The sequence below is a fragment of the Bos indicus x Bos taurus genome, chromosome 1, assembly GCF_003369695.1.
Source record: "Bos indicus x Bos taurus breed Angus x Brahman F1 hybrid chromosome 1, Bos_hybrid_MaternalHap_v2.0, whole genome shotgun sequence".
Classification (NCBI taxonomy): domain Eukaryota; kingdom Metazoa; phylum Chordata; class Mammalia; order Artiodactyla; family Bovidae; genus Bos; species Bos indicus x Bos taurus.
The window spans coordinates 95,887,838-95,951,678 of record NC_040076.1 but is presented as its reverse complement, the minus strand read 5'-3'; the positions used below and the strand labels follow the sequence as shown (position 1 = coordinate 95,951,678).

Below are 63,841 nucleotides of genomic sequence, written 5' to 3'. Positions count from 1 at the left end.
TAGCTCCTCCTACATTTTCATTCTTCAAAATAGAATATTAAAACATGTTAATTCCTCCAAGACAATTTGGTCCTGTTTCTACTTCCAGCCCTCCCTCATTGTGTCTTTTCTTTTTCTCTCCTGAAGGTAAAAGTTCCTTACCATTTGTTATAGACTGAATGTTTATGTCCCCTTAAATTCATATGTTGACATCCTAACCCCGAAGTGACTCTGCTTAGAGTTGGGGCCTCTGAGGCGGTGATAAAGGTTAAATGAGGTCATAAGGGTAAGCCCCTAATTTGATAGAGCTGATGCCCTTATAAGAAGAGGAAAAAACCACTAGAATCCTTTCTGCCTTGTGAAGAGAAGTGACCATCTGCCAGCCAGGACGAGAGCCCTCACTAGGAACCAAATCAGCTGGCACCTTAACCTTGGACTTCTTAGCTTCTAGAACTGTGGGAAATTACTGTTGTTGAACTTACACAGTCTATGGTATTTTGTTATGGCAGTCTGAGAAGACAAATACATCATTAGAGGACTAAATTATGTACATATTTCATACTGCATTTCAGTTAAAAAAATTTTTTTAAATTATTGTACCTTGCAAAATCCTATAATGTAAGCAAAATCTGTGCTATCTTTATTTTCATTTCACATTAAGAGCACATGGTTGAAACTTTAGAGGACTGTGTAAACTGCCCAAGATGACTCAGCTGATAATTCTATAGGCAGGGTTTAGCTTTAGGGTGCAATTGACTCATAGGAGTTGGTTCAGGAATCAATGATCTTCAGGATTCCTGCTCAGGGTAGGAGCTCATCTAGTACTTTCTCTGCAGAAAATGGAGAGTCAACCTTATCAAGCAACCTCAACTTTTTAACTCTTTGTCTCAAAATATCTTCATATCATTTTTCATTTAAATTTTTCTCTCACCTGTCTCCTCCTTTCTAATATCACTGCCTATAATTTTTTTATGTTAAACTTTCCCATTCTTCGCTTATCCTCTCTCATGTGTCTTAAAATTCTTCTCTATTTCTCTTTTCCCTTAGTCTGTGAATACATTCACACATCCCCACGTTGTAATAAAGTTCTTTATTGTTGTGCAAACTGCAGACCTATTTCTCCTTTTATTCTCACCATCTATTTCTGAAAGAAGGTTAATTCCCCCCACATTTTTTTTAGCCTATTATAAACATAATATCAGAGAAGGCAATGGCAACCCACTCCAGTACTCTTGCCTGGAGAATTCCATGGACGGAGGAGCCTGGTAGGCTACAGTCCATGGGGTCGTTAAGAGTCGGACATGACTGAGAGACTTCACTTTCATTTTTCACTTTCATGCATTGGAGAAGGAAATGGCAACCCACTCCAGTGTTCTTGCCTGGAGAATCCCAGGGACAGAGGAGCCTGTTGGGCTGCCATCTATGGGGTCACACAGAGTCGGACACGACTGACGCGACTTAGCAAGCAAGCAAGCAAGCATAATATACATGCACAGTGAAGGAAACTTGGACCACATGCTCTCACACACATACATACAAACATACACACCCGAACACCAACCCCAACCGTAGCCCTAACCTAGCTGAAATCCTATCATCTATCCATAAGCACTGAATACTGTACATTCTTCTTTTTTCCTCTCTCCCTCCTCTCTCTTCTTCCCTTTCTACCATTTTCACTCTCTCAGCCTCTCTAATCTATCTAAAATATATTTGGTATATATAATCTCATGCACCTTTGTGCTGTGTAGCATTTTATCAGTTGATTCAATAGTTTAAATTAAAATATTTATGGTTATGTAATAATTTTTATTTTTATAAAGTAATGCATGTCTATAGTTTAAAGGTCAAATAATAGTACAGGCTTATATTACATATATTTGGAAAAAAAAAATACAGTAAGTTCTTGCCCCAGCCTTCTTCAACCATGAATTTTCTTATAGGTGAATATTTGAAAAATTTTTGTAGTTGCTGCTGTTTAGTTGCTAAGTTGTGTCTGACTCTTTTGTAACCCTGTGGATTGTAGCCCACCAGGCTCCTCTGTCCATGGGATTTTCCCGGCAAGCATACTGGAGTGGCTTGCCATTTCCTCCTCCAGGGGATCTTCCCGACCCAGGGATTGAACCTGCATCTCCTGTATCTCTTGCATTGGCAGCTGGATTCCTTATCACTGAGCCACCAGGGAAGCCCCTTGAAATTTTTTTAACTGTTTCTTAAAGCTTTAATTTCCACGTTCAAGTTCATATGTTGTTTTGTTTGGGTCTCAACAGAAGCAGCTGGCCCACTGCAAAGGAGTGGTTAAAGAAGCTTAATGGAGAAACATTTTACAAAGGAGGGGGCCAAGTTAAGGAACAGCAAGGGATGGTCAAGTACCTGGGACTAGTAGTAGTAGAACTCACAGTAGTATGATGCCATTACCAACTCTGGGATTAAAAGAGGCAAGATTTGGGGGAATGATTACCAGAACTCAGTAATGAGTATAATTGGAGCTATACGGAAGCTGTGGCCATAAGTGGAGGAATACAGTCACTGCCCAAGGAGAGGGGGGCTGGAAGCTGAAGGAAACAATAGCCTTCCTTCTCCCTCTTCTTATCCTTCCATTTGCCACCAGGGCAGCGCATTAAGCAAACTCAACTAGAAGCCAAAGACAAGGAACCTAGATGATAGAGTCTGAAGAGACCAGCTTTCTGAGTCACAGAGCAGAATACAACGGGTAAACATAGACTGCAGGAGAACAGGGAAAATTACCAGCGCATAGCCTCATATGGATATTTTTTTGCTTTATAGATTTTGGTGGCTATGTGTCAACAACTTACTGTGTTAATTATCATTGAGCTTTTCCTCACAATTCCTCACCTTTCTTTTCCACATATCTCATTATATTATTAGAAATTTTATTTGAAAATGAGAATTGTAACAATATTCAGTGTTTTACATAATTGTGTAAATAATTATTCACCATTGAGTTAAGTAGTGCACCAGGACACTTCTTTCCCATGTTGCTCCCTCCACACTCTCTCCCCAGGAATTCATAATTGCCTCATATTTGCATGTGTTTAGTTTTCTATGTGTTTGGCACTGTTCTTTTTTCCAAAAGGTTCCAAAGTATTCCTCATATGGCCAAACACATCAGAGAATATTTTAGTTCTGTTTTTCCCCAGAACCTTCTTTTTCTTGCTTCAGTCTGAACTGGTTGTCTTCTAGGCTCTGGTACTTGCCGTCACCTATGACTCATGCCCTGAGACTTTTCTTCCATCCTCCCCTTTTGCTGAATTCCATGTCTTTCACACTCAGTTTTTCTTCTCTCTCTCTCTCTCTCTCTCTTTGGCACAGTACACATTCCTCTTGCTTCAGGAGAGAAGGTACAGAATAGGTAAAATTTTGAGTTTTGCATATCTGGAAATATACTTAATTCTACTTTGACACTCAACTGATAGTACATCTGGGAACAGAATTCTAGGCTGAAAATAATTTTTCCCTTAAAATTTTGTAGGTATTTCTCCACAGCCTTTCAGCTTTCACAGCTGCTGTTCAGATATGACATGCTTTTATGAATCCTGTTTCTTTGTATGTGACCTGTCTTTACTTTCTAGATGCTTTTATATGTACTTTTTACTTGCTAGTGTTCTTAAATTTCATGATGAAAATTTAAAAATAAGAAAATGAATAATTTCATAAAAAATGGTTATGGTGAGCCACAAATTACTATGGTAATTAAATGCTACTGGATACATAGAGCATAGCAATTTTTAAATGTATATATATATTTTGAAAAGTTATATTCTTTGCAGCTATTTAAACATATGACGAAAATTTTAGATGTCAACTAAAAATTTTTAAAACCACTAACTTACAGTTTTTCCTATTCTGCCCCTTGTGCCATAACTATTTGTTTTTAAAGTTTAGCTTCTTTAAAAAAAATAAAATAAAGTAAAGTTTAGCTTCTTTATGAGAATTCAGGTGATTGAGGATAGGGACCATGTTTTCTAAGCTTTGTATCTTTTACAAAACTTTAATAAAGTGTTGTGTTCATAATAGGAGCTCAATTAAATATTTACTGAATTGAAGTATTTCTATTTTCATCAAAGGGAGTCCTTCATTCCTCTTCAACTGTTCTTACCTAGTCTACCAGTTAGTTTTCCCTACTAAACTGATAATCAAAACAACTGCTTGATGGAAATAACATTTGGATTTATAATGCAACTCACATATTATCTTTAATATGAGAACAGGAAAAATACTGTGAGAAGGAAATGATTATATACAGTAAACCAATACAAATTTTCTTAAATGTGGTTATTTTCTACATAAAATAAAGTAACACAATAATTAGAAATATATTTATTGACATAAAACTGCAGTGTATACACACTCTTAACTAAAACCAGTGGATTTTCATGATGATTCTTTCTAACGTGCACCCAACTGGAAAGCAGTAAAAACACCAGCAGATGGCTCAAGAGTGGTTGGCAATAAACCCTTTCTCCTCAGATCACTAATATACAATTGTAATGAAAAATTATATTTTTTCACACTTTACTCAGCACCTTTGCTTAGGACACTATAAGCACAAGATACTGTCTAACACTGCTTTGCTATGTATACAATAATAAGCTAGCAAGAAATACTTATGTACACTAGTTTATACACTTTTGTAATTATTTTTACACCTTTTTAGGTAATCTAATATTTTAAATGTTTTTAACTTTATTTCCATATTTACTTGACTGTGCCAGATCTTCACTGTAGCACACAAGATCTTCGATCTTCGTTGCGGCACACAGAATCTTTTAGTTTCGGCATGTGGGATCTAGTTCCCCCACCAGGGATGGAACCTAGGCCCCTGCACTGGGAGCGCAGAGTCAGCCTCTGGACCACCAGAGAAGTCCTCATTTTTGCAGTTTTTGCATCTTATCAAGAAGGCTTGGCCTTGTCCTGTGATTTAATCCTGTTGTTACATTTATATATGACACATAGCATTTCAGTTTGTACTTAGCATTATCCAAAGAAATAATACTACATATAGGCCTCTTAAAAATAACTTAGGCAAAAGCAAATTTAAAAAATACAAGAAAAACTCTTATACCCTACTTAGAAATATCAAGTATGGGTTTAAGTATTTAGACAGCTTAATATTCCCCCTAATTCTTACAATTCCCTTGTCATTATGGGATTGTTGCTGAAAGTAAGAAAATATTATATTCCATTTATAAAATTTTTTTTATTCAAAAGAAAAAAATTGGAACTATCTTATATATGATAGCTCTGTGTCCTAACAGTATTGTCATGAATGCTAACTTTAGGTAACATTTATTGAGTGCCCTCTCTGTACCAGGCACTCTGCTTAGCACTTTATGTTTAATCCTCACAGCTCTCTGAGGTAGGTATATTATTGAGTGCATTTTATTTACAAAGTGCTATACACTGAGGTGATGAAAGGCAAGAAATGCAGGTGATCTTCCTGAACTCCTCAATAGACTGAGCTCCTTGAGGTGAGGCATTCTCTTACTGTGTCTCAGAGTGCATGACAGTGCTGATCCTGTAGAAGGGAGCGTGGAAGAGGAAGTGAGAGGAGATCCCTGCATTGGTGTCAGGACAGTGGACAATACTAGATGTAGCAGATGAACGGCTGGATCATGCTCCGAGCAAGTTAAGAGAAGATCACATTTGTAAGGATGTTTGACTATGAAAACGACTCCACAGAAATGATAGTGTACTATGAAAATTAACCATTCAAACTCACATCTAATTTCCCTGGGATTAAATCCAATTAATTAGCGTCAATCTTATTATATATTATGATGAATATTGCTGAGAACCTAGCAGTTTTTATTATGTTAAGCTAGTTCCTTTGTTTTAGTATGAAGCTTTAACCACTTATTTCATCTGAATGTTTCTTTTCAACTCACTAGTATCTTTGCAAGGAAAAAATTATGAAAGGGAAACAATACATGCTATTTACATTTCTCTGAGGCAGAAAACTTCAGGGTCTGAATTTTGAGTATTTGCGGTCAGTCAGAAAAATTAATCAAAACTTAAAAGGGGTCTTGTGGGTTCTTTATTTAAACTCTTACTTGTTCAGTCACTAAGTCGTGTCCAACTCTTTGCGATCCCACAGACTATAGCCAACCAGGCTCCTCTGTCCATGGGGTTCTCTAGGCAAGAATACTGGAGGGGAAGCTATTTCTTTCTCTAGGGGATCTTCCTGACTCAGGGATTGAACTAGCATCTCCTGCACTGGCAGGTAGATTCTTTACCACTGAGTCATCAGGGAAATCCTAAACACTTACTGCTGCTGCTGCTGCTAAGTCACTTCAGTCGTGTCCGACTCTGTGCGACCCCATGGACGGCAGCCCACCAGGCTCCCCTGTCCCTGGGATTCTCCAGGCAAAAACACTGGAGTGGGTTGCCATTTCCACTTTATTCTAAATGAGATCAGGAATAGTGATTTGAATAAATCACATTCATCACCTATAAATATGTTAAATTTCTTTACTGGTGCAACTTTGGGCTTCTCAAAGGCCACCAGCATCCTGAAGAAGACAGGAGCTACGGGATGAGCCATTTTCCTGCTTCTGCCCGACTCCAAGTCCCTGCTTTTATTTTTTTTTTTAAACTGAGTTCACAGTTTAGAAAAAAAGGTCTACCAAACTATTTAAGCTCACTTGGTATCCTGGAACAGCTAAGAGGACATAGTTGATCCCAAACTGGCTGAAAAGAAACAAAAATCAAAGTGAGAAGAAATAATTTCATGTTGCTTGGAATGTCAAATTACATAAAGGTAAACAACTTTGGTCAAAGAAAAAAAAGAAAAAACAAAAACAAAAACCCTCAAGTGTTCAGTATTTTTTTTTCCCACTCTTAAAAAGAACTTTTAAAAAGAGAAAGTGCCTTTCTCTTCCATACATTAAAGCAAATGTAAAAAGGATTGATTCAGTGCTCTACTTTGTGAGGAAAAGAGCCTGGAGATATTTCAGCTCCCTGCTAAGCCTTTGGTATCCTTCAGAACTCTATTTCCATAGTTGCAAAATTGACTGAGTGAAAGTCTGTTTAATCATCTGTGTATTTCCAATTTGTATACATAGGTAAAAGCACTTAGTGCTTGGCACGTAAGTAGTATTCAATAATGTTAGTAATCACAATACAACAGCTTAGATAGCTCCATATACTGCCAGGGCGAAAAAGGAAACACCAAAAAGAATGATTGCTTTGTGTTTGGGAACTCAGTCTTTCCAGGAAAATTAAATAAGGATTTTGATCAAGGCTGAAATTCAATGTTTTTGAATTTTCAGGAACTCACCCTCAGGATCTTCCAACCCTACCTTTTCAACCTATTTTAAAACATAATAGTTCAGAAAATATTTTTTTAACAAACAGAACAATCTTTTGCTTCCAATTTCCAGCGTTAGACTGCTGTATCTTATTTGAAGTTTGAGGAGATAAACAAATGTTTGATTTATCACTGTTTGAGTGTATTTTATAAGACAACTCAGAAAACCAGGCTGTGGTTAATAAAAAAGCAAAACAAAAATATAGCTTAAAGGATTGAACCAGCAAGGAATTAGCACAAGTTTATGATAGTTGTTATTATTAACTGGTAACCTGTGCTAAATGACCAAGCCATTTAGTGTTTAATTTTACAAAAACCATTTGGTCATCAAAGTAACAAAAAAAATTTTTTTTTGGTACTAAATGTATTTGCCAGTTAGTGTAACAAAATGAGCTAGATTTTTTGGTTTTCTTATAGTCTTACCACCCAACATAGATTCTCTAAGTTAAAAGAAAAAAATACTTTTTTGTAATATTTGATGATACTTCTGATCAGAGCCTATAAAGTCTCTATAAAAAATAAAACAATACTTCAAGATACAGATATAAAATTCTCAAAAAAGTGTCATTAAAAAACACTGCTTTCTTCCTGTTATTGTTCATGTCAAAAAGCAGGTTATCTTTACATGGTTTCTGTAGGTCCGAGGAATTCCATTTCTACAGCAGCTTTTGGCGTTTCAGCTGAACCCCTCTTCTTTCGGAACTCTGCTGCGATTTCCTCAAAGGATTTTCCTTTGGTTTCTGGAACTTTAAAAAATGTGAACAGAATAAAGGCCAAGACCACACCAGCAAAAAGGAAAAACACATAAGGTCCACAGAAGTCCTGCAGAGAAGAAACAGAGTCCCAATTAGCAGCTGTTAAACCTTATCTTCTGTTCAGTAAGTTTGCACAGAACTAGGCTGCTTACCGCAATGTACTGGAAACACAGAGCTATAATGAAATTGCCTGTCCAGTTGCTGAACGCAGCTATTGCTAAAGCAGCAGGGCGTGGTCCTTGACTGAAAAACTCAGCCACCATGAACCAGGGGATGGGTCCTGGCCCAATTTCAAAAAAAGACACAAAGAGGAAGATGGCTGTCATGCTCACGTAATTCATCCAAGGGAATTTACTCTGAGGAGAAAAGAAAAACAAAATAAAAGTGGAACTGGGATCACTGACTGCTTCTTCCTGTAGCTAAGTCCTTGTTGAGTTCAGAGGGGACATAGCACTCTTCCTGATGTGCTATGGGAATCCCTGGTGGCTCAGAGGTTAAAGCGTCTGCCTGCAATGCGGGAGACCCAGGTTCCATCCCTGAGCTGGGAAGATCCCCTGGAGAAGGAAATGGCAACCCACTCCAGTATTCTTGCCTGGAGAATCCCATGGACAGAAGAGCCTAGTAGGCTGCAGTCCACGGGGTTGTAAAGAATCGGACACGACTGAGCTACTTCACTTTCACTGATGTGCTTATGTTCAATTAAGTATAAGTTATTCCAGTTGTTCAGTTCAGTTCAGTCACTCAGTCGTGTCCGACTCTGCGACCCCATGAATCGAAGCACGCCAGGCCTCCCTGTCCATCACCAACTCCCAGAGTTCACCCAAACTCATGTCCATTGAGTCGGTGATGCCATCCAGCCATCTCATACTCTATCGTCCCTTTCTCCTCCTGCCCCCAATCCCTCCCAGCATCAGGGTCTTTTCCAATGAGTCGTAGACAAGTTTTTTTTTTTCCTAGTCTGAATCATCCTTAAATCTTTTGAGCTATAAGAAATCCTGTGGCTTCGGATTTTCTCTGCCTCCTAGTCACTCTTCCTGTGGAAGAAGCAAAGCAAGGATCCAGTGACGTCTGCTTCTACTCATACCAAGCTCGGTAGACAGGATGCGGAACACCCTGTAAAGTGGTAGAAAGGTCTAGGTACTTGTTCAAGGTCACACAAGCAGCCAAGTGGCAGAGCCAGGATTGAAACCTGGTTATTATACACCCTGCATCTCTGGGTGACAAGCACCATTCACTTGCTGATATTCAGTCTTTAAACCCTGAAGCTAATTCTTTTTCTTTACATTTCTCTTTTGTTTTATATGCTGTTCCTCTTGCTTTATTTTGTTAAGTAAGTCTCAGATGTTTAACTTGGGGCTCAGAAATGCTATCATTGGGTACCCAAAAATCTCAGTGCAGACACCAGACTCACCAGGAGCACAAGTCCCACCGACATGAAGATGGCACAAACAAACATCCCACTCATTCCAATTAGGAACAGAGAGCGTCGCCCTGCCTTCTCCACAAGGAACACCTAGGAAAGTTTTAAAACATGTGGCTTTATACTTAAATAGTTTTTACTGCCGAGGAGATCTTTTAAATTTATACAGCTGAGAAGAAGCCATTCTATTATCTCATTTTGCAGATGTGGAATTAAGGAGGGAAGTGACTCTTGCCCAGAAAGGTGGAACTGGTCTCAGTGACCAGAGATGATTAACAGATGCTGTCTTCCTTTTGTCACGCTGATTTGAACAGGTCATTCTAGAGAAAGAACCATAGCATTATTACCCCCTGATGTTTATCACTTTGGGTGCAATAGTTAGAGACTGGACATCTTGGATGTCCAGTGTTTCCTCTCCCCTTAAAATATGAAGGGTCTACATAAAAATGACATTAATTTCTCTTTTGATAATTATCCTAAGTTATAATTAAAAGCGTTTGAGCACTGCAGACTTCTGAAACAGTGCAATTATTGATGTGTCAACTGTTATCATCCAACTTCCTTACTGCAAACAAAGTCAAATTGTGACCACTCAGGGGAAAAATACAGAATTTGATCATCTCACTAAAGAGTCAGGCCTGAAAGTACTTGGTCTTGGTAATGACTATCCACTTGAAAAGATAAGACTTTAAAGCAAAAGGTTAAATTGCTTTTTTATCCTATTTTAGGAGACTTGGCATCAATTCCTTTGGGTCGGGATCTTTGCACTAATGTTTAAGATTTACAATTAGCAAGGACCAGAGTTTGCTGAATAGACTCTGGCTTGATCCTTGCCAAGGTTGGTGAGTCAAACACACACAAAAATTACCTGTCATAATTTCTCACTTGGCTGTTCTCATAAATCTATCAGTAAATCAATAGCAATCCAATACTCTTAGTGCAGTGAGCTTTGGCTCTGAAAATATCTGAGAAACATTTCTTTTCACTCACAGTGAAAAAAACCCCTTTTTCTCAGGCTTTCAGATCACTTCAGAGTGGTAAGCAAGGAACCCATATTTAATTGTTGAGAATGAAGTGGGAAAAACAAAACTTTCATTGTTCATAAATTTCTCTCTATATATTTTGACTCTCTCTATATTATGACTTTTAAAGTTGATTTGATGACACCATGTCAAGCCGCCAAGGAAACTGGAGCATTTCTTCAGCAAAAAGGGCTTTCACTACATCCGTTTCTTCTATTTCTGGACAACTATTACTGATAGGATTATAAATTCTAAAACTGCATGCCTTGAAAATTGAGTCAGACTCCCTTGGGGCCAGGTGAGCACAGACACAGGGTGAGACTTGGTCAGGTCTTAGAGACCTGGATGCCTGACCTTAACTTCCATTTTCCCCACAGACAGTGTGCAGCACTCAGACCCTCGATGCCTACTTGGAGGCCTCTTTCTCCTCTAGACCCATGCTGTCTTTCCGTTGGCTTCATATTTCTTTCTGTTTTGTTTTCTCACTCAAGATTACAGGTTTCCATCTACTGGATCATTAGTGTAAAAGAAAATACAAAATATGGAACATCATTCAGCATCCAGTTTAGAAAGTCTCTCTCTCCAAATACTCATTCAGGAAAAAAAAAGGATTATATTCCCTCTGAATTGTTGAAACATTACTATGTTATCAGTACATATTCCTATTTGCACATCTTTATTTGAATGGATACACAGAATTCGGTAACATTGCCTGATTTTGGCAGGAGAATCTGGATGATTGAGAGGTATCCTTTTTGTATTTTTTTGAACTTTAAAACTTTTCAAAAATAAATATAATTAAAAGTGTTAAATATTACTTGTAGTCCTGGAGGGTTCATTAGACGGCTGATTAGAGTTTTAAAATTATGTCACTCCTGCAAAAATGTTCACAGAATAAAAGGATGAGTTCTAAAAAGGTATATTCAAAATAATCAGGACACTATTTTTGGAAAAACTCCTCCCACTCCATGGAGTTGGTGGGGTTGGATGGGTGGACAACAATGGAATTTTACAGTAGTTTTTTTAGGCATTCTTACAGTTTGGATTGCCCTGATCTTGATAACTTGATTCTTCACATAGCAAATCCTGTTACACATAAAATATTTTAATCACAACCTCTATATGAGAAAAATATGTTGAAGTGAGATTTGCAAAAATATTATCTCAGGAGACAAAAGAATGCAAATAGGATTCCATCCCAGTACCAATCCTTTATTGACTTTAGAGTAGCCTTTTGGATTGAACAAGCATTAACTCTAAAGGCATAAGCACTGGTGTTCCCTTATTATCTGTTCTTCCTTCTCTTTCCAAGGTCCAGTTCTGTTTAATGTGGTCTGGACAAACTTGCCTTTTGATCTAGGTAGCAAGGCTGTAATTATTGACCACTCTAGGTAATAGTTAAAAGTCCATGTGCAGAGAATGAAAAACAAGTGATCCCATAAACTGTAGCCTGCCAGGCTCTTCTATCCGTGGGATTCTCCAGGCAAGAATACTGGAGCAGGTTGCCATTTCCTTCTCCAGGGGAACTTCCCGATCCAGGAATTGAATCCAGATCTCCTGCACTGCAGGCAGATGCTTTTCTAACTGAGCTATATGAGAAGCCTCAGAGCTGCCTGGAAGCTCTGTCCAATGGCCTAACATCATAAGAATCTGCTCAGTTTAATTTTGCTAGAGGCTTAGATATTTAATCAAGAGGACAATGTTTATTTAAAAAATGTTTTTTTTTCCCCCTAAGATATCAGGATAAAAAATTTCAACCATGGAAGGATGGAATCAAGGTGGAAGATCCAGTACTGACAGAAATGACAAGCTGTTTGCTAATATCAGGGGCTTCCCAGGTGGTGCTTCCCAGGATGCTTCTCTGCTTCCCTGGTGGCTCAGACAGTAAAGAATCTGCCCTGGATCCAGAAGATCCCCCAGAGAAGGGAATGGCAATTTGCTCCAGTATTCTTGCCTGGAGAATCCCATGGACAACAGTACATGGGGTCGCAAAGAGTCGGACATGACTGAATGACTAACACTTTCACACTTCCTTTCCTAGGTGGTGCAGTGGTAAAGAATCTGCTGCCAATGCAGGAGATGCAAGAGGGTTCGATCCCTGAGTCGGGAAGATTCCCCTGGAGTAGGAAATGGCAACCCACTCCAGTGTTCTTGCCTGGAAAATCCCAGAGGAGCCTGGTGGGCTATAGTCTGTGGGGTTGCAAAGAGTCAGACACAGCTGAGCATGCATATACACATTTGCTAATATTAAGGGACTTAAGTACAGAAGAAAGGAGAAAAAGCCTAGGTATTTACACAAAAATACCAAGTGTCTTGTCCCCAAGTGAGTTCCTGATTCACAAGTGAGTGACAAATGACATATTTGGGAGATAGGGAGAACCATTGATCCATGTGTTCAGTTATGCCTAATCTCACTACAATGGTTGGTTATTCACATCTAGGACTCTTCCTGTGACTCACATAGTTCTATCTACATATCCAGTACATGTGGACAATAAATCACAGGTTGCTTTTATGTTACAAGTGTTTTTTTCACTCCTATTTCTGGACTGAGGAACAAGCAGAATATTTATCTAGAGTATTTCACTTACAGAGACAGCAGTGAAAACTGTGTTGACAGCACCAACTCCAATGGTTGCATAAACAGGTTGGCTGATTCCAGCTGTCTGGAAAATGCTGGTTGAGTAGTAAAATATCTGAAAGATGAGAATAGTTTAGCTTTAATCAAGAAGCCTAGTGCTAAGGCTTTAATGCAAGAATTATTTTAGGTTGTTTATTTTTTGAGTGTTTCAATGGAACCAGAGTTCCGAGAGATCTCAAAAGGTTTTATCATCCCTCTTCTTCCAGAAAAGGAGAAATCACAATCTTCCTTTAGTGTGTAAAACTTCCAATCATTTAAAATCTCCTTATATTCAGCTGAAAACTCTACATCTGCATCTAACTTTTTTCAGTTTTAAAACTTTTTCTTAAAGTTAAAATACATGCAAAAAGGTACATATACCCTTTAAATGTACAGCTCAATTAATTTGCACAAACTAAACACACCTGTATCAGTTCAGTTCAGTCACTCAGTCGTGTCCGACTCTGCGACCCCATGAACCACAGCACACCAGGCCTCTCTGTCCATAACCAACTCCTGGAGTCCACCCAAACCCATGTCCATTGTGTCGGTGATGCCATCCAACCATCTCATCCTCCGTTGTCCCCTTCTCCTCCTGCCCCCAATCTTTCCCAGCATCAAGGTTTTTTCAAATGAGCCTGCTCTTTGCATCAGGTGGCCAAAGTATTGGAGTTTCAGCTTCAACATCAGTCCCTCCACATCCAGGATTGATCTCCTTTAGGATGGACTGGTTGGATCTCCTTGCAGTCCAAGGGACTCTCAAGAGTCTTCTCCAACACCCCTGTATAATCTAGGTAAAAAATAAATCATTTCCTGCCTTCTGGAAGCCCCCTAAATGTCACCCTTTTTCAAAGGAAAGTCTTTCAACTTCAGCCATTGTAGATAAATTTTGCCTAGTCTTGTACTTGATATAAGTGGAACTGCTTGATGTATATTTTATATCTGGCATCAACATTGCCTTTGTGAGAATCATCCACATTGTTGCATTTGCAGGCTGTTTATTATCACTGCTATTTAGCATATTATTGTAGTAATATACCACAATTTAGTTACCCATTCTACTATTTAGTCACCCATTCTACTATTGATGGTTATTTAGGTAGTTATCATTAGAGTGATTATGAATAGTGCTTCTATGAACATTCTATTCTAGTACAAGCCTTTTGGTAAAATACGTACACATTTACACCTTGGAATAGAATTGTTGGATCACAGTGTGTGTGTGTTCTCAGCTTTGATTGATACTACCAAATAGTTTTCCAAAGAAGTTGTGTCAATTTGCACTCTTACCAGTGAAAAGGCAGAGGAACCAGAGCTCAAATCACTGAACATCCATTGGATCATCAAAAAAAGCAAGAGAGTGCCAGAAAAACATCTACTTTTGCTTTATTGACTATGCCAAAGCCTTTGACTGTGTAGATCCCAACAAACTGTGGAAAATTCTTAAAGACATGGGAATACCAGACCACCTGACCTGCCTCCTGAGAAATCTTTATGTAGGTCAAGAAGCAACAGACGGGTTTCAAATCGGGAAAGGAGTACATCAAGGCTGTATATTGCCACCCTGCTTATTTAGTTTATATGCAGAGTGCACCATGAGAAATGCTGGACTGGATGAAGCACAAACTGGAGTCAAGATTGCTGGGGGAAATATCAATAACCTCAGATATGCAGATGACACAACACTTATGGCAGAAAGTGAAGAAGAACTAAACAGCCTCTTGATGAAAGTGAAAGAGGAGAGTGAAAAAGTTGGCTTAAAACTCAACATTCAGAAAGCTAAGATCATGGCATCTGATTCCATCACTTCATGGCAAATAGATGGGGAAACATTGGAAACAGTGACAGACTATTTCTTTGGGCTCCAAAATCACTACCGATGGTGACTGCAGCCATGAAATTAAAAGACACTTGCTTCGTGGAAGGAAAGTTATGACCAACCTAGAGGGCATATTAAAAAGCAGAGACATTACTTTGCCAGCAAAGGTCTGTCTAGTCAAAACTATGGTTTTTCCAGTAGTCATGTATGGATGTGAGAGTTGGACTGTGAAGAAAGCTGAGCCCAGAAGAATTGATGCTTTTGAACTGTGATGTTGGAGAAAACTCTTGAGAATCTCTTGGACAGCCAGGAGATCCAACCAGTCCATCCTGAGGAGATCAGTCCTGGGTGTTCATTGGAAGGACTGATGCTGAAGATGAAACTCCAATACTTTGGCCACCTGAAGAACCGACTCATTTGAAAAGACTCTGATGCTAGGAAAGATTGAAGATGGGAGGATAAGGGGACAACAGAGGATGAGATGGTTGGATGGTGTCACCGACTCAATGGACATGAGTTTGAGTAAGCTCTGGGAGTTGATGATGGGCAGGGAGGCCTGGCGTGTTGCAGTCCATGGGGTTGCAAAGAGTCGGACACGACTGAGCAACTTTGAACTGAACTGAACCAGTGTGTATAAGAATTTTGGTTTCATTGCACTTAACCCAAAATTTCCACTCATGTCAGTACAAATGGAGAAATCTGATTCACAACCTTCTTAATAGCCTTTATTATTAGTTACGTCTCTATGTGCATAACAGTCATTTTCTTTGGTTGTGTCATCCTCTGTCATTCCTTTCCTACAGCCTCGTCCTGCAGACAGGGCTGATGCAGGAGGACTGTTCAGACTGTGTTCAGTGAGGAATGGATTACTCACTGTACACTATCCTACCCAAAAGCCTCTGGTTCAACATTTCCTGGATGCCTCTAAGCCAGGCACTGGGATGGAAGCTAAAGCAGGGACACTCAGAGAGATTAAGTGTTGTGCTCTTGGATATACTCGCAGAGCTGAGAGAGAGCTCAGAGAGATTTGGTCTCTGAGACCCAAAGTTATAAAGAATTAAGAGATTAAAAAAATCAACATCAAGGACCTTTAAAGGAGGATAGAGGCCAGAGCAGAGCATTCAGCTTGTGGAATGAGGCTCAGGTCTCCTTTTGCTTCACCTTGGAGGAAATACTTTCTTTGCTTCCTCTAAGTCTCTGCCCATCTATCAGTCACCCCCACAGTGTCTGTGAATCTGGGGTTGACTCACTGTAGAAGCCCAAATCGCAGTTTTAACAGCATTGAATGGGGATACGTGGTTTTTAAAATCTGGTTTCTTAACCAATGCTTAATTTTTTTCTTCTAGCAGCTAACCATCAGTAAGACAATTTTAGTCTGCATAATACAAAGATTTCAAAACCTAAAAGCTAGCTAGTTTAGTACTCAGTATGTTTTTCAGTCATGTCTTTTCTATTACCCTCACTCACCAATATCATATCAGTTCCTTCTATTGTTTATTTTGTGTGCCGTCTCCCCAAACAGTGAAAATTTCTTGGATGGCAGGAAAATTCTTTGCACTAGGCTATCTGATACACTTCATTTAAATAGATAGCAGGAACCATGAGTCCTTCTGCCTAGGCTATCTGAAATCCTAAATTTGATACTCAACTCTAGAAGCCCATAGTAATTCAGTCTTCTTGGTATATTTATTCTCTTTTGCCTTCTTTTGTATTTATTATGACTTGCCTTTTAATCTTCATCTTAATTGACATGCAGACCACTGATCACTGACATCTTTTAAAAATTGTAAGGTAATTTTAGAAAGCAGACAAGGCAAGATAAAATTAATGCTCATTCAAGATATTTGTGATGTCAGCATTTTAATGTGTCCTTAGTTACTTAAACTTAAACTCCTGTCCTCGTCTGTCTTAGTTCACTTTGGTCTTAAGAGTGAGGGAGGGTGTTCTTAAACTTACCCCATTGATTCCAGAAAATTGCTGAGCCGCATGCAGCATCAATGCCACTAGAATAGGCTGTCGGTAGCTGGCATTGGTGAAGAGCTGAATTATGGAGACTTTCTTTTCATTTGATGCTTCTTCCCTCTCTTTTCTCATCTCAGTGATGTCTTTGGTGATATCATCACTTCCTCTGAGTCTTTTCAAGCCTGTCCCCCAAAATGATCATGTTGACACAACTCAGGTCAAAACAAAAATAAATTTATTTTTGTTATGCTAATGAAAGAACTACAGTTCTGTCTAACCCATTCTATTACCTAATAGAATGGGTGTTGGAAATCCTTTCTTGTTAAATCCTGTCTTTTTATTTTTTAAGAAAGCAAAACATTTGGCTTCATCTTATTCCTCATTATCATAGAAGTACAATGTAGGAAAGGTCTGTTAGAAGTCTGAGTTCAATGCACTGCATGTGGATTTTCTATTTGGGCTTGTGTGAACGTTTATGGTTGCAAAATGACATGTACCAGTCATATTAAGTGATCGTGCATATTCTTACATATAATCACTGACTTCATTTGAAAAGCATTGGTACCAATTTCATGAGTATCCATTCATGTGCACCGTTTCTCATTAACTGATAATTCCAAAACAATAGGAAGAAAGGAAAACCACCATAGACTTACTTTTCTTTGCCTTGGCTTCCTCATCCAGCTTGATGTAAAGGTATCTGGGGCTTTCTGGACAGAAGAAGAGCAGCAGACATTGGAGAATGGCTGGCACAGCAGACAGGCCAAGCAGGATGTGCCATAGCTCGTGATTGCCCAGGATAAAGTCAAGGCCAACGATCTGAAAAGGCAGGGAGGAAGCATATCAACTACATATCACTTTGGAGCTGCCTTCTGAAACAATTTGTTGGAAAAGCACATTGGCTATTTGATAGTAACTCCTGACTTTGATTCAAGTATGCACAAGTATGCTTAAGATGGAAATTATTACTAGTATGTCTCTCCTTAAATGAATTAGGGACTCTGTTTTACAAAGAGTTCAGCTAGATTTGTTTTCATTAACTCCTATGGGACATTTAGGATAGAAATCAACCAAACTTTTAAGCACACATTTGATATCTAAAACAACAGCAAAAATAATGCATAACTTTGGACGATTACCCAGAACTTAAATAGAATGGATTACATAAATAAAGCAATTACTCTGAGAGAACTAGTTTTGTGATCCCTATTGCAAAGTAGTTTATCCTCTGGATAGTCATAAGTTTGAGGTTCTGAGGACTCCCTCTGAGAACACAGGAGAGAAGGAAAGAATAAGGTAACTGAACAAGAACTGCTACTGCAATCCTTTGCATTTTAAATCTGAGCAGGAAAGATGCTCAGAAAAAAGGAAACCCAGGCAGCCAAAATTTTGAAATTTTTTTCCCTTGAAATCTAAATGGAATAATGTAATTCTGGAATAGCTCCAGTAGTTAAGACTTGGCTTACCAGGTCACCTTCAGTGCCAACTCCACCACAGCTTCCAGGGGAAAAGTGAGGCGTGGATTAGTAATATTTTAACTTTGAGCTACTAAAAAGCCTATGTCTCTGTACTGCCACCTCCAAGACCACTTGTGGAACTGTCTTTTCCTCTGTGTTGTTTTACAGTAAGAGTGGCCAGTCAGGGGGAGAGAAGCTGGGTAAAGTAGAGGATGGGTGAGGGAGGGGATGGGAGTTTTTACCTGACTAATAAGAATGCCCGTGACAATGGCCAGCTGATGAAGAGCACCGATAGCGCCCCTGAGTGTGGTTGGAGCAATTTCACCAATGTACATTGGAATCAAGCCTGAAATCAGCCCTGAGTGAAACATGAACATACACGTTAAAGTGTAATCAGGATGACATCAACAGCAGTAACTTTATTTAAGTACAGTCAGTATTCATTCTGAGTTTATTGGAAGGAAGAGCCCTTGTCACCAACCGCAGACACGATTTATGCAAAGAATGTTTGTTGATGAGACTCCAAATGAAATTGTAGTTGGAGATATAAATAGAAGGAGATGGTTAGTCATTCATCTGGCAATTATTCATAGCATTGCCTTTATTTAGTTAAAAAATTCATGTTAATATTGAGTTTGTATCATGATGCCTTAGGTTATCTTCAGAAAAGAGATTGAAGAATGCTTTAACAATATTCTTAAAAATACAGTAATATTCTTACTCTAAAATCACGGGATTAAAGGAAATTAGAACATATCTATGCCAACCTCTTTACTTGATAAAGGTGAGAAATGACTTACCCAAGATCACAGTGCAATAGAGTGTTAGCAGGAGAACTACAAGCCCTTCTTGAGTTTCCACAATGTGGAGGTGCCTCAAAGTTACACTTAAGAGTTGAGGGGAGGAGTGTGTAGAGAGGTGTTAGGAGTTAAGGGACTCAGGGGCTCCTTCTCCAATTACTCCAACCAGAGCAACCTAGCTTCTTTATTCTCTCTAAATAATGGGCTTCAGAAAAGATGTTATTTGAATAAAGACTTCTGATTCTTGCATGTGTGCTAAGTCGCTTCAGTTGTGTCTGACTCCTTGCGATCCTATGGATTGTAGCCTGCCAGGCTCCTCTGTCCATGGGATTCTCCAAGCAAGAATACTGGAACGGGTTGCCATGTCCTCCTCCAGGGCATCTTCCCAACCCAGGGATCGAACCCACATTTCATGTCTCCTGCACTGGCAAGTGGGTTCTTTACCACTAGGGCCACTTGGGAAGCCCTCTGATGCTTAAAAGAAAACAAAATTTTGAAAAGCTCTAGGCCATTATGCCTCCTGTAGTTTTCCTAGACGCAGATGTAACCAGTCATGTTGAAAATGGTGGAGACTCTAGCCATTTGCTAAGAGCATAAAAAGGTCAGAGACTAGTCAATGAGCAAAACTGAATGCAATGTTTGATATTTTCTGAAAATAAGATTTGTCAGAGGCTTCCTCTTAGATAAACTGTGGGCCTATCAAATGGAAATGTATGGTCTTTGTATAAAAGATGCTTTGGAGAATTGTTTCAATATTTTTTTAATGCTTCAAATTGTTCTTAATATCCCATGAACATTTGCATGGCTGATACAACATCTAAATTTCTGCTTTTACATGCAACTCTACTGTGTGGTCTGTTGATCTTAAAGAAGCAGGGGGAAAAAAATAAAAAACAAACATTGTTTGGTCCTATTGTGGGCTGTAGTATTTTTGTTAAGGCCAAACATACCTCAAGAACAGAAAATGCAGATAAGCTCAAAGGTCTGAAGTCTTCAGTCTAACTGCTCTCTCCAACTGAGCTATTTTGGCCACCTGGTCTGAAGTCTTACGAACTCGAAATCAAATTGTATTTTCTATTAATTGTTATTAATTTATTTTCATTAATTTTTAGCTATTTTAATGCTCATAATAAAATCAGACATAATTTTAGAAGGTGCTTGGAGAGTACAAGTTACTTAGTTATGCTAGTAATAGGTTGCTACACACTGTATATAACATTTATTTTCAATTTCACTAAAAATATTTTATAATTTTTTTTCTTATTGTATTTCAAAAAGTAGAGAGAAAATAAAGAAGAATCTTGATTTGGACCTCTTTGATGGTGTTATTAGTTTCATTTTACAGTCAAGTGAAACTGAATTTGAGTCTTCAAAACTGTAAGAAAACAAATTTGTGTTGTCTTAAGTCACTAAGTTTGAAGTAATTCATTAGAGGGAACTAATACCAAGGAGGAAACCAAGCCTTCTATTCAATGACTAAGGCCAGACCAAGACAGTGCCAGAATTGATGCATTCTGAATCCAAAACTCTTCCCATAAGTGAGTTGCCTCTTTACGTTGATCAAACTATCATTTCAGTTATTTGTATTAACATTGAAAATAACAAGAAAAGCCATTTAATTAAATAATCTTAGATTTTTATTTTGAGCCTCCCTGGTAGCTCAGCTGGTAAAGAATCTGCCTGCAGTGCAGAAGACCAGACTTTTGGTTCAACCAATCATTGAAGATGAACAGAATTGTAGTCTTTCCTCTTTTTCAGGTAAAAGTGTTAGAAATATTTCATATAACATTTTGTGTGCTCATCTTCCCTCTCTCACCTGCTATGGTTATTATTAGTGGCTGTGATTTGGGACAATGGGTATTACTGGGATTGAAAAGCAAAAGATTTGACTATTTTAGAGAATGGACTATCCTCCCTTTCTTCAGGCTGCTGCTGCTAAATTGTTTCAGGAAGATTGAAGAGCTCTTTCCAAGAAATAGTGATTCAGATATTTAGACGGGAAAAGCATCTTTCCTCCATTCTGAACTCCTCTACCAGCTGCTTCTGCCTGAGCTCCTCTCCCTATGGCCACCTTCACTTTAACACTTGGACCAGCCAAGTGTGGAAGCAGATAGGGTAAGGGAATGTGGCCTGAGAGATGGGCCAGAACATCAAGGTCTTTCCAGATAGGAGAGACAGAGACATCAGTAGCCAGGCAGGCCATAAGGGTAGAGTTAGGGGTTCTGGGCATAGCAGTCTTCCAGTGTCTACTGAACAACATAAGTAATAATAACAGCTAGCTGTAGTCAGATTCTATGCTGAACATTTTACACATATTCTCACAAGCGCCCCCATGAGGTAGATATTATTATCCTTCTCATTTAATGGATAAGAAAAACAAGAGTTAAGTAATTTGTCTTGGAGCATATGACTAGAAATGATGTCATTGCTGTGGTTAAGAACATCTCATTACAACTCCACTTACTAGTCCCAAACCTCCCTGACTCAGAACTGAAACTTTGTGCTATTACCTTTTCTTTTTGTGATGTCACCTTATGCTCAAAAAGTTCCCTACATGTAACCACATCTACCTTGAGAATAATTTTCAGATGTACACGTGTTTGTGTGGGAGGGTGTGTGTGTGTGTGTGCACACAACTTACCACAGTAGAGTCCTGATATGCCTCTTCCTGAAATTATAAGAATGTGAGATGGTCCCAATTTCGAAAACCCCATCAAGAGAGCTCCAACTAATGAAAGAATGTTTGCTACCAACAGGGCTTTGATTCTGAAAATTTGAAAAGCAAGGATTATAAATTTAGCATCGAAACTTGATAAAAAGGATTTGCTTTCAGAGCATGCTGAGATTTTTACCAAAGAGTGATTATTTTAATTTTGTTGATAGAGCTAGTTGGGGAATCTTAAACCATGATTGCTACTTTGATTTGTCTATGTGTTAAAGCATTGACAATACATAATATTTATAATGAGAGAATTTGGGTTGCATGTACTTAATCTCCACATTTTGATAGAGAAGATTCAATTGTGATGATGACTAGTTTGCCTTAAGATAACACTTCTGAGACCTTTTCAAATAGTTAACAATTAGTTTTCTACATGCTGACTGCTTTGAAGAATAAATGCCTGGCGATAGCTAAATTTAATTCTATAGCTGTAACCTATGACACTGACACTTTTTTCTTTTAGTGGTACAAGATTTTAGCCGCTATAGATCATGAAAGAACTTTAAAATTTAAGTTTTCTTTAGTATAAATTATTTGGAAGTAGATTAAAACATGCTTTTACTTTAAGCCTTGTCAGAGACCTATAATTATTCTTATTTTATCATTATATGCCAGCATATTTCCAGAATCTATGAATCAATGTCAACCAATGCAAAATACTTAGTAAAGGTGATAATAGCAAAAAAAACACCATTTTCAAAATTGATCATACAAAAATTGACATTTGCAGGTATCTGATACTCTTCTTCCTGTTAAATGAGAAAGTGATGTACACAAAAACCTTCTTCAAAGTTCAGTCAATGATGATAAGGCCAATAAAAGAACCTGAGTGAATAAATGTGAAAATGTCTGTCCCACAAAGAAATGTAAGTATCTTGTTACATTCTTTTTCCATGTTTCAAACTTTAATAGGTGAGCTTTTCCTAAACAAGTATCTTAAACACCAAGCAGATTGTTTTTTTCTGGAAGAATAAAACTATATAATCTCATACTCATTTTCCCAACAAACCATGTGATGAGCTGGATAATACCCCACAATAGTCAGTAATTTGATAAAATTTGAAGAACTGACCATTTTCTTTTATGGTAGAGGGAAGTCCCTTTCAAATAAGAATAAGAATAAAACTTGTGTTTCTGTGCTACCTATTACTTTAGAAAAATTCTTATAGTCTTATTAAAAGCTCCAGTACAAAATGAAGAAATTATCAGAATTTAATAACCAAAGAGGGAAAACTATAAAGTAGGAATTTTAATAATTAAATGAATTATAACCCAGTACACCAATGCAGGAGATGTAAGAGATGCGGGTTCAACCCCTGGGTTGGGAAAATCCCGGGGAGGAGGGCATAGCAACTCACTTCACTGTTCTTGCCTGGAGAATCCCATGGACAGAGGAGTTTGGTGGGCTACAGGCCATAGAGTCATGAAGAGTTGGACACAACTGAGCATACACATTACTAAGGTAGTTGCCTGTATCATTTAGATCTTTAAAAGTTTTTGCATTTTCTAATTTTTCCATATTTGCATATTTTTATCATCAGAAAAAAGTGATAAAAAAGTGGATGCAAAGACCAGAAAATAAATATAAAGAAATAACTTTGATTTTCTGTTTTATTTCCTATCAATAACTTCAGATATGCAGATAACACCCTTATGGCAGAAAATAAAGGGGAACTAGAGCCTCCTGATGAAAATGAAAGAGGAGAGTGAAAAAACTGTCTTAAAACTCAGCAGTCAAAAAACTAAGATCATGGCATCGAGTCCCATCACTTCATGGCAAATGGATAGGGAAACAATGCAAACAGTGACAGACTTTATTTTCTTTGGCTTCCAAATCACTGCAGATGGTGACTACAGCCATGAAATTAAAAGATGCTTGCTCCTTGGAAGAAAAGCTATGACAAACCTAGACAGCATATTAAAAAGCAGAGACATTACTTTACCGAGAAAGGTCCATATAGTCAAAACTATGGTTTTTCCAGTAGTCATGTATGGATGTGAGAGTTGGACCATAAAGAAGGCTGAGCACCCAAGAATTGATGCTTTTGCACTATGGTGTTGGCAAAGACTCTTTGAAGTCCCTTGGGCTGCTAGGAGATCAAACCAGTCAATCCTAAAGGAAATCAGTTCTGAATATTCACTGAAAAGACTGATACTGAAGTTGAGGCGCCAATACTTTGGCCACCTGGTATGAAGAACAGACTCATTGGAAAAGACCCTGATGCTGGGAAAGATTGAAGGCAGGAGAACAAGTGGACAACAGAGGATGAGATGGTTGGATGGTATCACCAACTCGATGGACATGAATTTGAGCAAGCTCCAGGAACTGGCAATGGACAGGAAAGCCTGGTGTGCTGCAGTCCGTGAGGTTGCAAACAGTTGGACACGACTGAGCAACTGGACTGAGTTGATGGGGGTGGGGGGAACTCCAAGAGCTTTAGTATTTCACATGACTAAATGAAATTTGGATGTAAAGGAGTTCTACTGATGTTTTTAATCCAAAACAGGAAGTTTCAATCCAAAATAGAAAGTTGAGGAATGGAGATACCACTTGCTTCATTTGTGGTTGGGTTTTGACTCAGCAGTAGCAGCAGCTAGAAACCGCCTATCAAGTACATTGGGCAACTGGGAATTGGTGATATTGACTTAACCTTATGACTTGGCTGATCCAGATGTCAAATTCTAATCTGAAAAGGAAAAACTGGGTGTCTGAGAAATGGAGCAATTTGGTGAAGCCAACAATAGATTTAAAAATTCCATGCTTGACTCTTCCCTTGAGTTCCTGAGTAAACCACATGGGCTGTGATTTCTTAATACATTTTATAAGTTATAAAGTCAGAGAATCAAAGTGATTATCCAGAAATACACACCAAATTCACTTTGTCTGTAAATATCTTCACAATTAAGTAGTTTACTGCAACAGCTTTCTCTATTATTTGGTCCAGAAAGTAAAAGTGTTAGTCGCTTGGTCGTGTCCGACTCTTTGTGACCCCGTGGAGTATAGTGCGCCAGGCTCCTCTGTCCATGGAATTCTCCAGGAAAGAATACTGGAGTGGGTTGCTATTTCTTTTTCAAGGGGAACTTCCTGACCCAGGGATTGAACCTGGGTCTCCTGCCTTGCATTCAGATTCTTTACCATATAAGACACCAGGGAAGCCCTTATTTGGTCCAATACCAACCTAACTCATAAGATCATGAGTTGGAAAAAACAACTCTAAAACTATCCCACAAAATGGAAGATTATTTCTTTCCAAACAAATTCTGAAACCCCAAATAGTGACTTTTCTGTGTGTATGCTTATTTATGAAATTTGCCTACCTTCCAAGCTTGTCCCCAAGCAACCCTCCAAAGAACGATGCAATCATTCCACCAACCGCAAAGCTGGACACAGACAGGGACCAGAACATGGTGATGAGGCTAGCTGATGTCATAGTCTCTTCCTCAGCCCAAGAGACTGGCGTTGGATCTCCCAGGCTTGTGGGCAATTCCTCTGTACTGTTGAGAGCGTAGTTGTTGATAGCTATTCGGTCATCCAGTGAAACACCCAGAACATGTCTATAGTGGGTTATAATTACCTAAGGAGATAAAATAAAGAAAAATAGCTGAAATATTTCAAACATTCTGTATATTTTTGGTTTGTTTTTCCTTGAAACTATTTGTTGGGTGTTCAAGCAGGATTATTTCAATTATGTGTGTTATGCACATACTAATGCATATAGATTGCTTACAGTTGACCACATCCTATAAATCAGGGGTCACAAATTCCAGTGCCAACAGGAACCTGGCAGGAACAAACAAGTAAAGGAGGCAAGAAGAAGCTTGAGAACTTGAGGGCTGAAATATAGTCTATACTGTTGAGAATATGGGCTCCAGTGGTAAAGAATCTGCTTGCTAATGTAGGAGACATGGGTTCAATCCCTGAGTCAGGAAGATCCCTGGAGAAGGGAATGGCAACCCACGCCAGTATTCTTGCCTGGGAAATCCCATGGACAGAGGAGCCTAGTGGGCTACAGTCTATGGAGTCACAAAGAGTCTGACACGACTCAGTGACTAAACAACAAGTATTGGGAATAGAATACTGAGTGGGCAGGATTTATTTGTCCCATCTGAAGGAGGAAGCTGCAACTTGAGACTAGCGTTGCATGGCCTTTAATTTTTAAAGAGAAACCAGACATGTGTATTTTTATGTAAAATGCTTCAAGTTTTAAAGATTGGCAACTGTCCATATTGAAACTATCCTGCAAGCTGAAAAGGTACATTTTCATGCCACTGTTAGCCCTGCATAGCAGGATTTAAATTGGCTACTGTAAATATTTTAACAGAAACAAAAAAGTGGATACAAGAAAAAAGTTTGAGAAAGTTGAGGCCAAAAATAAAGTTAGCATACAAAATTCAAACACCAGGTGCTGTATCCTTGCTTTAGGTGAGCTATAAATTTATTAATAAGTTTCCTAGCAGCCAGTGAAAAGAGAGGAAAACAATCATGTATATTGGTGAATTCCGAAGATCAAAACCAACTCAGAAGTCCCTGAGAAGGTACTGGGACCTAAAGGAAGTGTCTTGGGTGGGTCCTCACTGAGTGCAGTAGGTAACAGTAAACAGTGTTCAAAACTAGAGTTCACAGAGCCATATTTTATAGTGTTTCAGTAGAGGCAAACTCGAACAAAAGTATGATTGAGTAAAGGCACATCCTTCCGGCTCTTCTTCCATGTCATTCCTCCGGATGATTTGGTCACCACTTGGCAGCAATGGGCTGGGAGGACCTCTAACAATGACCTGGAATGCAGCTGTCTACGCTGCCAGACCTGGGCAAAGTCCTATGTGGTAAAGTCAGCTGATGAAGGAGAGAACTTACATCCTCTTATGATAAAAGAACTCCAATCCAGACCTTTGCCTCATGGGAAGATCACTCTATATGGATAATGTACACAGCTGAAAGGAAATAGCCCAGATGTTTTCAGCAGTTTGCCCTACGTGAATAATCATTAATAGTTCTCTTTCTGAAACTTTCTGCAACAGGTATGCAGAATTTTCACAGTCATAAAAAGTGATTTAAAATACCCTAAAATAATTCCAAATGTCATTCTGCTAGTAGAAAACAAATTCTTCTTACATAGTGCTGTTTAAACAGCCCTTTAAATACAGATGGAGGGGGCTATAGAGAGGGCACTAACCCTGATGCCAGAGAGGGATGACCTCTGTTGTCAGGTCTGGCTCTAGGACTTGGATTAGAGGAGGGGAACCTTAGATTAATTTTTACGTCCAACACTGAAGAGGGCGGTTTAAATAAGGATTTGAAAAGTTCTCCCACAAGAAGAGAAAAGGTTCTACCAATGCCAAATTTCAGGAATCCTGCTACATTGGCACATGTTATCAGCCGCAGAAAAAAAGATATGACCCCCTAGAGCGATTCTCTAAATCTCTCAGCCTTGGCAAGACCTGCCACATTCATGATGCCATGTGGTGCCTAACCAGAGAGCATCTTTTTGTCCAAGGAGCAACCCTTTTCAGCAGACGGACTTGGCAAGTACACATTTCACACATTCACACCCTGTAGTCTCTTACATTTCCCTAAGAGTCCACTATGTTAAGAGAAGCAGACAAAATATGATGGGTTCACAGAGAACACCCAACTGAAGCTTGTATTGTCACCTTATGCCATCCCTTTCCCCAGCTTCTACTCTCTGTCTCTTTCTTCTTTATTTACTAAACATTTTATGTTTCTATCAATCACTGTGCTTGGCACTGGTGTTAAGAAGACGAACACAATATCAATCCCACCCTAAATGACCTGATGGTCTGAGTTAGGGCAGAGGGAATGAATTCCTGATTTCCCCCACTTACAGGCTGTGGGATCTAAGACAAATGATATCTCTCTCCTGTGTATTTCCTGGAAACCAGAGTAGGGATGCATACAGTAAAAGTGAAAAATGATAGAAAGTATCCAATATTAAAAATACCCAAAGAGTCAACATGGAGAAAACCCAAACTTGTTGGACTTCTTGACTTATTTAAAAGGTTTATATTATTTTACTTTGGATCATACATGGGAGACTGACGTAGAGGGAAGGACTGGAATCTTTCCAGTGTTAGGCTCCTACAGTTTCTCCTTTGCTTGTCTTTTTTTTTTTCTTGTGATGAGAACTCTTAAGATTTATCCTCTTAACAACTTTCATATATAACACACAGCAGTATTAGTTATATTTAATTACATTTGTCATGTTGAACATCACATCCCTAGTACTTACTTCTCTTACAGTTAAAAGTTTGTACCTTTTAACTACCTTTATCTGATTCCACCCCCTCCCCACCCAAGGCTCGAAAATGCTTTGATCTGGACAAAAACCTGGGCATAACCAGGTTGTTGGGTGAATCAGCAGGGGAGAGAATATGCTGGTTCCTGACACACAGTGAGTTGGTGCTCAGTACATGTTTCTGCACTGAAAAAAGCCTGTACTTCCACTGTTTCTTCTTACACCCTGGCATTTCCATCCATTTTTGGCTAGGAGCTCTGAATATATGCTGCAATAAGCTCTTAAGCCTTTTTTTGTTTTTTTAAATCCTTTTGGCACATGGTATTCTGGCTGAAGTTTTCTGTGAGCTCAGCGAACAGCAGAATCAGAGATCAAGAATTATTCATTACTCTTTCTTTTTCTATGAGGGTTATTAAATGAGGAGCAAAGGTCAAGTTATCAGCATTGGAATCACGCACGTGGTACCCAACAGAAGACCGGATTGCCACGTGTTCCCCATGTGGGCACACTTTATCTCTCTGGATGAGGAGCTGATATCTTTCTGCCACTGACAGAAATTGCCAAAAAGAGAACTTGTACGTTTCACTTGCCTGTTGAGGTGCATTGATCACACCAATGTCATATCCAAACTGGAAGGAACTCAGCACAGCAGTGAAGACAGCCAAAACCAAGGTCCCGGTGACCTGCGGGGAATGAAACACAGGGCTGGGAAACACCAGGCAATTTCAGTTGCCCACCGTCCATCAGTCTGCAGCATGGGCTTCTGACAGGTTCTATGGGCTGGTTCTTGCCACTTGACACTCATTCATCATATACCCCTATGTTCCTGGCAGGGCTCATTCATATGGGACTGTGAGTGTCTTTCATTTCTCCTATACTGCCAAAGCAGCAAAAAGTCTGGGACAGCTTTGTCCAGGGAAGGAACCAAACATCCTTCTCCACATGTGTATGTGCTAAGTCGCTTCAGTTGTGTCCGACTCTGCAACCCCATAGACGATAGCCTGTCAGGCTCCTCTGCCCATGGGATTCTCCAGGTAAGAATACTGAAGTGGGTTGCCATGCCCTTCTCCAGGGGATCTTCCCAACCTAGGTCTCCCGCATTGCAGGTGAATTCTTTACCGTCTGAGTTACCCGGGAAGCTCAAGAATACTGAAGTGGGTAGCCAATGCCTTTTCCAGGCTTCTCCTGCATTGCAGGTGGATTCTTTACTGAGCTACAAGGGAATCTGAGTTCTTTATATGAATAGGCAGAGTTTTGAGATAGGAGATAAGAGGGGTTCCTTGTGTCAGACTCGGCGTGTACTGGGAAGCATGAAAAATTTTTCAGTTAACACAAAACCCTAAGTGATGGGATCGGGGCATATATGTTTAAAGAAGCACCCACAGGACATGATACTAAATTGTCTCCGAGAACTGCTTTACAAATGAAGTCACTTACTTTGCATCTTTTTTTTTTTTCATTTACTTACTTTGCATCTTGACATGGAAGCATGATGCTGTATGTGCAGAGTTGTAAGTAACACCCGGAAACTTGAACTTGAGAACCAAACCAGAAATGCAACTGAGAGGGCTGGGCATGGAGCTCACAGAACGCAGGAGGGCAGCAAGGCAGGAGGCCCAGAAGCTGCTGGCTGGAGACCACCTTTCCCTGCAGCGCTCAGCTCTGCACTTGGCAGGCTGATGTTTTCTCCTAAAAGACTGTTGTGCACCTGCTCTCTGTCATGCATGGTTCTGCATTCTCATGTTTGTCGTTCAATCTCCTCTCCTGTAAGACAAGGGGCTTCCCAGGTGGTGCTGGTGGTGGAGAGCCCGCCTGCCAACGCAGGAGACAGATGCGGGTTCGATCCCTGAGTCGGGAAGATCCCCTGGAGGAGGAAATGGCAACCCACTCCAGTATTCTTGGCTGGAGAATCCCTGGGACAGAGGAGCCTGGTGGGCTACAGACCATGGGGAAGGACAGAGTCAGACATGACTCAAGTGATTTAGTATCACTTCACACACACTGTGTGTGTGTGTGTGTGTGTAATAGTTTTCTCTTGTCGCTATTACAAAAAAAATCAACAAACTAGTGGCTTAAGTAACACAAATGTATTACTTTACAGTTCTTGTAGGTCAGAAGTCTGATAGTAGTCTCACCAGACTATAATTAAGGTGTTGGCAAGCTGTGTTCCTCTCTGGAGGATGTAGGGGAAAATTTGAATTGATAGAATTTTATTCCTTCTTGATGAAGGACCAGAGTCTGTGCTGGCTGTAAAGCAAGGGCCATTCCTAGCTCTGGAGGCCACAACATCCCTTGATTAGTTGTGCCCTTCCTCCATCTTCATAACAGAATCTCCCTACCTCAAAGTCCATAACAGTAAAGATGTTTGTAAAGCCCTTTATTTTGTGTGAGGTAACAGATTCACACGGGACAAAGGACACAACCAGGGACAGTTATGGGTATCTTTTGAGGGCCCTTATTCTGCCAATAGCACTCCTCACAACAGCACCATTAGTATCCCTATTTTACAGTTAACTAGACTAGGTTATGGCACCCCACTCCAGTACTCTTGCCTGGAAAATCCCATGGACGGAGGAGCTTGGTAGGCTGCAATCCATGGGGTCGCTAAGAGTGGGACATGACTGAGCAACTTCACTTTCACCTTTCACTTTCACGCATTGGAGAAGGAAATGGCAACCGACTCCAGAGTTCTTGCCTGGAGAATCCCAGGGACGGGGGAGCCTGGTGGGCTATGGGGTCGCAGAGTTGGACACGCCTGAAGTGACTTAGCAGCAGCAGCAGCAGACTAGGTTAAGGTCTTACAGCCAGTAAGTTGTAGAATAATGATTTGGATCTAGAACCTATGCTTTTAATTACTTGGTTATTTTGAATTTCTCATGAATCAGAAACAGACATTCAAAAGGCAAACATATCTGAAAATCTAGGATCCTAATCTTCCTAAATTGGAAAAATATCCAAGAGTGCACATATTCATAGAATTTGCCAATTTTGATGCTGAAGCCAAATGACCAAACACCCACCAATTCCAAGCACATTTTCCCACTACTCACCACACAAATGCCCACCATCCTCACACACCCACAGAAAACCTTTGTGAGGTTTTTGGTAAAAATTGAAAAGACAAACAAAGGCTACTCAACTGCTCCTCTGTAGCTCAGCTGAAGAACCTCAGGGTCTACCCAACACCAAGCCCAGGGCCACAATATACTCTCCCAGTTTCCTCCCCACATCCCCTGTCCCTCCGGCGGCAGGGTCTCCCAGCACCCGGTGTCTTAGTGATGCCCCTCCCACCCCAGGCTCTGCTCTCTGCTGGCTCTCCGGTCCCTACCAGACAAGCATATAGTTCCTTTCTTCTTATTTTGAGTACAACCAGTGACCATGGCAGTGGTGAGCAGGAATGGAAGTCGGGAGTGAAGGTAGTGGCTGCAGCTGGTTTGGTCTGCTGTACCCAGGTGGTGCAGTGGTAACGAATCCACCTGCCAATGCAGGAGACCCAAGAGATGAGGGTTTGATCCCTGGGTCAAGAAGATTCCTTGGAGGAGGAAATGGCAACCTGCTCCAGTATTCTTTCCTCGAAAATCCCACAGACAGAGGAGCCTGGCAGGCTACAGTCTGTGCATGCTGTGTGCTAATTTGCTTCAGTCGTGTCCAACTCTTTGTGACCCTATGGACTGTAACCCACCTGGCTCCTCCATCCATGGGGATTCTCCAGGTCAGAATACTGGAGTGGGTATTCCCTTCTCCAGGGGCTCTTCCCGACCCAGGGATTGAAACCACACCTCTGCTCTTGCATCAGCAGGTGGGTTCTTTACACTAGCACCCTGGGAAGCCCCAGGCTACAGACCAGAGGGTTTCAAAGAGTGGATACAAATGAGTGCATGTGCTTGCATATGCACACACACACACACACACACACACACACACACACACTCCATCAGCCTTCCTCTGACACTCCAAATGAGTCTCAGTCACAACAGTGTTAGCTGTTCCTACATTTCTTTGACAAAAATAAATGTTAATTTTTAAAGATAGAACTCCCGTTTCATTACCTCCCAATTAAATTGCTTTAAGTCATTGCTGTAGGAATACTGGAGTTGCCCCTAAGATCACTTTCTTCCACTTAAAGATAACAAAAAATACCACTGAGAAGGAAACAGGAGAGAGGTTTTTAAATTTATTTTTTAATTGTAAGAGAATTGCTTTAAAATGTTGTTTTGGTTTCTGTCATACAACAACTTGAATCAGCCATAATTATATATATATATATATATATATATATATATAAACAAAGGTCCATCTAGTCAAAGCTTTGGTTTTTCCAGTAGTCATGTATGGATGTGAGAGTTGGACTATAAAGAAAGCTGAGCACTGAAGAATTGATGCTTTTGAACTGTGGTGTTGGAGAAGACTTGAGAGTCCCTTGGACAGCACGGAGATCCAACCGGTCCATCCTAAAGGAAATCAGTCCTGAATATTCTTTGGAAGGACAGATGCTGAAGACGAAATTCCAATACTTTAGCCACCTGATTTGAAGAGCTAACTCATTTGAAAAGACCCTGATGCTGGGAATGATTGAAGGCAGGAGGAGAAGGGGACGACAGAGGATGAGATGGTTGGATGGCATCACCGACTCAATGGACATGAGTTTGAGTAAACTCCGGGAGTTGGCGATGGACAGGGAAGCCTGCCATCCTGCAGTCCATGGGGTCGCAAAGAGTCAGATCCGACTGATCTGGAACTGGAACTGGAGCTCCTCCCTCCTGAGCCTCCACCCCCTCCTCCCAGCCCACCCTTCTAGGTCATCACAGAGCACCAGGCTGGGCTCCCTGTGTTGTATAGCAACTTCCCACCTGCCGTCTGTTTTACACATGATAGTGTGTACATGTTGGTGCTACTTTCTGCACTCGTCCCACTCAGGAGAGGTTTTAAATGTTTAGAAATCGTAGGACGTTCTTAAAATCTTTGTCCTCTGGTCTTCTTGGCTTCTTTTCTTTAGTGAAGGCTCTGATCCTGCCACCCTATGGCCTGTAGTTCCTCACTTTAACTCCTCAAGAGAGAAATTTTTGGTCAGACAAGGAGCAATCTCACTTATTTTAAGTGGGTCATTTGAATTCCCAGCTGAAGCAATCATTCCAAATATCGAAGTCTCTGTAACTGTTTGATTGCATTTTTCTTTTTTTGTTTTGTATCTCTTATTTTCAGGCTTGATTTCCCTCTCTGAACTCCATTCTGAACTGGCTCTTTGCATTTCATCTTTTCCTTTTCCATTGTCAAATAAAAAGAGGTAACATTTGTAGTCAACCCTCTATGTGGTTAGATTTGGTCAGAGAAAGTTCTGTTTATGAGAGGGAGAATTTCTGAAAACTACTAAATTTGAATTAGCCCATTAACCCTAATTCATTCAATCTATCATCCAAGAGACTGACCCACAAATAAGTACATAGGAGCTAGTGAAAACTTAGCTGGAGCTCACTCTGTCCAGGCTCTGTGATCTAATTGGTTTGCCTTTTCTCTCAATAACCTTGTAGGTTGAAATTCTATCATATTACATATGGTAAAACTGATATAGAAAGGGTAAGGAACTTGCCTGAAGGCCTGTAACCACCAAGTGGTAGAAGATATTCAAGTCTTTTCTCAACCTTTTCATAGGCTGCTGCTGCTGCTAAGTCACTTCAGTCGTGTCCGACTCTGTGCGACCCCATAGACGGCAGCCCACCAGGCTCCCCCGTCCCTGGGATTCTCCAGACAAGAACACTGGAGTGGGTTGCCATTTCCTTCTCCAATGCATGAAAGTGAAAAGTAAAAGCGAAGCCGCTCAGTCGTGTCTGACTCGCAGCGATCCCGGGAACTGCAGCACCAGGCTCCTCCATCCATGGGATTTTCCAGGCAAGAGTACTGGAGTGGGGTGCCATCGCCTTCTCCGTTTTCATAGACAGCAAGGTATTAAGCCTGCACTTTTTGAAAGACATTTGGAGCTTAATAATGTTAAGTTAAAGAAAGCTATGCTCTATATCCAATTTAAAATATGCTGCTGGATAAATGTAGAAGAAAAGAATGTGGGCAAGTGGGCTAAACCTTAACAAAGAACAAAATGTGGTGTTTATTTTGTGACTTAGAGGTCAGATGGAGTCCATTAGGAAAAACAAATCAACTTGGGAGTCAGAAAACCTATAAGAGTCCCATCCAGGCCCTTAACATCCCCAAGTGTCAGTTTCTTTGCCCCCAAAATGGGTATAATAGTTATGCATAGACTTATTATAAAGACTGAATAAGACACACACTATGGTCTTCCTATAAATAGTAAAAGGGCTGTAAAACAACTGATTTTTAATCACATCATTAGCATCTTGTTCATCACTCTTGCCAAAAAAACCGCCTGTCAATTTTTCAAACATATAGTTTTCACAACACTACTACAAAATATCTCCATTTTACAGGTGAGGAAGCCAGGGCTCAGAGACCAAGTGGTATTCCCAACACACATAGCTGGTAAATAACAGATACTCTTTTATTGGAACCCAGATCTCATCTTAAACTCCCACTGCTAAACAAAATGATTTTCAGATTTTCAGCAGCTCTTGATTGACTAGGCAGGGAGGAGAAGCTTGTACTGTTTCCTCTACAAAATACCACAAGCAGCAAGTCAAAGGCGATCTTGCACTCAACTTTGGAAAAGTCCAGGAGTTTCTCAAGCTATAGAATTTTCAAGTTTCAAGGGACCTTTAAGAGCAATGGATTCTAGTCTGATCTCTTCCTTTTTCAGTTGGAGAATCGAAGTCCTTTAAGTTATACAACGCATTACTGGCTATATCCAGAGTGAGAATCCAGTCTCGTGCTTAGCTCATTCCTTTCAACCCGGGTGAATTTATAAAGGTGACACATAGCGCTTTACAATAGTTCTCATTCTTTCTGGGTTCCCTTTCTAGGCAATTCTTTAATTCTCAAGAGAAGTGCTATAGCACAATTTCTAAGGCTCCTAAGGGAAGGTAATAATCATTTTAAATGAAACTTGAGTATATTCTATGTGCCAGGCACTGTGGACAAGCACCTTCTGTTTTGCAGTATCTACCAAACTTCAGTTGTTTGAATGCTACCTTCATGATTTTTTTTTGCCAAATCTACATATCATCTGTATAGTTATTAACTCAATATTTATCTTTATACTGCTTTTAAAGTTTTGTCTAATTTAGCTGTATCCTGGGCTGTAATAGGAAACCATGAAATCCTAGCTAGTATTCCTTAAATATACATTATACAAACACACAGCTATTGATAGTAAACTGTCACCTGAGTTTCTCTAATATTATCTCATTTAATTACTCCCATACAGTAAAAGAAAGAAAGAAAGAAAGAAAGTAAAGTCGCTCAGTCGTGTCCAACTTTTGTGACCCCATGGACTGTAGCCTACTAGGCTCCTCCATCTGTGGGATTTTCTGGGCAAGGGTACTGGAGTGGGTTGCCATTTCCTTCTCCAGGGGATCTTCCCAACCCAGGTATCGAACCCAGGTGTCCCGCATTGCAGGCAGACACTTTACTGTCTGAGCTACTAGGGAAGCTCCATACAGTAAAGAACTATTATAATCCCTATCTCCCATACTATATCCTTATGTTCAATTCCAATGTGTTTTTAATTTGTTGCAAGAGAGAAAAACCATTTGAGAAAACATTACACAGACTAGTCAGAAAACAGAGCAAATATCCTTAAAATCTCAATTGGTGGATAGGCCAATTAAAAAAACTTAACCCCCATATCACAGCAGGTAGGCAACATTAGCACACTCGCAATCTAGGATCATGACCACAAAGCCTGTGCTCCCAGCCTTGTCACTTACTGACATGAAGGAAGGGTTGGCAGAGTAAATTACACCAGATCAGAACTCAGAGGTCCCTCCTCGAACACCCATTGTATGATTGTGATTTGGTTGGGGGACACTTATAAGGGAACAATAGCACTATACCCTTTCTCTTTTCAAGGTTTTATTTTGAAAAGTATTTTATCTACAGAGAAATTGACAGAGTAGTGCAGTGAGCACTCCATAGCCTTCACCTGTGTTCACCAATGCTTAGCCTTCACATTTGCTTCATTCTCACTGTGTGTGTCTGTGTGTGTTATTTTGGCAAATCATTTGAAAATAAGTATCAGATATTTATGTCACTTTACTCCTAAATACTTCAGCATGTACTCACTAAGAAAAAGACATTCTCCTACTCCTACATAATTATAATACCATTATCATATCCAAGAACGTAGTAGTTATAAAATATTATCTAATATACCCACAATTTCTACCCCTATATTGTCCCTTGGAGCTGTTTTCTTCTTCCTTCCACAATCTAAGCTCACTTGTTGCATTTGGCTGTCAGTTCTTCTTTGTCTCTTTTAATCTAGAATAGTCCTTTTTAGTCTCCTTTAATCTAGACAGTCCTTCTCATATATTGATATTTTTGAAGATTTCAGGTCAGTTTCATGATGAGTTAGATTTGGCTTAAAGTGCCCTTTTTTGCACATTCCTTCAATAATATTGTTAGGCTGTACTACTCGAGAAAACATTACACAGGCTAGTCAGAAAACAGAGCAAGTATTCTTAAACTTCCAATTACTGAAAAAAAAATATGATTTTTTAGCGGCTAAATTAACTATCAATTGGCCAAAAGAAGAAGGGCTCATCTGCAGTAGCTACACCCAACATTCCCCAAATCTTCAGTATACTCGTACAGAATCCTCAATATGCTCACTGACTTGAACAGATTTCCCTACTCATGTCCTCAAATGGACATAATACAACTGTACCTTATCTTCTGTCATTTTATGGGCCGGAGTCCTCCTCTTAATTCCAGGTCTAGAGTGGCAGATGCAGTGGCCAGCTTCTGACTGTCCTTCTCCAGCTTTCTGAGACTAGTTATACATTAGAATAGGAGGGGCCAGGTAGGAGGCATGAGGCCAAGTCTAATCTTGGGCAGAGGTGAATATTGATGAGAATCTAATCAATAAATGCTTTGCCTCTGTTACCTGTGGCGTCAATGTTTTTGTTCCACCAGGAAAGAAAATGAGAGCAGGTTTCTTCAGTGTTAAGTTACAAACCAGAGATGGTTGTGTTTTAAGGCACTTGCTAAGTGTGGCAGTAACCAGGGGCAAGTGAAAAAGAAAGCTTATAGAGGCTTTTATAGAAAATGAGATATGTTGGGCTGCCCTGCTCTGTTGCAGGGACAAGAAAGACAGGCACACAGGAGGCACATGCCCTGCAGAGAACCACTGCTGTGGCGCTTCTGCTTCAGAGCCAGACTGTGTGGCCAGGGGTCACTGTAGGCTTGAGTGGTTATCTGAATGAATTTGGACAGTCATGAACTTGGGTTTGAATCTCACCATTTTACTAGTGGTGTGACCTTAAGCATGAGACTTTTCTGTGCCTTAGTTTTTTCACCCGATGAAAGAACAGAATATACACTTTATTGATTGGGTTAAATGTGGTAATGTATGAAATAATAAGTGCTCAGCAAATGTTGGTTACTGTTGTTTTTGCTATTACTGTTATTGGTTCAGTGTATGTCAGGAAGTACCTGTCAGGGGCAGTGGTGGAGAGGTCTCAAATAAACCTGCTCACAGGGCTTGGGCTTGTGCCCTCTGTGTGTCCTCTGTGATGTCCAGTCCTTGTGGGGAGACAGGTGACATCTCATTTGGTTGAGCTTGAACTGTGTCTAGCAGAGAGTGTTACTGGTTCTACTGAGGCTCAACTGGGAACCAGTGTCCAACAGAGAAAATGTAACAAACAGCCCCTAAATGAGGGGCTTTACAAAGAAACAAAGGGTGAGGATGCAAAGGAAACTCAGACTTCATTTGTCTTTTATTTCTCCGCCCTTTTTCCATTTCTGTCACTTCTACCAGATAATGCAAGTGAGTCAATAATTCATTTCAAATCACAGCCCCAGGCTCTGAGATGCATGATATAAAAAGACACTTCAGAGCTCATAATGCATAAGGAGGGATAAACGTAACCATAGACAACAATACAGTCATTTCTTGGTGGAAAGGCATGAGCGAGTATTATTAGCAAAGAGAGTTAATCTTTATGAGTTCTTGCTTGGTGCCAGGTGCTGCTCTCAGCACTTTGCACGCATTAGCCCGTTCAATCATAACAGAAGGCACCCTCTGTTGCACAGCCACGCTTTAGGGAGCAGTTTTGAAATCAGACTTTGAAGACCCCAGGTAGCTACACTCCTCTTAGCCTGGCTCCTGGCTTTCTGCTCTGGTTTCAGCTGATGAGGCCCACAACCATTGTCAGAGCATCTTTAATCAGGAGAGGACTCCTTAGCAATCATTTTCCAGTGACATGATATTCTGCCAGAAAGTCTTTGTGCTGCTGTCAAAAATAATAGTCCCCTCTGTTTACCAACCTTTGTTTTTGGAATTTTCCTTTTAAGAGATGGCCTTGCGTGCAGCGTGAGGTCAGGAAACCTTTAACTTTTACTAGGTTGGAGCCGTGCAGCGCGTGCAGGGTAGCTGTTCTCTCCACTGGAAGTGCGCCCTGCTATTCGTTAACCCGGGATGCAGGACCTTAAGCCACCCAGACCAGTTTCCTCTGGTTTAGCCCAGACCTCTCCTGTTCCGCTCTTACTCAGAAATAAGTAATCTCTGCACCTTTTAGGGATGGGCTGGAACTTTATCTCCAGTTGTAGGGTGGAGGAATTGTTAACAGTGACTGCATTGGCATTTAGCTCTCAGAGAACTGATAATGCATGTCAGCCTCTCAGGAGAGTCTGCCTTAGCACCCACCCAAGGAGCAGGCAGATTGCCTGGAGTTATCTCCATGTTTCCCTGGTTGTGAGATAAAGTCAGCCTTTTCTCACTTTGCTGGTGGGATGGGGGCCACCCACTGAGGTGCACCAGTGCCTAGAATCACCCAGAGATGCCCTGTGGGTGGTGTAAAACCAGCTCTGTGTGGTGGGCTTTGTTTATTTGTTTGTTTTTTCAGGATTCACTTTTTAAACACTTCAAGTCATATTCTGATTACTTCTTGAATAATTTAATCTTCATAGTGGCTCATAGAGCACTAGTGGCTCTAACTGGAGAGAGTTTTCCAAGGGTGGAAAAGAGCTTCTCCTCCTTTATTCTGTATTATCTTTGCCTGCCCAGTTGCTCAGTCACGTCTGACTCTTTGTGACCCCATGGACTGTAGCTTGTCAGGCTCTTCTGTCCATGGGGATTCTTCAGGCAAGAATACTGGAGTGGGTAGCCATTCCCTTCTCCAGAGGATCTTCCCCACCCAGGGATCGAACTCACTTCTGCTTCTTTTGCATTGGCAGGCGGGTTCTTTACAGGCTGAGCCACCTGGGAAACCCCATAATATCTTTACTTTGAGTGAAATGAGAGTTTATTTCTATAAATGGAAAAAAGACAACTCACTCCTTTAGCATGCTGCCTCCCTCTCTGATAGGATCAGGTATGGAGAAGTGCAAAGGCATCTCTGGGGAACCAAAAAAGTGAGTTCAAACTGGGCCAACCCAGGAGTGCGGGAAGAATATTGGGAAGTCCTAGATTCTGAAGAAGGCCAGTGTATTTTAATATTTTTGAGTCAAGTTTGTCCTTATTGTAGCCTGCCTCTTCTCACCCTCTCCACAGATCCCACTCTGATCCATCCCACCAGTATCTCTCCTGAATGTGACTGCCCAGCCTGCCTTCCCTGCCCCCAGTCTCATCCTACAGCCTCTTTTTGACAGAGAAGCCAATGGTGATTTAAAAAGTAAACCAGACAGTAATGCATGCATGCTAAGTCGCTTCAGTGGTGTCTGACTCTTTGTGGCCCCGTGGACTCCTCTGTCCATGGGATTCTCCAGGCAAGATTTCTGGAGTGAGTCGCCATGCCCTTCTCCAGGGATCTCTTCCTGATCCAGGATCAAACCCACAGCTCTTATGCCTCATGCACCAGAAAGTAATACCCCTTGCTTAAAAGTCTCCAAAGACTTCCCTGTCACCCTTAGAAGGAAACCCACGTTGGTCAGCACAGCCTGAGAGGCTGAGTTGATATAGCCTTCCCTGACACTGACCTAGCCTTTTACGCTCTCCTTCTCTGGGCTTAGCCACCCTGTCCTCAGACTTGATTAACATGTTCCAGTCTCAGCACCTCTGCACTTGATGTGGCTCTGCATACAGCACTCCACCCCAGGCTTGTCTTGGCTCCTTTACATTCCCTTGAGGGCTCACCGAGGCTCGCCAAGCAGGCTTCTTAAGGTGGGCACAACCTACCCCCAATCACTCTCAGGCCTGTTACTTTGCTTTATTTTCTTCATGGATCTATGCTTGAAATCTGATTTGCCATTATTTATTAAAAATTAAACATTTAATAAATTGAAATGTCTAGTCAAAATATCTAATTATTAAAATATCAAATATTGAAATTATTTTGTTATTTAAACTTATTACTTGTTACTATTTTATTACTTGGACTTCCCTGGTGGCTCAGATGATTAAGTGTCTGCCTACAATGCAGGAGACTCAGGTTCAATCCCTGGGTTGGGAAGATCCTCTGGAGAAGGAAATGGCAACCCACTCCAGTGCTCTTGCCTGGAAAAGCCCATGGACAAAGGAGCGTGATAGGCTACAGTCTATCATGGTCCACTTTCCTCACCACATTTAAGTTCCATGAATGTGGAGGAGACCTTGCCCTTCTTGTTATCTGCAGCGGCTTGAGAGTGCCTGGTACATAGTAGGCACTCAATGTTTAACAAATGAAAGAAGTTCAAAAAGAGTTACTTTCTTGCAATAGTCTGAGGCTGGCATGGGGACATTTATTGATTTAACATTCAATAAATGCAGTATTTACTGAACATCTTTGTAGGCACTAGTCACAACAACGAACAAAACATTATCTGCTCATGTGGGGTTTACTTTCCATGAAAGAAACTAAACAGGTGCTTAGGAAGAAAAAGCAGGGGCACTCACTTTGAAAGAGTCGGACATGACTTTGCAATTAAAGACCAACAGTAATCTGGCCAAGAAGTCGAGAGAGTCACAGCCCCAGTGACCATGGATACTTCCTCTTCCCTGCACCTGGGGGCCACAGGTTTGCCTTTGGGAAGGGGTCAAGAGGTCCCCAGGCCTCTGTGCGCATTTGGGTTTATCATCTGAGAGTGTCTGAGTGTTGCTAGATGATCATGGAGCTAGCCAGGAGAATCTACTTATCCCTTTGTGTGTGTGTTAGCTGTGTCTGACTCAGGGACCCTATGGACTGTAGCCCACCAGATTCTTCTGTCCATGGGCTTCTCCAGGCATGAATACTAGAGTGGGTTGCCATTTCCTTCTCCAGGGGATCTTCCCGACTCAGGGATCGAACCCAGGCCTCCTGCATTGATTCTTTACCATCTGAGCCACCAGGCAAGCACCAGTTCCTCCTAACCCACCTAAAGATTAGTCATTGAATTGACTCAGTAATGGGCAAGTTTAAAAGAAAGAAAAGGAATAAAGGATATAGGCTAATTTACTGGCTGCCATAGATAGAACTGGCACAAGCAACCTGCCCCATGTCCTTCCCTCTTAGTCTCAGCACAGGACAATCTTCTTAAGGTCCTCAAAGTTTACATGCTATGATGATTAATGTGATGTCTCAACTTGGCAGGCCACAGTGCCCAGACATTTGATTAAACATTAATCTGGATATTTCTGTGATGGGTTTGGATGAGATTTGTATTAAAATCAGTAGACACTAAATAAAGTGGGTTGCCTTCCAGAATGTGGATGGGTCTCATCCAATCCGTTGAAAGTCTGATAGAACAAAAACCTGACATCTCCTGAGCAAGAGGGATTTCTCAGGCTTTGGACTCTAACTCCTTCCTGACTTCCCAGCTTGCCGGCCTCCCCCATCATATTCTGGACTCACCAAGCATCCACAACCACACGAGACAATTCCTCAAAATCTCTCTCTCTCTCTCCTTGGGGCACCTCTTGACCCCCTCCCAAAGGAAAACCTATGGCCCCCAGGTGCAGGGAAGAGGAAGTAACCCTGGTCATTGGGGCTGTGACTACCTTGACTTCTTGGACAGATTGTTGTTGTTTAGTCACTAAGTCATGTCCGACTCTTTGTGACCCCACAGACTGTAGCCTGCCAGGCTTCTCTGTCCATGAGATTTCCCAGGCAACAATACTGGAGTGGGTTGCCATTTCCTTCTCCAGAGGATCTTCCTGACCCAAGGATTAAATCTTATATTTCCTTATATCACTCTTATATCTCCTGCATTGGCAGGTGGGTTCTTTACTGCTGAGCCCCCAGGGAAGCCCCCTTTGGACTGATATAGTGACCTTAATAGCCGTTCAGTGACTCACACTGGGAGTCTCAGGTACCAGCTGAAAAGCTACCCAATACCTGTACAAGTCTAGACACTGCCCCCACCTTTCATTTATCTGTTTTTCTCCTTTCAAAAATATTTACTTCATTTTAATAGCAAATTAAATATAAATACATGAGACTATTGTCACTGAGAAAATTTTGTCGGCTACAGATAAAGCTGGAATGACCCTCTGCCACCACTTTCAGCCACAACAGTTGGTTAGAAATGCCTCTGTTTTCAGTTTAGTAGGTATCTTTTCAATTCACCATCCCCTGTGAACCTCCTACTTTTGTTTCTATCACTTGGCCTCCTCTCCAGATTTGTCCTGTCTGCCATGTTAGGATGAGGTCTTAGTTTAACTCCTCCTCCTCAAGAAGCTTCCTCTTAGTTTGCTTTCCTAGCGTGGCTCAGCAGCTGTAGACAAGTGATGCCCAGTTCCTCAGGTGTCCAGATAGCCCTTTCCAGCACCCCAGGCCTCTGCTGGTCTGAGAGAGAACATGAGGAGAAGAAGAGCAGCTGGGTCTCTACTTCTGGCCAGTCCAGATGACACCTGGCTGACCCCGTTAGCCTACTGGCCATCAATTACTCTGGAACTGATGGAAAGTTTCCCCTTCCTGGAATGGTTTTATGTCTTTTCTGAACTCAGTAAACCTTGTAAAATGAATTCTTGCCACCCGCTTACAAGGGTTTGGAGCACTGGACCGGGGTCAAGAGAAGTCCTTTGGGTTTTCCCTCCCCAAAGGGTTAGCTCTGTGACTATGGGCAAGTCTTGCTCAAATTCTCTAGGTTTCATCTATAGAACAAAGTGGATAATCTCTGTCTCGTCACATGAAAGATGAAGATTGGATCAGTCCCTAAGGATTGTTGTGAGGGTTAAATAAGATAGTACGGCTACAGTGCTTAGAATAAAGCCCAGAACGTCATCAGCTCTCAGTACATGTCAGCTCTTAGTATTTTTCTGCTCTCAGTTTCCATGATTCTTTGTTCCTAACATCCTCTCCAAAAGTTCATATAGAGTCCTGTGACTCCCAAGGTTGACTAGCTACGTGAGTTCTGCTCCTTCTTTTAGCCTGCAGTTTGTGTTATTTGTCCTTGAGGTCAATGAGGGCTCATGAAAAGAACAAGGGGCCACCTAATGAGTGGATTTGTGTCGTTCATGTCACGGAAGTTTGACAACCTGTGACAAATTCCTTTGACAGATGTGCATCTATGGCAATTTATCAGTGAGCACTGTCTCAAATTAGTTAATCACTGGGCCATTCAGTCTAAATTGAATGGTGCTGCTGCATGCAGAGTTTTTGTTTGCAATTCTTGAGTCATCTCAGTTTAAATTAAGTCAATTAAAATTCCCTGTTCCTAACCATTTTTCTATCAAGTGTGCCTAAATGCCCACAATACTCTGCAGGGCATCTTTCTATTTATGAGTTTGTGTCTCTTTAATGTCTGTGAGTTAATCATTTTCCAACACTGTGCTATTTTCTTCCACTGCCTTCTGTACCATTTGCTGCTAATTTTCAGGGTGCTAAGGGAGGTTGATATATAAATTGGGAGTGAAGATCATGGGGTCATCATTGAGGTTTAGCAAACAATGTTGCTCAGTGCTATTGACCAATAGGTCACCAGTAAAAGAAGCAGTGTCAGGGAGAAATGATTCTCGTGACAGCTGTTTACCAGACAGAGAAGAGTTCCAGGAATGTACTGTAACACGCAGATGGTGCAACTCAGTGGTGGGCGAGTTGTTGACCAGGTGCTTTTTTGTCTTGTAGAACTTGAAGAGACACACTCAGCTATATTTGTTAATCCCATTCTCCTCAGAAAAGGCTTCCCTGGTGGCTCAAACAGTAAAGAATTTGCCTGCAATGTGGAAGACCTGGGTTTGATCCCTGGATTGGGCAGATCCCCAGAAGGAGGGCATGGCAACCCACCCCAGTATTCTTGCCAGAATAACTCCATGGACAGAGGTGCCTGGCAGGCTACATTCCATGGGGTTGCAAAGAGCCAGACAGATTGAGCAACTAACACTAACTCTCCTCAGAAAATCCTCACTGTTTACAAACAGCCAATGTGGGCTCTGGCGTCTCTTCAGAGACTTGGAGCGTCAGTGGCAAGATAGGTAAAAATAAACCCAAATAGAATATCTCTCTCCCTTACATCTTGAAATCACCTTCCCTCTTTGAACAGGGCAACTGGGTTTGGGGAAGCACTTTGTGGTGGTTGGTGGGAAGAGGAAGTGGTTTTTAAATGAATACATCAAAAATTGAAGCTCAAGGGTCTTCCTTGGTGGTCCAGTGGTTGAGAATCTGCCTTCTGGTGCAGGGGACACTGGTTCGATCCCTGGTTGGGGAGCTAAGAGCCTACATGCCAAGGAGCAACTAAGCCTGCATGCTACAACTCGAGAGGTGCATGCACTCTGGAGCCTCGGCGCCACAATCTGCTGAGCCCATTTGCTCTAGAACCAATGCTCTGCATCAAGAGAAGCCCCAGCGTGCCATGACCAAAGAAAGTCCGAGCACCATAAGGAAGACCCAGAGCAGCCAAAAAAAACAGAAAAAAAATTGTTTAATGAAGCTCAGTGCCTCTGTGTCTCCATGTCGTAGATAGCACAGCGTCCATGGTCCTAGGAGCAACCCACTGGGCCTCTAGGGATGTCCGAGACTGCTGTAGGATGGAGCCTTCTTTATGGTGGCCAGTCTCCTCTCATAAGAGGAGTCTACCCTAAGGTTGTGCCCTGCCTGTCTTCTCACTTCCAGTCACTCCTCTTTATTCTCTCTTCCCAAAGTCTCCCCAGGTGGCCTATGCTGAGCTGAAGGCGGAAATGGCTCTGCTTTGCTACAGCAAGAACACAGGTCTCTCACCCTGACAAATGTAAGACTGCAGTCAAACATTGTGGGTGGGCTCTTTTGCCTCTGTTTTGTCATTGATGGGTGCAGGGTGAAGAGGGTCAGAAATGTGGGGAGGAAAGAATGTCGTCCTAGGAAGCTTCTTGTTCCACTGCTGATGCAGGCCTCCTGGCCACCTTGAGTCACTCAGGGACTTGAGGGTCTCTGAGGGGAAGTTGTGAGTTATAGTGAAGAACTTCTAACTGAAGTTCTAAGTTCCTTGCAATTTTGTCCTTCCAAGACATGTAAGATCAGAGTAAGATGTGTGAGATCACATGTAAGATCACAGCGAGGGATAGGTTTCTTGCCTATGGCTTCATACTAAAGGGCAAAAGGTGGTCAGGTGCTCCCACACCTAAGTGTCCTGAGTGACAATCCTACTCTCGTTCTTTTCTGGTGGTGGTAGCACAGGCTGGGAGGCAGCTCCAGGTCTAGAATGTTCCTGATCCGTTGTCCTTATCAGTAACACCTGACCTAACTCATCCTTTGTTCTTACTCCCACATTTCTCACCAGTGAGAATTCACTCAGCATTTTAATCCATTAATTTGCTGCTGCAGAGCCAGTTCTGTCTCGGGAATAACCACCCCAGATGCCAAGGCCCTGAAAGATTGCTGTCTGAAACGTTTATTGGATAATGAAATTAAAAAATCGTCTCAAATACCAGATGTGCAAGGTAATGCTTGTTCTCATTGTCATTGTCAACTTCCACAAAGATTGTCGTGGAACGTTGGTGCGAATGTAGAAGTAAGAAATAGATCAGGGAAGAAACCCCAAGTTTGCTGCAGAAGTCATTGCTTGATTGGTAAGATCAAATTGGAGTCTAAAGACAGACTTTTTTATAAAGTATTTTTCTTTAAGGTAGTGTTATATTCATTTTTAAAAATCCATCAGAACTTGAGGAATGAAGCAGGCATATAACACAGGACTATAAACCCAAGAGCACTGGATGGAAATGTACATCAAACAATAGAAAGTCAATAAAAGCTAATCTGATTTATAAAAAAAGAAAAAAAGAAGGGGAAGATATGATTTGGAGTATTGAGAGTAGCACAACATTGTATTCTTTCCCTTTTTATATAAACCAATATACATACTAATATTTTAAAAGTAAAAGTGATGTTCTTTATAATATTGTTATTCCTCTAACATGTCTCTTGAATTTTACAGGCATTATAAGAACAACTAGGCACAAAGTTTACAAAGAACTTTTCTGTTGGTGCTCTGATCTGATCAACAACACAAATGTGAGTACGGCAGGAATAGCCAGATGATTCCATTTTAGAAACAAGAAAACAGGCTTGGAGTTGTCTGTTTGCTTAGAGTATTTGCACATTGTGTTCTGACTTCACACCCTGTTTTTCTGTGTATTTTACAAATAAAGTCAATTCTTGACTTTCCCTTTTTCACATTATTTCCACATGTTTTTTAGTGAGAGGTCAAGAAAAACCTTCTCCCAGGGTGATCACTGACACTGAATCACAGTCTTGACTCTAATGTCTTGGAAACCTAATGCACTTGAATGAGATTCTACCCAGGCTTTCTTTATTGTATTGTATTTTATTTTCCTATTTTTTTTGGCTCTGCCACAGGCATGTGGGTTCCCTGACCAGGGATCGAACCTATCTCCTCCACTCCCGCCCCTGGCCCCCCCATAGAGGAAGCACAATGTCTTAACACTTAACAAGGAAGTCCCTGGAATTCTTTATTTTAAAGAAAATGGGTACTCTTTGCACATGTGTGCATGCTAAATTGCTTCAGTCATGTCTGACTCTTTGTGAGCCATGGACTGTAGCCCACCAGGCTCCTCTGTCCATGGGATTCTCCAGGCAAGAATACTGGAGTGGGTTGCCATTTTCTCCTTCAGGGAATCTTCCTGACTGAGGGAGGGATTGAACGCAGTCTCCTGCAGCTCCTGCTTTATAGTCATTGTTATTGGAGTGGTTTGCTTGAAAAGCACCAGACTGGTCACCAATAGAGCCAGCTGCTTATTTAGGTTCCATCACTGCCCATCTTAAGATCTTGAGCAAGTTTTTTCTAACTCTTTGCATCTCAGCAACTCCATTCACAAAATGAGGGGATTAAGCATAAAGCTCTAAATTAGAATTAGGGAAATTTTTAAAATATGATGGAAAAATTAAAATGTATAAGGAAAAATAATTAGAGCATATAAAAAATAGGCAAGACCAATGAAACAACCAAGAGACTAAGGAATTAAGAGTAAAGAAAGATTATAAGTGTAGATTAAGGCATAAAATGTAAATAAAAAGAGGGAAAGGGTTGAAAGCAAATAACACAAGGTAAACAGAGATATTTAAGCATAAAAATATTCAAAGAAGGAGAAAATCAAAGTTAAGAAGAATTTTAGGTTGCAAAGAAGCAGAGATCAAGACAGTTGCCAAATAAAAGGACAAAATAGAACAAAAAGTAGAACAAAAAATATAGAACAAAATAGAACAAAAAATATATATATAGCTAAGTAAGAGAAATTAGGAGTTGAGTATAAAAAGCCAGGGCTTCCCTGGTGGCTCAATGGTAAAGAGCTTGCCAATGCAGGAAATGCAGATTCCATCCTTGGGTAGGGGAGATCCTTTGCAGAAGAAAATGGTTGCCTACTCCAATATTCTTGCCTGAAGAATTCCATGGACAGAGGAGGCTGGCAGTCTACAGTCCATGGGGTCTCAAAAAAGACAGGACTTAGCAACTAAACAACAATGACATAAAATGACAAGTATTAGGCAAGTAGCAATAAAAATTTTTAATCTCAACCTAATTCTGAGACAATAAAAAGGATGTAAAAATAAATGGAGGTTTAAAATTTTGAGACAGAAAGAGGGTCAGCATGAAAAAAGAAAGGAAGTTCAAAGTCATATAAATAAGAATAGCAAAGTACAGGCAAATAGGCGAAAGTAGCTTCCCAGGTGGCTCAGAAGGTAAAGAATTTGCTTGGGTCAGGAAGATCCCCTGGAGGAGGGCATGACAACCCACTCCAATATTCTTGCCTGGAGAATCCCATGGACAGAGAAGCATGGCGGGCTACAGTTCATGGGATCATCAAAGAATCGGATAAGACTAAAGCAACACAAACACACACACACAATCAACAGAATGTGCTTTTCAAAGGGTATATTTTAAAAGTAAAAGGTATTATTAAATTGACTTCAAGAAAACAAGAAGAAAATGTCCTGTGTAGGAGAGCAGGTAGGCATCCGGTGTCTTCAGCAAAGCCTCCGAGCCGAGGCCATATGCTGCAATGCTGTGTCTCCACGTAAGAGGCTCAGGCCCTGGGACAGCAAAGCTCCTGGCTGTTAGGAGGAGAATGGCCCAGTGATGAAGGGAAGCAGCAGAGGAGATGGGGAGGGTCGGTGGCCTAGGTGGCCTGCCCCATTTGGCTGGTCATAGCAGCTTCTGAGTAAGTCTTCTCCAATTCCTACTTGGGTCAAAAAATGGTACCAACATGCCTGCACAGCATGAGAAAGGGTGGTTGTTTGGACACACTTGTGGTGTCTAGACACACTGGAAATACGCTGAATCATTGAAAGGGGAAGAAAGGAAAACTCCAGAAGTGTAGCATTTCTCAAAGTATGAGAGGTTGTTGTTCACAGTTGTTCAAGACCACGGGCACCCAAATTACAGACTGCTGTTCACAGCTGGGTGGGGGTATTCTAGAAGCTTGTCTTACTAACAAGCACTTGGGTGATTCTTAGGACCAGGGGAGTTAGTGCAAGTAGGGCCCAGGACAGCTTCACGCTTCAAAGCTGGGGTTCAATGAAGAAATTTGGGGACTTGCTGCTAGAGACAGCAAATGAAAGAATGCTGGGTATAACATGCCCCAAATGTTCCATTCTCACGGATTTCCACCACCAACACAGAGAATTAAGCACGGTCCTTACTGATGGTATGATTCATTCATCAAACATTGCCCACGGAGGCCAGGCAGACAGCTGAATCAGGATTTTGAACTCCTGGGACCTATGTTAGAGCATGGAGTGTGAGGAATACGCTCACCATCTAAGTAGGCAGGTGATTGTTCTTCCTGCTCCATCAGCACTTTCTCTAGTCCTGCTGAATTCCTTGCCTGTTTCAGAGCCCACATACTCTTCATTCCTTTCTGCCTTTGTTCCAGCCGCTCCCATTCAATGGAATGTCTCTCTCCCTTTTTTTCCTGTCCCATAAATCTGGTGAAGACCACCTCTTCTTGGAAGCCTTCCATAAACATTCCAGGCAGAGGCCCTTTCTCTTCAGTCCCAGAGCAGTCCCTGCCTTCCTCTGGCAAATGCTGGGCTCTCCTTTTGGTGTTGTCTCTGTGCTTGTTGGGTGTTCTTCCCTTGCCTTCCCCACCTGCCCTTTAGCAAAAGGAGACTGCAGCTCCTTGGAGGCAGGGATCATTTCTTCATCAGCTTTCTCCCTCAGCATCCAGTGTGAGGGCTGCTATGTAATGTGTGTGTACGCTAAGTTGCTTCAGTCATGTCCAACTCTTTGCAAAACCAAGGATTGTAGCCTGCCCGCCCGGCTCTTCAGTCCATGGAATTCTCCAGGCAAGAATAATTGAGTGGGTAGCCATTCTGTTTTCCAGGGAATCTTCCCGACCCACAGATTGAACCTGTGTCTCTTATGTCTCCTGCATTGGCAGGTGGGTTCTTTACCAGCAATGCCACCTAGGAAGCCCCTCTGCTATGTCATATGTGCCATGCGTGCCAAGTCGCTTCAGTCATGTCTGACTCTTTGTGACCCTGCGGACTGTAGCCTGCCTGGCTTCTCTGTCCTAGGCAGCTGGTAAATAAATCATTGCTTGGTTTTTCTCTATATAGGTGAGTTTGTGTGTGGCTTGTCAAAAGTCAGATTGTGGCTATCTCCAACGCTTCTAAAAGAAATAAGATGGCATATACTTCCCTGGTGGCTCAGTTGGTAAAGAATCCGCCTACAATGTGGGACACCTGGCTTTGATCCCTGGGTTGAGAAGATCCCCTGGAGGAAGGCATGGCAACCCACTCCAGTATTCTTGCCTGGAGAATCCCTATGGACAGAGGAGCCTGGTGGGCTACAGTCCATGGGGTTGCAAAGAGTCCGACATAACTGAGTGGCCAAGCACAGCAAAGCACATAAGCAGGCAAAAAATAAAAACACTTTTTTTTTTTTTGAGTTCTCTGATACTTGAAGATGATAAGGTAGCTTTGTTAAGATGAACTGAACCAATGACCATTAATATATCCACATTAAACACTGCCATAAAACACAACAAAGATACAAAAGAAGGTTCTGGGACTTCTCTGGTGGGCCAGTAGTTAAGACTCCACGCTCTCAATGCAGTGGCAGGGTTTGATCCCGCATGCTGTAGAATGTAGCCAGAAGCAAGCCAAACAAATGAAGGTCTTTAGGGAAGAGGCAAACAGTTACGATTTCCAAATTATGGACCAAGGACTTCAGCAGGGCTGGGGGTCCAGTAGAGGGTCCAGCACCCAAGTGTATACTGAGCATTGTTTGCAGACTAAATGACTCACATGCACAAGGAGTTTTTTCAAATGATGTGGCTGATAAAATGCAGTTATATTTAGAAGCGTTAGTGGACTTTTTGTGCTTTTTAGCTTCTTAGGTGATTATGACGGGAAGTCATCATATTTAAAATGATTGGGAAACTCAGGCTTATAAGGTGACTGGGATCCAGTTAGCTGATGGAGTGGCTTCTGTCTTACAGCATGTCCACTCTGTACTGGTACTTTGGCCTGTAGAAGTGCTTTGAATTCTGCCCAAGATTAACCAATTACCTGGATAAAGCCAGCAACAGAAATCTAAATATGGACACCAGGCGGGCCATCTGCTTTGAGCCTGATGCTGGATGATGCTCCTCCCTCTTTCTTCCCCTTCTATATTTATCCCATCAATTTTTGAGATGGGCAGTACATTCCTATACTAAGAAAAAAAAATGATCTGGACTTTTATCAGTTCTCTAGAGTAGTTACTGGGCTTCCCTGGTGGCTCAGTGGTGAAGAATTTGCCTGCCAAGCAGAAGATGCAGGTTCGATCCTGGGGTCAGGAAGATCCCCTGGAGGAAGGCACGACAACCCACTCCAGTATTCTTGCCTGGGAAATCCCATGGACAGAGGAGCTTGGCAGGTTAGAGTCCATGGAGTCACAAAGAGTCAGACAGGACCTCGTGACTAAACCACAACAATGGACAATTCTTACCACATTCAAAAAATTTCCACTAAGCAGGGAAATTTCAAAAACAAAACTAAAGTGTTCCCTATGCTACCCCAAATCTTGTGGGGAACCAACAAAAAGGCTGCCAATTACTAACTTTACCAAACTAGAACATGCAATGAAATGAATGCATACATATTATCATCAGACTCTCAAATACATCTTCTTCATTATATGAGAGCATGCCACCTGCAAAAAGACTGTCTTTAAATGAGCTTTATGGAAAAGTCACTCTCTTGGCTTTTGTCTTGGACCGGTGATAACTTTGGCCTGTCAGATTGATGGGCCTCCAATTATTAATGGCTGTCCTAGTGAGGAGGAAGGATGAGATGAGGGGAAAGCATCAGATTATCCTGAAGGCTATCCTATTTCTTTCTGCTCCAGTGATGCCTCCTAGCCCTAAATTCCTCAATCTTAACTGGCATCTCTTTTGCAAAATGAGTTTAGTAATACAGGATAACCTGAGATCCTGCAGCATGGGCATAGGGCTAGAACATTCTGTCAGACCATAATGCCGCTGGTCCGTGTCGTCCTGACGTCATCTGGTAAAGTAACTTTGAACTTTGGAATCTAAGATGACTATTTTTTGCTGGAGGTGACCCTTTTAAAATTGTTGTTGTCATGGAACATGAACTTAGTTGCTTACAGAAATATAAAAGCACATATTCAAGCGGATGCTATTCAATTTTAAAGAAAACCAACACTCTAAAATATTGTCACATAAATTATTGAGAACTTATTTTAGAATCATTTATGGTGTCTTTTACAACTGCAATTTGTGATGCTTAGATCATCTGCAATGACTGATGCCTCAGGCATTACTTAGCACCTGTTTCACATTCTTCATCTTAACAGAAACCAATACTCTCTATCTTCTGTAAAGGACTCCAAGAATCTACAGCATTTTTGGAATCCAAAAATGGCTTTGGTACTGGAAAAGGTTGATTAAGACCATCACCCTTGCTATTTAACATGAATTACACATTATCCTGCATCTCAACAGATTTGTGAAAAGACATGAAAAGTAATAAGCAAAACAATTCCTTTACTGTTATATTGCTTTATATCACTTCATTATTTTCTTCTTTTATTTATTTTGAATATTTCTTTTATTAAGTGAGCAGGAAAATACATGGTTGAACAAATTGAAACTACAAGTTGTGCCCTTTACAAGACTGAGTGAAACAAAGATTCATCAGAAGGCATGTGTCAATTTCCTACAACAAAACTTCATGCAACAACATTCAATGGAGCTGAATATATACAGATGTTACAGGCTGCCCAGGGAAGCCTCATAACTACTGTCACTTGGAAGAATGATAAAACCAAAATGTCATTAGGCTGTCATTAGGCTTTCTTGAAGCTGCATTTGGCAGGAGATACCTTGAATGTTGTTTATTTCTTGTTTTAGAAAAAAAAAAAAAAGAATTGTTATCATGTTTAAACATTTAAACCAAAAAACAAAATTTAGAATCCTCTTCCCACTTCTAGCAACTTTGCACTTACTGCAATGCCAGTAGCTTAAAATGGATCATTATCTGTATAAATGTAAGAATCTTGAAATACTATTTTTCTCAGGATTCTATATGGCAGCCTCTCTTCCAACCCTGCAGGGCTTCAACCCTTGACCTGTTAAGATGATTCATGGAGCCAAATAGTACAGCCAGGTGCTTTCCATCCACAGAAGCCTCCCAAGAAAGAAAATCCATTGAGTGTTTCATTTTCTACATGAAAGCAGACCTATGCTTTTATAATATAGAATTTTGACACAGCTTTTTTGTTTTGATATTGAAATTAAAATGGTCTTATAGGCTTATACCTTAATAAAAGAATTCCAAAACTGTTATTATTTATTTTCATTCATTTTTTCATCCAATAAATACTTACTGATTACTATTTGCCAGGCATTCTTGTAAGTACAGGAGACAGGCCAGTGAACAAACTAGATGTTGATAAGCTCTATGAAAGGCAATAAAGCAGAGACTAAATGGGGAATTGGGAATTATCTTATATAGGTCTCTGATAGGATAGGAATATTTGTGCAGAGACCCAAAGGTGGGGGAAAGCACATTGTACAGATACATGAATGGAGGGCTTTCTAGACAGAGGAGACAGCCAGGGCAAAGATCTCGAGACAGGCTCATGCTTTGAGTGTTTCCTGGATAAAGCAAGGAGGGCAGTATGGCTGAGCAAAGTGAACTAGGGAAAAAGTAGATGAAGTCAGAGAAGTGGTAGCGGTGGTTGGGGATGGAGCAAAGTGTAAGTCAGATTTATGAGGTCCTTATAGGCCACTGTAAGGACACTGATATTCTGAGTAAGATGGGAAGACCTTGAGCTCTTGAGCAGAAAAGTGGCATAACCTGTATATTAGTGGATGTTTTAAAAGTGTCATCTTGGACTTCCCTGGTGGTCCAATGGTTAAGGATCTGCCTGCCAAAGCAGGGCACACAGGTTCCATCCCTGGTCTGGGAAGATCCCACATGTCATGGAGCAAGTAAGCCTGTGTGCCACAACTACTGAGCCTGAGTGCTGGAACTACCGAAGCTGGCATACCTAGAGCCCATGCTCCACAGCGAGAGAAGTCACCTCAGTGAAGAAAGTAGCTCCCACTCGCCTCAACTAGAGAAAGCCCTTGGGCAGCAGCAAAGACCCGGCACAGCCAAAAAAAAGGAAACTAGAATATTTGCTGGTCTGGAGGAGCAAAATTGCCATTTACTGACAGAGAATACTGTAATGCTGCGGAAGATTGAAGGCCGGAGGAGAAGGGGACGACAGAGGATGAGATGGTTGGATGGCATCACTGACTCGATGGACATGAGTTTGAATAAACTCCGGGAGCTGGTGATGGACAGGGAGGCCTGGTGTGCTGCGGTCCATGGGATTGCAAAGAGTTGGACAAGACTGAACGACTGAACTGAACTGAATACTGTAATGGGAGTAGATTGGTAGGTGGAGTACAAATCAGTTTGGTTTTAAATATGTTGAATTTGAGATGTCAATTGCATATCCAATGAAGATATCAAGTAAATAGTTAGATGTATAAATCTGGTTTAGGGCTGGCAATAAAAATACGAGTATTGTCTCTATATAGTTGGTTTTTCAAGCCCCAAGACTGGAAGGGATCACTTAAGAGAGAGGATATCCAGTGCTGGGCACTCTAGGAATTCAGCAAAGGAGACCCAGAAGGAATGGCCAGAGGGGTAAAAGAACATGAGGGGTGTCCCCAAGCTGAGAAACTTCTTCAAGGAGGAAGGAGATATTACCTGTGTTAAGACTGAAGGTAAATCAAGAAGCATGAAGTCAGAGACCTGGCTACTGCATTTGACATCATGAATGTAACTGGTGCCCTCAGCAAGAGCTGCGTGTGGTGGGGATAAAAGCCTGATCTGAGGTTTCCTTGTATGTGAAGGGGAGAAGATAAGATGGCAATTAAGGAGGATAATGGGGCTGAGAGTGTTTATAACAGAAGAGATTGCAGCATGAACGTAGTGAAATTCTCCAACAGAATGGGTAAAGCTGGTGATGTAGAAGAGGGCGGTGGCGGGGGGGGGGGATTCTTGGGGTGATGACCTTTATTTGGTGATGATGGATAGATAGGTCCACCTAGAGCAAATGAAGATTGACTGCTACCAGCTTAGGAGGTGGTGAGGTAATCAGTAATCCTTGAATTTAACTGGTCGAGATCAGGAAACTGAGAAGCCAGGGTATTTAGAGGATCGTCTAAGTGGTTACTGAGATCACAAGAACTAATCAAGGGTGGTGTTGGAGATAGTGAGAAGGAATTAAGAGCAAAGATACTGAAACAATGAGGGAGAGTGGCTGAAGATAACTGGAGACTTCATAGGCTAATGGCAGGAGCTTCAAAGCATTCCAGTGTTCGGGAGGAAGAAGGGATAATAGTTTGGGTATGGACCTAACAGAAGCAGAAGATATTAAGAAGAGGTGGCAAGAATACACAGAAGAACTGTACAAAAAAGATCTTCACAATCAAGATAATCATGATGGTGTGATCACTCAACTAGAGCTAGACATCCTGGAATGTGAAGTCAAGCGGGCCTTAGAAAGCATCACTACGAACAAAGCTAGTGGAGGTGATGGAATTCCAGTTGAGCTATTTCAAATCCTGAAAGATGATGCTGTGAAAGTGCTGCACTCAATATGCCAGCAAATTTGGAAAACTCAGCAGTGGCCACAGGACTGAAAAAGGTCAGTTTTCATTCCAATCCCAAAGAAAGACAATGCCAAAGAATGCTCAAACTACCGCACACTTGCACTCATCTCACATGCTAGTAAAGTAATGCTCAAAATTCTCCAAGCTAGGCTTCAGCAATATGTGAACTGTAAACTTCCTGATGTTTAAGCTGGTTTTAGAAAAGGCAGAGGAACCAGAGATCAAATTGCCAACATCAGCTGGATCATGGAAAAAGCAAGAGAGTTCCAGAAAAACATCTATTTCTGCTTTATTGACTATGCCAAAGCCTTTGACTGTGTGGATCACAATCAACTGTGGAAAATTCTGAAAAAGATGGGAATACCAGACCACCTGACCTGCCTCTTGAGAAACCTTTATGCAGGTCAGGAAGCAACAGTTAGAACGGGACATGGAACAACAGACTGGTTCCAAATAGGAAAAGGAGTACATCAAGGCTGTATATTGTCACCCTGCTTATTTAACTTCTATGCAGAGTACATCATGAGGAACGCTGGTCTGGAAGAAGCACAAGCTGGAATCAAGATTGCTGGGAGAAATATCAATAACCTCAGATATGCAGATGACACCACCCTTATGGCAGAAAGTGAAGAGGAACTAAAAAGCCTCTTGATGAAAGTGAAAGTGGAGAGTGAAAAAGTTGGCTTAAAGTTCAACATTCAGGAAACTAAGATCATGGCATCTGGTCCCATCACTTCATGGGAAATAGATGGGGAAACAGTGGAAACAGTGTCAGACTTTATTTTTGGGGGGGCTCCAAAATCACTGCAGATGGTGACTGCAGCCATGAAATTAAAAGACGCTTACTCCTTGGAAGGAAAGTTATGACCAAGCTAGATAGCATATTCAAAAGCAGAGACATTACTTTGCCAACAAAGGTCTGTCTAGTCAAGGCTATGGTTTTTCCAGTAGTCATGTATGGATGTGAGAGTTGGACTGTGAAGAAAGCTAAGTGCCTAAGAATTGATGCTTTTGAACTGTGGTGTTGGAGAAGACTCTTGAGAGTCCCTTGGACTGTAAGGAGATCCAATCAGTCCATTCTAAAGGAGATCAGTCCTGGGTGTTCATTGGAAGGACTGATGCTAAAGCTGAAACTCCAGTACTTTGGCCACCTCATGCGAAGAGTTGACTCACTGGAAAAGACCCTGATGGTGGGAGGGATTTGGGGCAGGAGGAGAAGGAGACGACAGAGGATGAGATGGCTGGATGGCATCACTGACTCAATGGACGTGAGTCTGAGTGAACTCCAGGAGTTGGTGATGGACAGCGAGGCCTGGCGTGCTGCAATTCATGGGGTCGAAGAGTCGGACACGACTGAGCAACTGAACTGAACTGAATGAAGAACAAGCAGGCGTCCTACTACTATCAATATTTTATTATTCACATTTTGATAGAGATAACATAAAATAGTATATTCCAGGGTGTGGCAGTCACAGTCAAGGAAAACCTTGGCTTAGAACCTACCATATCATTTCTAACTACTGCTTGAACAACCTTAGACAACAGTAACTGAAGGCTTTGTGAATGCAGGGAAAAATACCTGAAAGTAACCAAAAGGTTCAGACTAGAAAATATGCCAAGAAGACTTTCTTTCTTTATACCACTACACAGGTGAGAATGATCCAGTTTCAGCATATTTTTAACAATTTAAAACACTTTAGAAAACTGGAGATTTAAACATAAACACTCTTAGGCATAGCAAAATGATAGTTTTCCTTTCCAATATTATAAATTTGGCATTTCTACAATTACATTAACATTGTGAAAAAAAAAAAAAGACAGCTAAATGCACAAGAACAGTTTCACAACATCCAGTTTGAAACTTCATCTAAGCTGTCACCCCTTTTTTTTCCCCCTGCTACAGATTTATTTCTTGCCGTCACCTAACATTTGAAATTCTGATTCAGGGTGATGTCTGAGGTTTTTAAATAAACCATAATACAAAATTACTATTCCTTAACACTAACCCCAGAAGGAGACATACGAGGAAGAGACAACTGGGGCGTGGATGTTCGCTACGGATGAGCAATGATCCGTTGCTGGAAATGAAAACTTACCTTTCCTCCAGCCCCAACTGTGCAGTGCAATTTGGCGTGATAAAAACCAACTATCAAAACCAAACCCTATCAAGCAAGGAATTGAGTCTATTTGAAGATATCTACACAAACCCCTAAAATCTGGGAACTTCAGGACATTTCTATTTTAAACTGTATTTTCTAGTCTTCCTCCAAATGTTTGGCATCATGGACACAGAGTCCAAGATTTTGATGTGAATTTAGAATATCTCAAAACTTATTCAGAGATTTTTGTTTTCAAAATGCTTTTATGAAGATTTTTATTTTGGTGCATTCTGGCATTTTCTGGGATGACAGCCTTAGAAGAGTAATTTTCAAAGCAGAGAGTTATGGTCTCATACTGTTTAATGTTATGTGAATTTTTGAATATCCTAAGTATCTATGGAAAAAAATCCCCCAAATCCCAATGATAGTTTGGAAATCAAAAAATACTAGAAAATGTTTAATGGACATGTGTACATGGTCAGTTCTTTTTCAGCTGTGCCATGCAGGGTAAGGGATCTTCGTTCCCTGACCAGAGATGGAACCTGTATCCCCTGCAGTGGAAGCACAGAGTCTCAACCACTAGACCACCAGGGAAGTCCCTCAATGGTCAGTTTTAAACTTGCAAATTCTCAAGAGGTTTTCTTTTTAGCTGGGGCTTCTGAAAGAAGATCAGTTTATATCCATTTTGAGACCCATACAAGGACAGAACATTTTAAGACTGTTGATACTGTGATCCTGATCAAGGCCAAAATGTAATGGTATTTATGAGAAATATGGACAGGCAAATGAAATCAAATTTTAGATTTTTGGATTTTATGTTGTAACTATGTAGTCTCAGTTAAGTCAGTTTTGGGTTTGTTTGTTATTTTTTTGATTTGTTTAGATTTAAGGTTAAGAGGAATGAACGACAAAGTGACTAATAATTCACAGAAACTGTTGAGATGGTTAGAACATAGAATCATGGGAGCATGACAGAGTCATTCAGAATTGCCATCAGCATGTTGCGGATATTCTATTTTCCTCCAGAAGTTTAAAAAATTTAGACCAATAACGGCATGTTCTTTCTTAAAATAATGTGGCACATCTTGTATCTTAAAGCAATCAGCATGAATGGAAGTGATGCCTGTTAAAGCAGACTTTCAAAGACAACACACACTGTTAACACAAAGCTCTTCAACATTTCAAGAATACAGTGACAGGAACCAGGACACATACTAGTAGGGAAAACATTTTTTTTTCTTTTAGTTTATGGAATGTGAGGTTAGGCTTCAGCTGCTTCCTTGTCTGGGCAACGGACAAAACCCAAATGGCTCCGGCCTGAATTTCTCACATCTTTCTAATCTACTGCACAGGAGGGACCAGAGACACCACTTACCAATAAGTCACAAGAGCAGACAGAAAACTGTTAGTAGGTCTTGACAGCCAGGAATTAAGAGGCTTTTAAAAAATGTGTACTTGATGCGATGTACGTAAGAAGTATGTCTTAGAAAGCAATGTTAGAGTGTGAGAGAAATGGAATACCTGTTTGAGTGGCCTCGTGGGATGTCATCTGTATCTTAATCTACACTGTTGAAATAGCCCTTGGTCTTCTTGAGGCTCTGTTAGAAAGTCTTCAAGAAAAATGAGCTCTATTTAAATAGTCATTAGATTTTGGGTGGCACTTAGTGCAAGAGATCTTCCCTTACCTTGTGTGCAAGGACAACGATCTGAATGTAACTGGCATGGGGAGAACTCTCCCCATCTTAAAGGATCTTGTAGGTCATCTGCTCCCACTATGCACTGCATAGGAATCCTTGCTAATGTCCTGGACTAGCACCCAGCAATGACAATCACCTGACAGACCCTGGCCCACAACTGTGGTGTAAGCAGCCAAAGTGGATTTTATTGCATGGTCATCCACATTGAGTAGCAGGGAATGAAACGATCTAGTGAAACTAGAAAATGACACCCCACTCCAGTACTCTTGCCTGGAAAATCCCATGGACGGAGGAGCCTGGTAGGCTGCAGTCCATGGGGTCGTGAAGAGTGGGACATAACTGAGCGACTTCACTTTCACTTTTCACTTTCATGTGCTGGAGAAGGAAATGGCAACCCACTCTAGTGTTCTTGCCTGGAGAATCCCAGGGACAGAGGAGCCTGGTGGGCTGCTGTCTATGGGGTCGCAGAGTCGGACACAACTGAAGCGACTTAGCAGCAGCAGCAGCAGTGAAACTCTGGGGGAGGGAGGGTTCCATTTCTCTTTGTATACAAATCTTGATAAAAACTTTTTTAGCTTTGAAACTAGTTTCAGTTTTTCTCACAGGGGATTTTTTATCTCTAAAACTGGCTCATTTTATTTTTAAGATGATATTAAGAGGGATGAAAAGCACAACCACTCGCTTGCTTCTGCCAACAAAAAAAAAGAATTAAGGCAAACTGAAATGTTGGTAATTGTTATGAGCCACAAGAGCAGTTATTCTGAAATATTCTGCATGACCTAGGCCTCCAGTATTTCAGGGCTAGGGCCTGTCCTTATAGAGGAAAATGTATTTTTCGAGATAAAAGCTTCAGGGAATTCTTTAGAAATCTTTTAAGGAGCACAGATTTGTGGGGGGCTGTTTTAAATTTGGTTTTGCCTTGTACTCTGTGTAAAATATTTGTACAAAAATATAAAAAGCATGGCTTGATGGTTAACGTCTGTGTTTTATTTTTCTTGGCACCAGAAAAGCTCATGGTCTATGTCATGTCAGTGTACATACTGTAAACAAGACTGCATTAATATTGTTTTCTTATGATTTTTTGTTTCAATGAATCTAGACTTTAAAAAATACATTCACAAACTACCTTATGTTTAAACACAATGATTCCCTTTTATTTCTTTACTGTACCCCAAATCCCACAATAAAAAAAATCAGTTAAAGCTGTGTGTTTCAAACTTATCACTTAGAAATCAAAACGGAACAAAACATAAAACAAAGATCAGTTTGCAACATAATTTAAAGAAGCTTCTGGTTCAAAATACCACAGCAGCAATATAAAGAGCTGGTGGCAATCACATGCGGAGATGAGACCCAAATCAATGTGCCTTGTCCATGTCAGCATCCATGACAGTAGTTGCTATTCAATCCCAAACGTTATTGCTGAATTTGTGGCATGGAATTTGCGAAGATCGTATTGTTCAGCAGCAGAACCTTAGCAGTAAAAATGAGAACGGGAGGATTTCATTGCTTTTGAGTGCTAAAGGGACCACAATGAGGACATCTTGGTGATCGCCTGAAGATAATCCTCAATTCCATTCGTGTGTTACCTGCTTAAAATAAATGCAAATGACAACCACCTTTACAGGAGGGGTAGAATCAGCCACTTCAAAAACTAGAGTAGTTTCCTTTCCGTGTCCCCCACCCTTGCCCAAGCCACCAGATTTAAATGGCGGTGTTTTCCTAATGTGTATTTCGTTCTCATTAATAGTACATCAGCTGCTCACGTATTTAGGCAAAATCAGTAGGCTCATAGATTTTTTTGGTTTTGGATCTGTTTACAGTAATTGTTTTCTCCAGAAACAAGCCACATTAGTTTTGTTGCTGTTGGATTTTTTTTTTTCAATTTTTCAAGAACAATTTGGTCAACTACTGTTTTGTTTTAAAAAATGCGAAATACCCCTGAGATTGCCAGTTGAGCTCTCTATATGTCTCCTGGAGATAACACTGCTGTGATGAACAGTGAAACGAAACGAACGAAACGAGGTAGGTTAAAACAGGAAGCGCAACACAGATACTGTTTCGCAACACCTTGATACCACAGGCGGCCATGCTCGGAGCTTTGGAAAAAAAATCCCAGACAGTCACGCAAAAGTTCAAATCATCCGTGGAAGAGTTTATAAGGACACAAGTCAACCTGAACGAAATACATACATATCTCTGCACAAACGCTGTTTACCGGATGTTGGGTAATTTGGAGGAAGGTAAAATGATTAGGGTCTCAGAATTTCGGCCAAAGCCTTGCTTTCAAGTTCTATAAAATCTGAACCAATGATGCCTGCTGGGTCCCAGGCAGGCTTAGTAGTCTAGTCCCTTCTCTCACCAACCCAGAGAGAACACAGGCAGCTCAGAAACATTTATTATTATTATTTTTTCAGTCACAGTTTTCATCTTGAGACAGTGGCACCCTCAGGAAGAAGCTGGGAGTAACTAGAGCCTGGATGGCATCGATTCTCCAATTCCCAGAAAGAACAAGGTCTTAACTCCTAATGAAGCCCAAACAGAGTGACTTCCTAGCTGGGAAGTTTTGTGCATTTGAAAAAAAAAATGTGTGTGTGTGTATATATATACATTTTTAGCTTGTTTCCAGAAGCTCTTTCCATCTGACCCCCTCTGTCATCCCATCTTTTGCCCTGATCTGTTGCAGTAATCATTGAGGCAACATTGTATATAGAGTCCCTCATTCACTAGAGCCAACTTAACTCAATGGCACTACTATCCCGTGAGACACACTCTGGTCTGTACAGGGCCCTATAAAATAGGGCCTGCCAGACTCACAAAAATGGTAGTTGATTTTATTAGTCTAAGGCTAGTAGTTTAGCCATTTAAAATCTATTTCCCAAAAGAGGGGAATACTAGTATTTTTCTTCTCTTTTAAAAATTCATTAGCAGTTGCTATCAAAAAGCAACCTCTTGGGTTGGTGAAGGCAAAAGAGTTCTAAAATTACCCCACTGTGTAGTTATGGCCTTCAGTGTAAAGAGATAAGGTACATTTATTGTGCTGTCTCTCACCATTTGAAGTTGGAGATCTTAACAACATATCATATACTTAAAGCTAGCAGGCAGACAGAATTAAAAACAGACACTTTCTCAGTATGCATTCTCTCCCCATTCTTACAAAGTAAGGGGGTAAAGAAAAAAAAAAAGGTAAAAAACAAAACAAAACTCAAAAATCCACCGTAACACAGCTTAATCATAAGAGCACACAATATTTGTTTCTATCCCTAACTCCGAAGGGCACATGGTCCATCTCCGTCCATAGACAACGCAGCATTCTTGGGGATCTCCTGGAAATTCCTGCCACCTTTTTCTCTCCTTCTCAACCAGGCTGCAACATTGAAAGATGGACTGTATCGGGACGGGTGGAGGGAGAGGAAAAGGGGAAAGCAGTATGTTCAACCAAGCCTTCTGATTCTGCCTCTAGACTGGCATTAAGTCCACATGAGTTATGTTCTTTTAAATTAGAAATAACGCCATGAAGATAAGTGCCAAGTGCTCTTCTGTTACCAGTTCATCATGGAATTTCTGTTGAGGGTCATGAAAAACACTTGGCTACTTCCTCCAGATCGCACGGATGCAAAAAATACCTGTTTGAAATTAAAAAGAAGTTAGTTCAACTGCATGGTTTCTTTCCCTCTTTTCTTCAACCGTCCATCCATTTTTCTCTCACATGTCCTATCCTTGCCATGTGTCAGCTCTTAAGACTCAATGGCTGGTGTTTTTAAAGCATCTTTTAATACACTGCATCCTCTGTAGGCATTCCCGCCTTTATTCCTATAAGGTTACTATTACTTATCATGGTATTGGCCTTCAGGGACCCAGAAGGGACTACATCTTGATTTGCAACAACCCTTTGGGTGCTCACTTTTTACAAGGGAGTTTCGTGCTAGGATAATATGCTGGATTTCTGGTCAAGAACACAACAGGTCCTTTGTTAATTTCTGGAAAGTCACAGGGGCTCCCCTCACCTCTCTCCTAATGACAAGAGGGCAGACTTTGGGAATGAAAGTCAAGAGAGAATTTTGGGCCTACTGACTACTATACAGCTTCATTTTTCAATTAAAAAAACAAACAAATAAACAAGTGGCTCTAGTCGGATAGGGTAAGGTGTTTAATACCTATTCACTTTGGCACTTCAAGAGTTAACACTTGGCTTCTCTGCTGATGTGATGATGAAGGCATATCCTAGGCTGAAGGAGATCATGGCATTCATAAGGAGAACCACAGTCCATTAGGTCTGGGTCTGCTAAATCATTTTATCAACTGAGAGAAGGGAGCAAGATTTGGGGTACTGCTTG

General features: G+C 40.9%; 2 protein-coding genes across 12 annotated transcripts in view; both read right to left on the bottom strand.

Moving 5' to 3' along the window:
- Positions 1 to 4,305: 4,305 nt before the first annotated feature.
- On the bottom strand, positions 4,306 to 37,036 carry SLC2A2 (solute carrier family 2 member 2). 2 transcript variants are annotated; one of them, XM_027541304.1, is made up of 11 exons: positions 36,932 to 37,036; positions 28,731 to 28,823; positions 25,205 to 25,461; positions 21,806 to 21,930; positions 18,607 to 18,722; positions 17,564 to 17,726; positions 16,902 to 17,089; positions 13,098 to 13,202; positions 9,476 to 9,577; positions 8,217 to 8,420; positions 4,306 to 8,131 (listed from the first exon to the last, which is right to left on the bottom strand). In XM_027541304.1, exons 1-11 carry the CDS (start codon positions 36,944 to 36,946, stop codon positions 7,931 to 7,933), a joined length of 1,569 nt encoding a protein of 522 aa, XP_027397105.1. In that variant the 5' UTR covers positions 36,947 to 37,036; the 3' UTR covers positions 4,306 to 7,930. The 2 variants fall into 2 exon arrangements, with proteins under 2 accessions (XP_027397105.1, XP_027397113.1); XM_027541312.1 differs by lacking the exons at positions 21,806 to 21,930; positions 28,731 to 28,823; positions 36,932 to 37,036 and having other exon boundaries at positions 7,872 to 8,131; positions 25,205 to 25,278.
- Positions 37,037 to 60,469: 23,433 nt separating this feature from the next.
- Positions 60,470 to 63,841, bottom strand: part of TNIK (TRAF2 and NCK interacting kinase) — a 407,656-nt gene continuing 404,284 nt past the window's right edge. For all 10 annotated transcript variants that reach the window (XM_027541165.1, XM_027541136.1, XM_027541146.1 and 7 more), the window contains one exon: positions 60,470 to 63,130. In XM_027541165.1, the coding sequence (XP_027396966.1) occupies positions 63,047 to 63,130 (84 nt within the window). In that variant the 3' untranslated portion in view covers positions 60,470 to 63,046. The remainder of the gene's footprint in view (positions 63,131 to 63,841) is intronic.

Excerpts from the sequence above, each read along its gene's own strand:
- SLC2A2 (XM_027541304.1), bottom strand. Across the intron at positions 21,931-25,204 it reads CTTGGGGACAAGCTTGGAAG|AATCAAAGCCCTGTTGGTAG; the intron begins GTAGGCAAATTT and ends TCAAATTTTCAG. Across the intron at positions 9,578-13,097 it reads CAGTTTTCACTGCTGTCTCT|GTGTTCCTTGTGGAGAAGGC; the intron begins GTAAGTGAAATA and ends AAACTTTCCTAG.